Source organism: Gossypium hirsutum, chromosome A07 (assembly GCF_007990345.1).
Source record: "Gossypium hirsutum isolate 1008001.06 chromosome A07, Gossypium_hirsutum_v2.1, whole genome shotgun sequence".
In the NCBI taxonomy this organism is placed as follows: Eukaryota; Viridiplantae; Streptophyta; class Magnoliopsida; order Malvales; family Malvaceae; genus Gossypium; species Gossypium hirsutum.
This window is the reverse complement of record NC_053430.1, coordinates 11,198,485-11,270,573: the sequence shown is the minus strand read 5'-3', so window position 1 is coordinate 11,270,573 and position 72,089 is coordinate 11,198,485. Positions and strand designations below refer to the sequence as shown.

General features: G+C 32.6%; 3 protein-coding genes and 1 long non-coding RNA gene across 4 annotated transcripts; 2 read left to right on the top strand and 2 right to left on the bottom strand.

Annotated features, from left to right (window-relative positions):
• The first annotated feature begins 9 nt into the window (after nucleotides 1-9).
• LOC107936633 (U-box domain-containing protein 4) lies at nucleotides 10-2,441 on the top strand. The gene is made up of 2 exons (XM_016869390.2): nucleotides 10-474; nucleotides 1,382-2,441. The coding sequence occupies exons 1-2, from the start codon at nucleotides 182-184 to the stop codon at nucleotides 2,196-2,198; spliced, it is 1,110 nt and encodes a 369-aa protein (XP_016724879.1). The 5' UTR covers nucleotides 10-181; the 3' UTR covers nucleotides 2,199-2,441.
• Nucleotides 2,442-32,976: 30,535 nt separating this feature from the next.
• Nucleotides 32,977-34,122, top strand: LOC121232112 (uncharacterized). Its single transcript, XR_005930335.1, has 2 exons — nucleotides 32,977-33,120; nucleotides 33,469-34,122. It is a non-coding gene; the product is annotated as an uncharacterized lncRNA (long non-coding RNA).
• Nucleotides 34,123-35,462: 1,340 nt separating this feature from the next.
• Nucleotides 35,463-38,957, bottom strand: LOC107936612 (uncharacterized protein At1g66480). Its single transcript, XM_016869371.2, has 2 exons — nucleotides 38,213-38,957; nucleotides 35,463-35,860 (listed from the first exon to the last, which is right to left on the bottom strand). Exons 1-2 carry the CDS (start codon nucleotides 38,855-38,857, stop codon nucleotides 35,801-35,803), a joined length of 705 nt encoding a protein of 234 aa, XP_016724860.2. The 5' UTR covers nucleotides 38,858-38,957; the 3' UTR covers nucleotides 35,463-35,800.
• A 6,293-nt stretch (nucleotides 38,958-45,250) lies between these two features.
• LOC107936614 (probable L-type lectin-domain containing receptor kinase S.5) lies at nucleotides 45,251-48,431 on the bottom strand. The gene is made up of 2 exons (XM_016869372.2): nucleotides 47,134-48,431; nucleotides 45,251-46,278 (listed from the first exon to the last, which is right to left on the bottom strand). Exons 1-2 carry the CDS (start codon nucleotides 48,347-48,349, stop codon nucleotides 45,446-45,448), a joined length of 2,049 nt encoding a protein of 682 aa, XP_016724861.2. The 5' UTR covers nucleotides 48,350-48,431; the 3' UTR covers nucleotides 45,251-45,445.
• Between the last annotated feature and the right edge of the window lie 23,658 nt (nucleotides 48,432-72,089).

Genomic DNA, 72,089 nt, shown 5'->3' with positions numbered 1-72,089 from the left:
TATACAAGTGGTAATTTAAATATACTTTTTTTTTGCTTATTTATTTATATACATTTCATTCTTATTATATCTTTTTTTAAACAGTTGCTTGACGCCACCTCTTTCGATTTTTTTTTTCTCTCTCCTTAATTTCACTCAGATTTTTTTCCAGCACCACCCACCGACGATTTTCCTTCATCCAATGGAAGCCGCCGCCGACAATCAGAGCCCTTCTTCATCGGACGTTGATGTCACGCCACGTGGGGCAAGCTCAGCCGTGCTTCGAGCTCTTCAATTAATCCAATACGACGACTCCGATTCCAAGCTACAAGCCGCTAAGGAAATCCGTCGGCTCACCAAAACTTCCCAAAGGTGTCGCCGGTTACTTGCTGAAGCTGTTATTCCTCTCGTTTCTATGCTCCGAGTCGACTCACCTCAGTCCCACCATGAGTCTGCTCTTCTCGCCCTCCTTAATCTCGCCGTTAAAGACGAAAGGTAAGATATGTTTGAAGTTTAAAATTACTTCTTTTTTAGTGATTCGTGCTTTTGGGAATTAGGGTAATTTTTTTGGGTAGTTGGGTTCGTAAAGGATTGATTTTTCAGTTTAATTGTTTCTTTCTTCTTCTTCTTCTTCTTCTTCTTTTGAAGGATTCTAATTTTTTTAATTAAATTTGCCTGTTCATTTAATATACTTTTTTTATTATCTTTGATTGGTTATTCAGAAAATCAACAGAGCTTGAATAAAATAAAAAAATCAACAGAGCAGACCATCAAAATAATAATTTCTAGTCACCAAAAAAAATATAATTTCTAAAATTTATTTAATAAAGTAATAATCTTTTATAAATTAATTATTAACCCCCCCAAAAAAAAAAAAGAAAAAAAAGGATAAGGTTTAAACTTTAAAGTAAAGATGGATTGAATTTTGGGATTATTCTTGTTTAGCCTTTAGATAGAATTGGATTCTTCTTTTCCTTTTTTTTTAATTGAAGGTGTATATTTTTTTGTTATTAATTTGATTACAAAGTGTAATTTGTTTCTTTATTTTTACCCCTTTTTTTTATAAGATCATCTTCTCTTTGAAGTTATCATAATTTGTCTGTTGATGAAGAAATATATTCACTTTCTTTCCATAAAAAAAAAGAGGAATATTATAAATTCATCTGTTTGTTGACCTTTAGGAAGCTTTTTTTTACTTTTTAATCTAACAAGTAATATTTTTGTTTCCTTGCAAATGAAGCAACCTTATGGGATTAATTACAAAACATAAATTATCTGTTGTGTATTTGATTGATTATTAAATTCATGATCTTGTAGTTGTTGCAATTTGGTGTTTTGATGAAGAGAAAATGTGATTAAAAACTTTCTTTTTTTTCTTTTTTTTTTGCATCATAATTTGCAGGAATAAGATGAGTATTGTGGAAGCAGGTGCTTTAGATCATGTTATTAGATTCCTTCGAAGTGAGAATATAAACCTCCAAGAATCCGCAACCGCAGCATTACTAACTCTATCTGCTTCGATCAGCAATAAACCGATTATTGGCGCTTCCGGTGCGATTCCTCTGCTTGTAAATATCCTTAAACATGGAACCACACAAGCAAAAGTTGATGCTGTGATGGCTTTATCCAATCTCTCAACTTACACCGATAATCTCACTGTCATTATCGAAACCGATCCCGTCCCTTCCGTGGTCACTTTACTGAAATCGTCAAAGAGATCATCGAAAACGGCTGAAAAATGTTGTTCGGTGATAGAATCCATGGTGGGGTTCGATGAAGGAAGAACAGCTTTAGCAGCTGAAGATGGTGGGATACTAGCAGTTGTCGAAGTGCTTGAAAACGGCACTCGTCAAGCTAGGGAACATGCTGTTGGGGCTTTATTGACGATATGCGAGGGTGACCGATGTAAATATAGGGAACTGATTCTTAAAGAAGGTGTAATCCCTGGATTACTTGAACTTACAGTACAAGGAACACCAAAATCTCAGACGAAAGCTCAAACACTTTTGAGGTTATTAAGGGAGACACCGTATCCTAGGTCTGAGTTCCAACCTGATACATTAGAGAATATTGTTTGTAACATAATATCGCAGATCGATGGCGATGAACAATCGAGTAAAGCAAAGAAGATGTTGGCTGAGATGGTTCAAGTCAGTATGGAACAGAGCTTGAGACATTTACAAAAGAGAGCTCTGGTTTGTACCCCAACTGATTTATGATTTTGCTTCTTGTCCTCTTTTTCTTTTCTTTTTTTTATGTTCTTGGTGGTGTTTGATAGTTAAAGAAACTGTGAAAATGCCGGTCCAGGCCGTTTATGGTGGTATCGGGTGACTGGTAAATGAAAAAAATTGTCAATAAATTGGAAATTATATGATGTTGAATGCATAGTTTCTAGTTTGCCTGTAAAGATTTAACTTTTGTTATATGTAATACATTATACCGTCAATGAAAGTTCTTGTTTATCTTTTCTTCTCATGGTTTATGTATGATTTTGATTTTATTTCACAATGTGCCGACCTCACGAGCTAAAAACCTGTGACCACCAAATCCTGCCGATCAAGATCTTGGGAACCCTTTACCTTGCGGCAGGGCGAGCACATACTGTGCTATCCATACTCTGTATTTACTCGTTGTCTTGGCATGATAATCTATACTTAGGAGAAAAGGGCATAAGTAGGTCAGTTGAGGTTTTAAGGGATGTGAAACTAATAAGGAAATGGCATGCGGTGTTCCGGAAATGACTGACAATGCTCTTTGTAAGATCTGTTAAAGTCTAGGAATAAGGGTCTCTTTGACATATCTTACAGCTATTTGCCCATTTAGTGAGGGAACTGTCATTAGCTACCATAATCTTAACTTGGTATCAACAAATCTAAATTTGAATTAATTTAATTTGATTTGTTCATTAAAAACCAACAGCTTAAATTTGAAAATAAAATGATATGATTCAACTCCTAAACTATATAATTGAAATTCAAAATTGATGGAATCATAAAAAAAGTTAAAAACTTTTTAATTTAAATTGAGTTTTTCAAAACTACCATGCCCTGACAAGACTAAATAATAACACAAGATTTCAGCATGGCATGGTTAGAAGTAGTCTGTAAATTTTATCTATAAACATTCAATTTTGCATTTGGCATAGGTCAAATCAAATAGCAAAGGCTGACCATGGAACTGAAATTAATCAACCTTTCCCTGCTGGCTCTGATTTCTTATTGGCAGCTTAGAAATGAATAATGATGACATCCGGATCAGCCATAAATGTTACCAATAAAGTAAACACGGATTACATTTTATCTTTTTTATTAAGTAAATTAAATTTTATATATTAAATTTAAAATAAATTAATATTTTAATTAAAATTTTTATATATTTTTACTATTAAAATTTAATCTTTATATATTATGGGTAATTATTTAGTTATTTCGTCATCCAAGACAATTTTAATGGTAGAAATAAATAAAATTTTTAATAAAAATGAACAATTTACTCTTTGATTTAACGTATAGAAATTAATTTATCTATTTTTTAAATAAAAGAAACAAAATACAATTCAACTCTTAATACAAAAATCTATTTACCAATTCAACAACTAAAACTCAAACTCAAACTAATCCCAACCCTATCCGATATTTAATGTTAAATTGATATAGTTGCTTGCATTTTGAGCGTGGATCTTCAAGGGCAATTCAAGTTAAACAGTGGGAAATTTCTCAATCAATCCCAAGTGGAAGCATTTTCCTGTTTTCTGGAAATTTTCTTTTAGGGTCCCTCCAATTTTCTCAAGCAATTATGGCATCTAATAACTGATATTTTTGGGATCTCAGTATTAATTTTCTTTTCACACTTAGATTGTTTCTGTATAAAATAACAAATCATTATTACTTCGATCCAATTAAATCATAAAGCACCACGTATAATAAAATCCAATTAGGAAACTTCACCGAAAGTGGAGAGGTCAATTCTCTCTCTCTCTCTTGTATGATTTGCAGGATATCATATTAGTATTTTTGGTACGGAAGCTCATGTTAAAAGGACTTATTTACTTCTTTGTGTTTTGGTGTTTAACTAAAATTTTAAAGATTTTTTTTTTAATTTTAAGGGAGATTAATAAAAAAAAATTAAAATCATGGGAGACCCAGTTGCATTTTTCAAAGGATTTTTACAGGTTTGAAGTAATTAAATTGTTTTAAAAAATTACAAAGTGTAATGAAAATTTTGAGCGTCAAGGTTCATTACTATTTGGAGTTTAACTAGACGTAAACTAATTGAAGTGGAAGATCGAATTTGGACCGTTGAAAGCTTTGCAAGAAACGATGAACTACCTGAGCTTCGAAACCTTCTCTAATGAACACAGCTTAAAATCATTGAATCTTACTTGGAAATAAAACAGCGTGGTGATGTTTGAAATTGGAAAGGAGGGCCCTTCAACACCAATACAAAACATAGGCTGTCGGCTTACTTTATGTCCCAAGTCTAATACAACTATAGAAGGTAGCTAGTTTTAGTTTTGGTCCAGCACCTTCATTGCCCTTGTATTTTTACTCATCTACATTTATTCATAAATCGATGTCTAAATCTAAATCATAATTTTACTTTTATTAAATATAGTAATTTGATCAACTAAGCTAATTTAAATTGCAAATATAGTTTATTTACTTTGCTAATCATTTATTCAAGACTTATCAGAGTAAGTAGTGAAGTTTTTGGCCACTTATTTAATACAAATTATTAATATGTTGGGTAAATTATAATCACCTAATTATTAATAAATATCTTTTTTGGTCATTTAACTATTTAATTTTATTTTCTTTTGTCACTAGTTGATTAACGGTGGCAGCTTTTAAAATTGACATAATATCAACTTTAACATTTAAAAATTATGTCAATTTACTTTTGATCCTAAAAGAATTAACCGCCAACATTTACACATTATATAATTTGGTCTTTTTTGTAGTTTTGCTTTTCTTAGTGACATTGCTGGTTAATTTTAAAAGAATGAGAAAGTATTAAAAAATTTATCTTAGATTTTTTGGTGTTTCTATTTTTTGCATATTTTCAATCAAATTTAACTAGTTAATTTATTTTTTTACTTTTTGGGTGAAAGGATCACATAAAAAAAAGGTAAAACTGCAAAAAAAACCCAAATTAAATGGTGTAAATGTTGAAGGTTAATTTTTTTAGAATCAAGACTAAATTGACACAGTGTATAATATTAAGGGTTAAAGTTGCTATTATACCGATTTTAAAAATTACCATTTTTAGCCTATTAATAATAAAAATAACAAAATTGAATAATTTGATGACTTTTTTGTAACTTTATATAATTGAATGACAAAAAAAATACTAATAATTAAACCACTACTAATATAATTTACCTAACATATTAAATGATGAATGAAGGTGTACCACCATTGTTCACTTAAGCCAACCCATTAATCATAATTATTAGGGTTTGCCTACTTGGGCAGCTTGAAGTAAAGAAGGAAGGTATCTAAGGGTGGACCTTTCCTTGAAACTTCGAATGGGCCACACTAAAACCACTTCTTTTCTATCCCATTGTAGAACAAGAATAAAGAAGAATGATTAAATAAAAGGTAAACAAATTAATTTGTTGCAATTTGTGATTTCATATGGTTTGCTGGATAATCACTTTAATCTTGTTACGAGTAATAAGAATTTGTTGTAACAAGCAATCAATTGATTTCGATAATATTTTATATTTAATAAATATAAAATAATTTATAATGCTATTAAATCCATACAAGAATATTTCTGATGTTTTTATTGAAATTGAAAGATTTAGCTAAGTAGTTAGTGGCGAAGACAGAAAGATTTGGGAGTAGGGTCAAAATTTAAATTTAAATTTTGAAAAGTGTTAAGATGCAATTTTACTGTTGTACTAGTTTATAATCTTTGAACTTTTAGAAGGATTATATAAAAAAAAGTCCATTTTTGGGTGAGCCCTTAGTGTCGCCTCTACAACTAATGACTGGTGAAGTGAGAATTGATTTGCATTGCTTCAACCCTTGATGGCATTATAACTTTAAATCCGAACTTTTTTCCAAGCATCTTGATAAAATGGGAAAAAAAAATATAGTTTTTTTTTTGGTAAAAGTTGAGATCCTAAATCTTAAAATTTTGGGTTTGAATCTCACAATTTGTACTTATAATTTGTGAGTTTTGGCTAATTCTTTTTAAATTAGTTTAGCTTTTATCCGATTATTTGTATTCGTAAATATGAACATCACATATATAATAAGAGTATTTACATGTTATTATTTACTATTATAAAAGGTTAGTCTAAATTAAAAGTGATTTAATTTGATTAAGGTTTATTGGACTTTAGTTATTAAATAAAGGGGATAAATCCTAAAATTATACATGAACTATGATTCAATGTGCAATTTATAACATAAGCTTTAATTTGGTGCAATTATACAAATGAAACTTTAATTTTGATTCAATCATTTATATTTAAATAAACACATTAATTTATTTTTATATTGAATAAATATAATTATATGTGTATGCAATATATAAACATAAAATTATGCTATATCAATAATTGTGTTAATAATTTATGAGAATTGGATCAAATCAAAATTTTATATATAAAATTGCATGTAGCGACGTAAAAATTTAGCTTGGTCGCTAATTGTGGCGATTCAGTGAAAACTTAAAAACTAAAGTTTGATTTTGAAATAAAAGGGAGTCGCCACCGGTCCTTTTTATAGGTGTGATCGGACACCTAATGAATTTATTTTTAAAACAAAAAGAAGGCTGAATTTAGGTCTACGTGAAAATCCAGAGAAAAAAGTAGGGTTCGGGAGTCGGTTACGCGCGAGGAAGGTATTAGCACCCTCGCGACGCCCAAAATTGGTATATAGTAAAACACGTGTTGTCTTGATTTTCAAAAATACGAGTTCAATGTAAGATTTAACCATGATCTGATTGAAACACAAGAATTTTCAATTTTTTGGGTTTTGAGAAGGACATACCGTTTTAACATGAGTCGATTGATGTTCACCCAACATAGCGATGAAATCTATGACTTAATATTAAACCGGTACGTTGCCTTGATTATTGAAATTAATTAAGAAAACATGGATAAGATTTTCAAAATAATACAAAGCAAATTGATGTGAAATAAAAATGAACAAAAGAGCCAGAAATATATGGAAGCAAATAACGAATATGACAATAAAAAAAACAATAACAATGCATGCGAGATTAAATGTAATAATAGTATCAAATACGAGAAACCAATGAATATATAATAATAATAATAATGTTATTAATAATATGCACGCCAAAATATATATATATGTGTGAATAGTAGTAGTGTCAGAAATATACTATACATAATATTTGAAATATATACATGAAATAGTCAAAATATATATATATACTACTTATATTGTCAATATATACATGATGTATAAAAAAATTAAATCTTGAAAGATGTATGTACATAGTAACACTAAAATACACGCATAATGCATACCTAAATAATATATAATGAATATGTACAAAGTACATTATAAATACTAATAACATAAAGAAATTTATATACATTGATAATACTATATAAATACACGTATATATATTTTAAAATGAATACATAATAACATTAGAATAAAATAATAAGTATAGTAATAACTATAAGGATATATGAAAATAATACTATATATAAAAAATGTATACAAAAACGATAGAATATATGTACTAATATTAATAATAAATATAGTAGGAATAAAATAAATGTAATAATAATATACACACAATATGGTAATAAAAATATGCATATACATATAATAGTATCTAGGAATATATATATATAAGGTGATATGGAAATATGTACATAGAATAGTATATATATAAAAAACTAATAATATTGAAAAAATATATATATATACATAATATATAAAAAATACATATATAATATAACATCAAAATATTTACATAATATATACATATTGAAAAACAAAAAAAACCTATTACAATACTACATGGATATATAATTATATATATATACTAGAGATATATACGTACATATATAAAACATATACTAAGATTAACAACAATAGTAATAAAGATAAAAATATATACATAAAATAGTAATAATATTTATATAACTAATAAAAATAAAATAATGAAACATGTATGATATGTATATAAACCTATATGATATATATATTTATATTAGAAATGATAATAAAAAACACTATTCGTACGCTATATAGATACGTACATATATATATAATAATGATGTTATAATATATGATGGTATTAGAAATGTACATAAAATAGTATGAAAGATAGATAGCTAATAATATTAAAACATATACGTAATAATATAATATTAAAAACATATATATATATTAATATGAAAAATGCATGTGTATATATGATATAGTATTAGAACACTTACATAATATACAAATATAAATACTATTAATGTTAAAAAAACTTAGTAATTATATTACATAGATACATTATAAAAATATATACGTAATACATATATAGTGGTAACTATAATAATAATATATTAGTAATAAATATAAGAGGAATAAAAATAACAGTAATAATATATAAAAAAAGAAAACAAAGAAAGTACGAATATAAACTTAAATCTGAAGAAAGGACTAAATTTAAAACAAAAACAAAGTTTTGGGGCAATTTTAAAAATAAAAACAAAGAGAAGGACTTATTAGAACACGGGCAACACTAAGGGGGATCAAAAGCGCAATATTCCCAGTTATTAAAACGCTGCGCATTGAAAGGGACCAATTTATAAAATCGATTAAATTTCAGGGCTGATCTGTAATCCAAAGATAACTCGATTGCGAAAAATAAAATTGCGGAAGGACCAATTGCATAAATATACCATTGAGTTAAAAAAACGCGGATCCTGAAGTAGGTTCGGGTTGAACGGGTCGGGCAAGGTGAAACGACGTCGTTTTGGGGCTTAAGTACAGCCCCAAAACGACGTCGTTTCGGAGGGCAATAAATAGGCCCAATTTCAGAAAAAAATTCATTTGTGAAGAGGGGAAAGAAAAAAAAGAAAAGAAGGAAGAGGAAGAAAGAGAAGGGAGGAGGGAGAAGGGAGGGAAATCTGGCCAGGGGGCCGGTCACCGGCCGATCAACGGCCGCCGTCCGTCGCTGGCACTGGCCACCGTACACGGTGGCTGAAAAAGGTAAAAAGCTCCTTTTTTTTAATGTTTTAAAAATGTTATTTTTATTTCTTTTTATGTATTTAGATAGGAAAGAAAAAAAGATTCGAAAATGAACAAAAATAGAAAAAAAAATAGTAGATTCACCTTATGTTGATTTGATTCGAAGATATTGCACTGTTTTGGTATTTGGGAATTGTTTTTGTATTTGATCTACTAGTATTGATGCAAAAAATAAAAATCCTCTTTGTATTGATAGCCAAAAAAATCCCTCCCATTAGTTTTACATTCGGCTTTTATAGCCTATTTTTTACAAGCTTCTTTCTTTCTCTGCTATTTCTGTCTCTTCTCTTTACTGTCTTGCAGGTGTAGAGGGTGGTGGATGTGATGGGGCGGTGCTGTAGTGGGTAGGTGGCTGCAGTGGGCAGGTGGCTGGTGGCCAGTGGAGTGGTTGGGTAGGGAGGCTAATTCGGCGCTAAACAGGTTAGGGTTTCAGAAACTGAAACCCTAAGTCAGAATCTGGGTCAGGGATTTGGGCCTCTTATGTTTGGGCTAGGATCAGTTGGGTAGGTTTAATTGGGCTGAGGGTGTAAAATGGGTCTGTTGGTAAGTTGTAAATGGGTTTAATGATTTGGGTAATGTATTGAGTTGTGGGTTGATGGGTTAAGGGATAATTGGGTTTTGTAATGGGTTAACCGGGTATTGGGGTTTAATGGGTTAGTTGGTATTTAGGTGGGTTATTTTGTATTTGGGCTTTGTGTGATGTGAACTGGCCCAAAATTGGCCTATAACAGCTGCCCCTCTTTGCTCATTGTCGTGTAACGGAAATAGAGCAAAGACAGAAAAACGGGCCAATTTTGCTTGATCTTGCCGAGTCTTGTCTTCTTTAGTGCTCTTCTTGTTTAGGCAGTCTCTTTCCAGTCTACTGTGTCTTGTAGCTTTGGTTCAATCCACTGCATATTCTGATATACGCCTTGTAGCTTCAATCTACTGCATCTTCTGATATACGCCTTGTAACTTCAATCTACTGCATTTTCTGATATACGCCTTGTAACTTCAATCTACTGTCTCTACGCCTTGTAACTTCAATCTACTGTATCTTCTGATATACGCCTTGTAACTTCAATCTACTGCATCTTCTGATATACGCCTTGTAACTTCAATCTACTGCATCTTCTGATATACGCCTTGTAGCTTCAATCTTCTCTAATGTAACTTCAAGGATATGAGATTTGTGGCTTTGATCTTAGAACAGCAAGATCTGATATCCTCGATCAGCTTCACTGCAACTTCAGGGAGTAGAGACTTGTAGCTTTGACTTGCTCCACTGCAACTTCAATGAGTCAAATCTGGTGTCTTCAATCAACTTCAATCTTTATTCTTTACTCGGCATGTGATCTTGAGCTCAACTCATTTATCGCAATATGAATAGACTCTTTAAATAACATAAACTAAAAAAATAGAAATTGAAAATAGCTCAGCGCGTGAGCCAAGGCTCAACTCACCTCTCGCTATATGAGTTGATTTTTTTGAAACTTAATTTGAAAAGTAAGTTTTGAAAATACCTCGTTATGTGACCCGAGGCTCAACTCACTTCTCGCAATATGAGTTGATTTTTTGAAAAGTATAAATTGAAAAGTAGATTTTGAAAAATAGACATTAAAAGGCTCAACTCACCTCTCGCAATATGAGTTGATTTTTGAAAAACCGAAATTAAAAGGCTCAACTCACTTCTCGTAATATGAGTTGATTTTTGAAAACATGAATTAAAACAGAAATTGGAAATACCTCAGCATAAACCAAGGCTCAACTCACCTCTCGCAATATGAGTTGATTTTTTTGAAAAGCAGAAATTGAAAAACAGAAATTGAAATTACCTCAGCATGCCCTGAGGCTCAACTCACCTTTCGCAATATGAGTTGATTTTTGAAAAATCAAAATACCAAAACCTGTTATCTGGTGGAGCTCAGGTGTCTTTTCCTTTGATCCAGTACAGCTATCATCACATCTTGTTGCTATATTGGAGTACCTGTATATGTCATGCATGATGTCATCATGATATGCACATGTTTGTCTTAAATGCCTTTATGCCTACATGATTATGCTATGCGCCCTAGGCATGTTTGTCGTATGTCTTTTCGTAACGATTTTTGATGATCTGCGTTCATTGCTTTGACTCTTGATTTTCTCTTCATGCTTTGTACCCGTCTACAAGTTTCACGAGTAATCTGTGTTTCTCAGATATCGCTCTTTTGCCCCTGGTTGAACTTTGTCTTTGCTTTGAGGCTCTTGTACTTATCGAATTTTTATCCAGGTAATGCTTAACATTTCTTTTGTTTGGAGTATGTCATTTCACTATTTATCAAGTAAATAAACCTCATAATGAGATGCATGAAAATTGGGCCTAGAAGAGTTGGGCTTTGAGTCTGGGATTCGGATAGAAGAAAACCTGAATATTGAGAAGTTTTGAATATTACTAGTGTTTAAAAATATATATATAAATTGATAAAATATTTATGTTATTACTAATATTTTAATTTTTATGAAAATTATTATCATTATAATTATTAGATACAAATATATTTATAAAATTATTGTTGTTAATTTAGTGTTTAAATTAACATATTATTAGAAAATTTTACTGTATCTATTTTTATTGATTTATGGAAATTATAATTATTATTATTAGGAAAAATATATATATATTATCGTATTTGAAATTTTCATTATTATGGTCATTATTATTATTTTAGTTTTTAAATAAATTTAGAAGTATTTAAAGTGTGGGAAAAATTCGGTCCAAGACTCTAGCAAAATATTATTATTTTTGCTCCTTTAGGGGATCTGAGCATTAAGTCTTATTAATAAGTTGGGCTAAAATTGGACACAAGGAGGAGTCTGGCCTAGTGGTTAGGCGTGTTAAGCACTAGGAAGGGAGCAGGGGTTCGATTCCCTACGTGCGCAAATGTGGGTTTTTATTTTAGAAAAACCAAGGGCTGTCGCAGGTAGGCCTTATTAATTGTTCAGGCTAATTCATGTCAGAAGCAAGCATCTGGCCTAGTGGCTAAGTGTGCTAGGAGGGCAGAGGAGGTGCCTGGGTTCAAGTCGCGATGTGCACGAGACATTTGGTTTGTAAACGGGTTGCGATAAAATAAGGTCTAAGATAAGTCGTAAGCAGAGCCTAACGAGCGCCTTGGGCGCAGTGGCAGCAGCGCGTTGAAGGGACTGAGAGGGCACGAGTTTGAATCCAGGTGCTACCGTTATTTTGGTTTGTCGACGCAGTGGCCAACAGCATGCCTATGCGTGTGGAAGGCCCAGGTTCGAGCTGTTGAGCGCGCGGATGCCCCTTTTTGCTGCATGCGTGTGGGAGAGTAGTAGAGTTGGACCAAAACTCTTCCCAGGCAGCAGGCTGAAGCGGTCAAACGGTGGATAAGGCTGTTAGGTGGTTGGATGAATTTCAAATGCTTAATTCATGAAGCAAAGCAAGGGAATATGAAATTAGAAAGAATTTTTAATAAGCATTAAGTACCATATTTGTTCTTTTAATTTTGGCTTTTATGAATTATTCCCTTTTTGTTCATCTTTCCTTCATCGATAATAACCGAACCTATCTTCTTCTACTCTTCTTTTCTTTCTTTTCTTTTGTCTCATCTCTTCCTTCTTTAACTTCCTTCAAAGCCGAATCTGTATTGTCATCTCCTCTTTTCTATTTTTCTATTTTCTCTTTTTCATTATACTAAAATTCGAAGCATCCATACTTTAGTGATTCGGGAATTAATTTTTAGATCTATTTCCTACTTGCGATTAAGATAGATTCACAGTGGATCTAAGATTTGAAAAGTGTTGGAAACGCTTCTGACAAGAACGTCTTTGGTGGTAAGCATTCAGATCTTATTTTTTCTTTATTTAGTAATTCGAGGATAAGCTGAAAACCCCTAAATACTTTAGGGAGACTATCGATTTTTGCCAAGATTAAAATTAAGTATTTTTCATTCGGTTTTTTTATATGAGCGCATCGAAGGCTAGCGATCAAGATCTATTTGGAGGCTAGTAAGATCAACAGGTTTAAAGCGGTCGAGATCTAGATCTAGTAGTTAAAGATCAACAAGGTTAATCGTGGGGGGAGATCTCATTAGCGTTTCGTCAAAAAATAGGTGTGTAATTGACACCCTTTCATAGTTTAGATCGGCAAAAGCTGAAAAGCCGAAATGCCGAAAACCTGTATTTTGTAGATTTGCGAGTGTGCGAATGCTCGTGAGGTAAATCGATTAATGTTTTCGGTAAGTTGCTATGTTTAGACTGCAAAGTGCATGATTTCGTGCACTTCGGTATATTTGGGCTTAATGGGCCAAAAACGGGTTAGTGGGCCAACAGGCCCAATTCGATAAAAACGCTCGGTAAGTGTTTCTGTTAATGTGTTAATGGTTAGAATATGTATGTATACTCTAGAATAGTAAATTTTATTAAACTACACCTAAGTATGAAAATTACCGTTTTACCCCTAGGAGCAAAATGACCGTTATAGCCCTAGGGTTAAGTTTGACTGAAATGCATGATATTCTGATTATGTTTGTTGTATGTCATGACATGTATATCTGTTGCATGGGGTTGGGTTTTTTTATGGAGGAAGAACCCGTTCTGGTGGCTGTGCCACGTATTCTGATATAAGCAGCTTTGTTGCGGATTATAGTTAGTGCAGCAACCAGTGCTAACACTGTAAGTGTAGGGATGGCGTGGGTGATTTATTCCCCACAGGAAGTGTAGGGATGGACAGAGGGAAGTGCAGGGTTGGATGGGGTTATCATGCATTAATCATATGAGACTGTATTGAAATGGGCCCAACTGTGTTAATATGGGCAAGGCCCAATATATCTCGACTTGTATAGGGCTACGGCCCAGATTGATACTGATATGGGCTAGGCCCAGTATACTCTGTTACTGTAAGGGGCTATGGCCCAGATTAATATTGATATGGGCTAAGGCCCAGTTAACACGGATTTCTGAATGGGGCTTAGGCCCAATAAAGCTTGAACTGATTTGGGCTCTGGTTGGGATACTTTACACACTGAGTTTTCCAAACTCACCCCCTTTCTCTTCCATCATTGCAGGTGAGCCCTAGTTGGTGGACTTGGAGCTGGGCGGGATTCAGAGTGGCCACGAAGATTAAGTTTCTGTTTTTTTTAAAATAAGTTTCGCATTTATTATTTTGATTATTTTTATTCTGGTTTAAGTTGTAATAAGGCCGCTCTTTTTATTATTTTTAATATTTTGGGTTATTAATTTGGTTAGCTCTAGGGCGTGTTTTATAAAAGTTACTTATTTTCAAAATATCACGATTACCGAGCAAAGCTTCCGCAACGTAAATGTTTTCAAAGGAAATAAATATTTTAAATAGACTTAAACTTAATTTGTTGTTCGTGGACAAGCAATGTGCTTTAAGTGTGGCAATGGATGTGTGTATGTCTAGGATTGGATCCATGAAGAGCTTGGTACTTAAGCAGTCCAATAGACTCACCACCTCTTTTCTGGCTTCCTATCTGGTGCACAGCTTCCATTCACTTTAAGCCATAACAAAGAAGGTTTGATTTCTCGATACTTAATTGTTTTTAAAATAACATGTTTCTGCCACTATAAAGGTTTATAAGTTTTCAAAGTTTCCCATAAGATTTTACAAGGTTGTTAGCAATGTTTTGATTGTTACAATGAATCACGTTTTGGAAAAAAATAAGACTAAGGTTTTATACAAGTTTAAACGGTAAAAGTTTCTAAACATCAAGAAGGGTTTTCAATGAAAATATGGTTTTCGAAAAACACTTCAATGTGACACGCCGGATTTGGCCGTAACGTCTGGGCCGGGTTTGGGTTGTTACATTTAGTGGTATCAGAGCCTAGGTTGCAATAACTCGGCTGTGGATCGGGTCCAAACATTTTTTCATAAAATTTTGAAATCTAGTTCCATGGAAAAACACTGAAATCGATTTTGTGAAAATTTTAGAAAATTCTTTTAAATTTTATTTTCAAAGTGCACAAAGAATAAATTTGAATTTCTGATTTCTGAAGAAGTAGCACACTGAATCCCCGGTACCAAGTCTGTAAGTACTTCTTTTTCCTATACTGTAATGTACTGAAATAATACTATAGTTAGAATCGAGCCTTTTGATATGAAACTGTAGATAGGGTAGAACTAAAAACCCTAAAAGATTGAAACCGTGACTAGGATACGATTTTATAAAAACAAAAACTTTAAAATACTCTCTCTGCATAAGACATATGAATAAATAGTAAAAATTTTTGAGATCTTTATAGTTATTTGATATGTGTACTGGTAATGTAGAGCATTGATTTAGATTCTGAGGGTAAGAAAAGTCTGCCAACTTCGGTTAGCGGTAACTCAGAGCTTGGTACTGAGGCACTGGCTGAGTTAGTAAGGAAAGTGGTAGAGGAAGTATTGGATACTAAAATTAAGGAAATTAGGGAAACGCTTCAAGTAGGGTGCTTGGAGTGTAAAAAGAGGAAGGATCTTAGTTCTCAGAGAACAGAGCCTCGTTCTGTGAAACATGTTAAGGCACGACCAAACTTTCCAACCTGCAAAGACTGCAACGGGCGTCATCTGGGTGAATGCCATAGGAAGACAGGAGCATGTCTTAGATGTGGGTCCAAGGAGCTTCAAGCTCGGGATTGCCAAGTTTATTCTATTTGAATATGTGTTACGAGTTATATGCGTGCTTGATAAACGTTTCTTTATTTCGGTAATTAGATGTTCTGGGTCGTATTAAAATTATTTAGATCAGAGTGCGCAGCGGTAGCATAGTAGCATAGTGATTTGACTTGAGTAATACAGTTAGTTGATAGTTGGAAATTTCGAGGACGAATTTTTTTTAGGGGGATAGAGTTGTAACACCCCAAAAATTGGGCCTAGAAGAGTTGGGCTTTGAGTCTAGGATTCGGATAGAAGAAAACCTGAATATTGAAAAGTTTTGAATATTACTAGTGTTTAAAATATATATATTGATAAAATATTTATGTTATTACTAATATTTTAATTTTTATGAAAATTATTATCATTATAATTATTAGATACAAATATATTTATAAAATTATTGTTGTTAATTTAGTGTTTAAAAAGTAACATATTATTAGAAAATTTTACTGTATCTATTTTTATTGATTTATGGAAATTATAATTATTATTATTAGGAAAAATATATATATTATCGTATTTGAAATTTTCATTATTATGGTCATTATTATTATTATTTTAGTTTTTAAATAAATTTAGAAGTATTTAAAGTGTGGGAAAAATTCGGTCCAAGATTCTAGCCAAAAATTATTATTTTTGGTCCTTTAGGGGATCTGGGCATTAAGGTTTATTAATAAGTTAGGCTAAAATTGGACATAAGGAGGAGTCTGGCCTAGTGGTTAGGCGTGTTAAGCAGTAGGAATGGAGTAGGGGTTCGATTCCCTGCGTGCACAAATGTCGGTTTTATTTTAGAAAAACCAAGGGCTGTCGCAGGTAAGCCTTATTAAATGTTCAGGCTAATTCATCTCAGAAGCAAGCATCTGGCCTAGTGGCTAAGTGTGCTAGGAAGGCGGAGGAGGTGTCTGGGTTCAAGTCGCGATGCGCGTGAGAGATTTGGTTTGTAAACGGGTTGCGATAAAATAAGGTTTAAGAGAAGTTGCAAGCAGAGCCTAAAACAACGAGCGCCTTGGGCGCAGTGGCAGCAGCGCGTTAAAGGGACTGAGAGGGCACGAGTTCAAATCCAAGTGCTAGCGTTATTTTGTTTTGTTTTTAGGCGGACCAAGACTTCAGCAGATAAGGTTTGAAGGTAATTGCGACTGTCATATATCCAAGAGCAAGCTACGACGCAATGGCCAGCAGCATGCCTATGCGTGTGGAAGGCCCAGGTTCGAGCTGTTGAGCTCGCGGATGCCCCTTTTTCCTGCATGCATGTGGCAGAGTAGTAGAGTTGGACCAAAACTCTTCCCAGGCAGCAGGCTGAAGCGGTCAAACGGTGGATAAGGCTGCTAGGTGGTTGGATGAATTTCAAATGCTTAATTCATGGAGCAAAGCAAGGGAATATGAAATTAGAAAGAATTTTTAATAAGCATTAGTACCGTATTTGTTCTTTTAATTTTGGCTTTTATGAATTATTCCCTTTTTGTTCATCTTTCCTTCATCGATAATAACCGAACCTATCTTCTTCTACTCTTCTTTTCTTTCTTTTCTTTTATCTCATCTCTTCCTTCTTTAATTTCCTTCAAAGCCGAATTTGTATTGTCATCTCCTCTTTTCTATTTTTCTATTTTCTCTTTTTCATTATACTAAAATCCGAAGCATCCATACTTTAGTGATTCGGGAATTAATTTTTAGATCTATTTCCTACTTGCGATTAAGATAGATTCACAGTGGATCTAAGATTTGAAAAGTGTTGGAAACGCTTCTGACAAGAACGTCTTTGGTGGTAAGCATTTAGATCTTATTTTTTCTTTATTTAGTAATTCGAGGATAAGCTGAAAACCCCTAAATACTTTAGGGAGACTATCGATTTTTGCCAAGATTAAAATTAAGTATTTTTCATTCGGTTTTTTTATATGAGCGCATCGAAGGCTAGCGATCAAGATCTATTTGGAGGCTAGTAAGATCAACAGGTTCAAAGCGGTCGAGATCTAGATCTAGTAGTTAAAGATCAACAAGGTTAATTGTGGGGGGAGATCTCGTTAGCATTTCGTCGAAAAATAGGTGTGTAACTGACACCCTTTCATAGTCTAGATCGGCAAAAGCCGAAAAGTCGATATGTCGAAAATCGGTATTTTGTAGATTTGCGAGTGTGCGAATGCTCGTGAGGTAAATCGATTAATGTTTTTGGTAAGCTGCTATGTTTAGACTGCAAAGTGCATGATTTCGTGCACTTCGGTATATTTGGGCTTAATGGGCCAAAAACAGGTTAGTGGGCCAACGGGCCCAATTCGATAAAAACACTCGGTAAGTGTTTCTGTTAATGTGTTAATGGTTAGAATATGTATGTAAACTCTAGAATAGTAAATTTTATTAAACTACACCTAAGTATAAAAATTACCGTTTTACCCCTAGGTGCAAAATGATTGTTATACCCCTAGGGTTAAGTTTGACTGAAATACATGATATGCTGATTATGTTTGTTGTATGCCATGACATGTATATCTGTTGCATGGGATTGGGTTTTGTTATGGAGGAAGAACCTGTTCTGGTGGCTGTGCCACGTATTCTGATATAAGCAGCTTTGCTGCGGATTATAGTTAGTGTCGCAACCGGTGCTAACAATGTAAGTGTAGGGATGGCGTGGGTGATTTATTTCCCACAGGAAGTGTAGGGATGGACGGAGGGAAGTGCAGGGTTGGATGGGGTTTTCATGCATTAATCATATGAGATTGTATTGAAATGGGCCCAACTGTGTTAATATGGGCAAGGCCCAATATATCTCGACTTGTATAGAGCTATGGCCCAGATTGATACTGATATGGGCTAGGCCCAGTATACTCTATTACTGTAAGGGGCTATGGCCTAGATTAATACTGATATGGGCTAAGGCCTAGTTAACACTGATTTCTGAATGGGGCTTAGGCCTAGTAAAGCTTAAACTGATTTGGGCTCTAGTTGGGATACTTTACACACTGAGTTTTCCAAACTCACCCCCTTTCTCTTCCATCATTGCAGGTGAGCCCTAGTTGGTGGACTTAGAGCTGGGCGGGATTCAGAGTGGCCACGAAGATTAAGTTTCTGTTTTCTTTAAAATAAGTTTCGCATTTATTATTTTGATTATTTTTATTCTGGTTTAAGTTGTAATAGGGCCGCTCTTTTTATTATTTTTAATATTTTGGGTTATTAAATTGGTTAGCTCTAGGGCGTGTTTTATAAAAGTTACTTATTTTCAAAATATCACGATTATCGAGTAAAGCTTCCGCAACGTAAATGTTTTCAAAGGAAATAAATATTTTAAATAGACTTAAACTTAATTTGTTGTTCGTGGACAAGCAATATGCTTTAAGTGTGGCAATGGATGTGTGCATGTCTAAGATTGGATCCATGAAGAGCTTGGTACTTAAGCAGTCCAATAGACTCACCACCTCTTTTCTGGCTTCCTACCTGGTGCACAGCTTCCATTCACTTTAAGCCATAACAGAGAAGGTTTGATTTCTCGATACTTAATTGTTTTTAAAATAACATGTTTCTGCCACTACAAAGGTTTATAAGTTTTCAAAGTTTCCCATAAGATTTTACAAGGTTGTTAACAATGTTTTGATTGTTACAATGAATCACGTTTTGGAAAAAAATAAGGCTAAGGTTTTATACAAGTTTAAACGGTAAAAGTTTCTAAACATCAAGAAAGGTTTTCAATGAAAACATGGTTTTCGAAAAACACTTCAATGTGACACGCCGGATTCGGCCGTAACGTCTGGGCCGTGTTTGGGGTGTTACAATCTTTGCTTTGAGGCTCTTGTACTTATCGAATTTTTATCCAGGTAATGCTTAACATTTCTTTTGTTTGGAGTATGTCATTTCACTATTTATCAAGTAAATAAACCTTATAATGAGATGCATGAAAATGGTCAGGTAGGGACAAAAAGGGTACTTCACATTTATTTATTTCCAATGTAGCAGACAAAGAAGGTTAATCAATGATAGTAAAAAAAATGTCATAAAGATAAAAGGGATCGCATTCAACAAATACAAATGCTCTAGATATTCAACGCATGAACTCTCCACGTTCCTTATCAAGAATCTTTTCGAGTATGGCCTTTTGTGTAGCAGATTTTGAGCTTTCAGAAATGCTTCAAATACTGTAGTCTCGCTGTTTGACCCACCGTTCTAAACGCATTTTTTTAAAGCCCGGGTTTGCTTCATTAGAATGACCTTTTGGGTTTTCATCCTAATGTTTTGTGTTATTCAAGATACCCTTTTTGGGTTTTCACCTTGATCCCCTTTTTCTTTTAGATGCCCTTTTCGAGTTTTCATCTTGATTTTCCTTTTTTAAGTATAATATTTCTTCACAACATCTGAATTTATTGGATTCGGTAACTCCTTCCCATCCATCTCGATGAGAATCAAAGCTCCGCCTGAGAAAGCCTTCTTTACGACGTATGGTCTTTCCCAATTTGGTGCCCATTTTCCTCGCAGGTCTTTTTGTATTGGTAGGATCTTTCTCAGTAGAAGTTCACCTTCGTGGAATTCTCTTGGTCGTATTTTTTATCATGAGCCGCAATCATTCTCTTTTGATACATCTGCCCATGACAGATTGCCTTTATGCGTTTTTCTTCGATAAGATTTAACTTGTCATATCGAGCTCGAACCCATTCTGCTTCCTCTAGTTTCGACTCCATTAAAACTCGTAGAGAGGGGATCTCAACATCGATAGGTAGCACAACTTCCATTCCATAGATCAAAGAGAAAGGGGTTGCGTCCGTAGATGTTCGCACAGATGTGCGATATGCATACAAAGCAAATGGTAGCTTCTCGTGCCAGTCTTTATATGTCTCGGTCATTTTTCCAATAATCTTCTTAATATTCTTGTTGGCTGCTTCAACAGCTCCGTTCATTTTCGGGCGATAGGGTGATGAGTTATGATGCTTTATTTGAAATTGTTCACACACTTCTTTCATCGTCTTGTTATTCAGGTTCATGGCAGTATCTGAAATGATTCTTTCAGGTAAACCATATCGACAAATGATTTCCTTTTTCAAAAACTTACAAACTGCAGTCTTTGTCACTTTGGCAAACGAAGCGGCTTCTATCCATTTTGTGAAGTAATCAATGACCACAAAAATGAATCGGTGTCCATTAGAAGCTTTTGAGGAAATTGGCCCTATAATATCCATGCCTCACATAGAAAAAGGCCACGGAGAAGTCATGACATGAAAGGGCTAAGGGGCTACATGAATTTTATCGTCATAAATTTGACATTTGTGGCATTTCCGTGCAAAACTAATGCAGTCACTTTCCATCGTCAGCCAGTAATAGCCGAGTCTCATAATCTTCCTGGCCATAGTGAAACCATTGACATGTGTCCCACAAATTCCTTCATGGACATCTTCAAATATTTTTTCTGGCCTCAACAGCATCCACGCATCTCAAGAGCACTTGATCTTTTCCTCTTTTGTACAAGATGTCCCCATCAAGAACAAATCCCACTGACATTCTTCTGATTGTTTTTTTGTCATTCTCATTTGATTGTTCGGGATACTTTTGATTCTTGACATATTCTAAGATATCGTAGAACCATGGCCGTCCGTCTGGCTCTTTTTCAATGCTGAAACAATGTGCAGGGACTTCATATATGCTCATTTGAAGAGGCATTATTTCTGTTTCTTTGTTTGCTTTGAACATTGAAGCCAAAGTGGCCAGGGCATCAGCCAATTGGTTTTCTTCTCGTGGGAAGTAATTAAAAGTTATTTCTTTGAATTCTTTGATCAGTCCTGCCACTAGACTGCTGTATTTAACTAATTTCGAATCTCTCACTTCCCAATCTCCACGGATTTGGTAAATTACTAACGCTGAGTCTCCATATACATCTAAAGTTTTGATGTTTCGTTCAATTACTGCACGAAGTCCCATGATACAGGCCTCATATTCTGCTATGTTGTTGGTACAGAAGAAATTCAGCCTGGCAGTGAATGGATAATGGTTCCCTTCTAGTGATACCAAGACTGCTCCAATCCCATACCCTAAGGCATTCGATGCGCCATCAAAGCTCATTTTCCATGAATTTTCTTTTGGTGACTCGCACTCTTTTTCTGTAATGCACATCAAGTCTTCATCCGGAAAATCAAATCTCAGGCGTATTCATCCATTGTTCGAGTTGCTAAGAAGTCAGCTATTGTGCTTCCTTTTATCTACTTTTGGCTCACATAGACAATATTGTATTCTGATAGCAGGATCTGCCATCGTGCCATTCTTCTTGAGAGTGCAGGTGATTCCATCATGTACTTTATTGGATCCAGCTTTGAAATTAACCATGTCGTATGATACAACATATATTGCCTGAGTCTCCGAGCTACCCAAACCAGAACGCAACAGTATTTCTCAATGGATGAATACCTTGCCTCATATTCAGTAAACTTTTTGCTGAGGTAGTAGATTGCCTTTTCTTTTTTCCCTAACTCACCATGTTGCCCCAGTACGCAACCCATTGAATTTTCGAACACAGTCAGATACAATATTAATGGCCTTCCTGGAGTTGGCGGTACTAGCACTAGAGGACTGGACAAATATTATTTTATCTTATCAAAGGCCACTTGGCATTCCTCATTCCATTCTCTCGGGTTGTGTTTTCGAAGAAACCGAAAGATTGGGTCGTATTAGTTGGTAAGTTGAGCGATAAATCGAGCGATGTAGTTTAACCTCCCTAAAAATCCTTTGACTTCTTTTTGCGTGCACGGAGGTGGTAACTCTTGAATGGCTTTTACTTTATCTGGATCAACTTCGATACATCTTTCACTGACAATGAAGCCTAGCAACTTTCCTGAGGTAACCCCAAACGTACATTTGGCTAGATTAAGCTTTAGACGAAACTTACTCAGCCTTCTGAACAACTTCTTGAGGTTCACTACATACTCTTCTTCCCCTCGGGATTTAGTAGTCATATCGTCAACGTAGACCTCTATTTCTTTATGCATCATGTCATGAAATAACGTCACCATAGCCCTCTGATATGTTGCCCCAGCATTCTTTAACCCAAATGGCATCACCTTGTAGCAGAAAGTTCCCCACATTGTTACGAATGTAGTTTTCTCCATATCCTCAAGGGCCATCTTGATCTGATTATACCCCGAGAATCCATCCATGAAGAAAAATAATGAATGCTTTGCTTGTTATCCACCAACGTATCAATGTGTGGCAAGGAAAAATTATCTTTAGGACTTGCTCGATTCAGGTCACGATAATCCATGCACATTCGTACTTTACCGTCTTTCTTTGGTACCGGGACTATGTTAGCTACCCACTCTGGATATTTGGAGGCTTGTAGGAAGCTAGCATCAAATTACTTCTTGACTTCTTCTTTTATTTTTAACAGCATTTCAGGTCTCATTCGTCTTAGCTTTTGTTGAATGGGTTTGCATTCTGGCTTTAATGGGAGCTTATGGACCACTACATCTTCAACCAATCCTGGCATGTCCTGATATGACCATGCAAATATATCTTTGTACTCGCGGAGCAAAGCAATCAAATTATGCCTGGTATCCCCTGAAATAGAGGTCCCAATCTTCACTTCTTGCTTCCTTTCTTCAGTTCCCAAATTTATCGTTTCAACAGATTCTTGATGAGGCAAAATCTGTTTATCCTCTTGTTCCACCATTCTTAGCAAGTCATGAGATGAGACATAGTCTTCAGTATTTTCTTCGGCTTCAAATTCTCCTAAACAAATATCCTTCTCAAAATCGATTTCAAGACTCGTAACGGGTTTGTTCATGTGGTTGATATCTGAGCACCTGCAAGTTGAATGGAAAAGGAAACTATAGAGGAGTATCAAAGTATTGAAACCAACAAGCGGAATGTTATGACATGGCATTAGGCAAATGTAAGGAAATGAAATGAGGAAATGATTACGAAATTAGTGATAATGCAAAAGATCGTGACAAAATGCATCTTCATTGATGTTCATTTAAATGATAAAGAACGAATCATAAGCTCTTACAAAAGAATCCATCTATTTACTTAGGGACACACAAAAAGAATAGTGTTAAATATTGAGCATTACTTTGGAAAAGATTTAGAAACTACAAGGAGCTCTACAACAGTCCAATTGTTCAGAACAAATCCAGGAGGACAAGGGCGTATCGTTGAAACATCCTTAATTGCATCACTTCCTTTGTCAATGACATTTATATTGACATTCTGAAGACCCCTTTCAATAATTAACAGTGTGCTTCGTGAATTGTCTTACTTGGGGTATCTCATTCCTGCAGATGTAAATGTTTTTGACAAAGAAGGGTACGTTATGGGCTCATATTCTGTTTCTTGGCCTAGGGTTCTTGCGATCCTTCTTTCCTGATCTTTCTTCCACTGTTTTCTTCTTTGACGCACATCTGGTTGGAACCCTAAACCGTATCGAGCTTTGTGATGTACCAACTTTAGGGCCCTAACTATTCCTTGTAGGTACCTTCCCAAACCTTTTCTTGCTCGGGCTCCTCTTCCTACAGTTAATTTGCTACCTATTATGGTATTTCTTGACAGTTTTGGTACGGGAATTCTGTTTCCCTCAGCGACGAATATGGCATTGACAAATTCAACGGATCGGAAGGAACATTCTATAGCATCTTTACTTACTTCAATGTATGGTGCGTCGGTAGAAATAGATGCTACAATATCTTGTTCTCCCTCGACAGTGACCAAATAGCCATCCATGATAAATTTCACCTTTTGATGGAGGGATGATGGGACTGCTCCAGCGGAATGGATCCAAGGTCTTCTCAAAAGGCAATTGTATGATGGTGTAATGTCCATGACCTGGAACTCGACATCATATATGTAGGGACCCACTTCTAAGGGGATCTCGATTTTTTCCATGACTTCATGTCTTGTCCCATCGAATGCCCTTACTGTGGAATGGCAAGGTCTTAGATAGGACAAATCCATCGGAATCCTGGAAAATGTGGCCAAAGGCATGACATTGAGTACCGATCCATTGTCGATGAGTACGTTCGGTATTATATAACCCTTGCAGCGGGTTGTGATATGCAATGCTTTCACGGAGCCTCTACCATTGGGTTGTATTTCATCATCAGTAAAAGAAATGAAATTATCCGCGTTTAGGTTCTTCACCCATCTGTTAAGCTTCTCAACGGATATATTATTTGCCACGTAAGCTTGATTCAACACCTTTAACAAGGCGTTCTGGTGTGGCTCTGAATTTAACAGGAGAGATAATACCGAGATTCATGCTGGCTGCTTACTCAATTATTCCACCACGTTGTACTCACTGTGCTTGATAAATTTTAAGAATTCTTGTGCTTCCTCCTTGTCCACAGGCTTTTTAGCTTATTGCTCAGATACAGTTTCATGCTCATCTTTGGTCACATGCATTGGTGCTTTTCCTTTCTATTTCAAGTCATTATTCTCCTTTGTCGGCTCTATCTCTTTGGAATATCATCTTCCACTACGAGTGAAATGACCTACTTCCCCAACACTTCCAGTTATGGCTTTGGGTTTTTTATCTTCAGGTGTGACGATATTGACGTTGTATTTCTATGGTACTGCTTTATTGTCCTTGTAGGGGAAAAGAGATGGCACATCGATTATCAATTTTAGCTTCATTGACTCCTTCTTCGTGTCGTAATAGATTATTAACAGTAGGTCGGTGCTATACGGGAAACCTGACGATTGATGGTTAGAGGTGCATATTTCTCCTCTATCAGCCTCTTCGCCTTTATAAAAGATCTCAATCTCCTTATTATCAATCATGTTTTGAAGTAACCTTTTAAATTCCTCACATGACTGAATGTCGTGCCCTATAATTCCATGGAAATCGCAAAAATCTTGACTTCCTTCTCTGAAATTTCTGTCGGGGTGACAGAGTAATCCCTTCTTAACCAGTACCTTCCAAATTTTCTGTAGAGACGTTCTTATTTCAGAAACCCTTCTTCTACTTTACCGTTTGTCCTCTTCTCCCACTGTGCTCACATTCCTTTAGGTGTAATTTGGGAATGGGTTCCTGGTCGTGCCGCCAATACCATCAAATCGTAGAATGCCTGCATCGATGAGTTCTTGAACTCTCCTTTTGAAGGCAAGGCAATTCTCCGTAGAATGCCTCTGGTTCCCGGCATGGTATGCACAACTAGCATTTGGATCGTATCGTTTCGGGTATAGAGGTTTAAGGGGTGCCATGTAATGGGGAGATGTTAGTTGTTTCTCCAAAATTTTTAGGTATAATTCCCTATACGACACATGGATAGGAGTAAATTACGGTCTCTCGGGATTGGACCTTGCGGGTCTTGGTTCATTTTTAGGTAGGCTTTGAGCAGGTACAGTGTTTTGTGGGAATGTGGTGACAAGTCTTTGATTGTTCGTGGCGTATACGGGGTAGGAAGGAGGTGGTGCTTGGTAATAAAGGGTTTGAGGGAGATAATAGAAATTCGGGGGTGGATAATTTCGAGGTCATGGTGGGTTTGGATATGGATTAGGGGTATAACGACTTCCTATTCCTACCATATGGGTTCCTGGCTCTCTTTTCTTTACGGGTGCTGTCCTTCTTGAACTGTCAGAACCTTCCATCATTCCACTCTTTATGGCATTTTCAATAAGTTCCCCGAATATCACAATATCCGCAAAGTCTTTTGTGGCACTTCCTACTAACTTGTCATAGAATGGAGCTTTCAACGTGTTGATAAAAAGGACCATTATCTCAGTCTTAGTCAGTGGAGGCTCCACTTGGGCCGAGACATCTCTCCACCTTTGCGCATACTGTCTAAGGGTTTCTATTGGTTTCTTCTCCATCATTTGTAGAGTCATTCGATCAGGCACCATATCCGATACATGTTTGTACTGCTCACAGAATGCTGATGCCAAGTCCTTCCAAGATCGGATCTTTTCCCTACTAAGCTGGTTATACCACCGAAGAGCCGACCCTACTAGACTATCTTGAAAGTAATGTATGATTAGCTTATCTTCGTTCACATAGCCGGTCATCTTTCGGTAGAACATGACGAGATGCGCTTTTGGGCATCTTGTCCCATCGTACTTTTCAAAATCAGGCACCTTGAACTTTGGAGGCAAAACTAGGTCGGGTACCAAACTGAGTTCTTTTGCACCTAGTGCGGAGAAGACTTCAGTGCCTTCTATTGCTTTGAGTCTTTCCTCTAGGCTCCTATATTTCTCATTTACATCGTGATTATTCAATTTCAACCTGGCTATCATTGCTGGATCGTCCAAATCTGGAACGAGTGGATCAGCAAGACTAGCCCCCAGGTTTGATACGAATATTCCTTGCCCTAGATTAGCAGGTGGGGCAGGTCGTTGCTCCAGGCCTGTAGGTTCCCATTGAGTGTACCCTCTTTGTGTTGCGTGGGCGTGCAGTGGAGTAAATCCTGGCGGATAGGACGGATCCTGATCGTGATTAGCCCTTGACTGTGGTTCCACAACATCAGGGTTAAGGTCCCTTTCCTTTTACTAGAGCTGACATCATTTCCATCATCTTGGCCATTTGGTTCCTTTGTTCGAGTGATTCTTCTCGAGATCTCACCATTAAGTCTCTTGTCTCTTACTGTGACTTGGCCAACTACTCTTGTAATACCCTCTGAACTCTTTCCATCCTTTCAATTCTTTCATTGAATTTAGCCTCCATTGCCCTAGCTTGTCGACGCGTTCTATACGAATGATATGGTTCCAGTCTAATGGTATTACAACTGCGAATTTATGTTTTAACCTCAGCGAACAATTATGAGATATGCAATGAATGAATGAATGGATGAATGAATGCATAAATGTCAAATGAATGTTAGTCATGAAAGAAATACAAGAAGTTGGTGTTGATTTCAAGATAGCCTCTATTTAGGCATTTTATTCATCAAAAGAGTTCATTACAAAGCATTTTTCCATTTTCGATTCAGCTATTACACAAACTTCCTAGCTATATCGCCATATTTCTTTACTCGTGCTAAGAATTCTGATATGTTCGATCTTCGACTTGGTGGGAATTGGCAAATGAGAATTTCAGCTTCTTCCGATAATTGTACCACGTTCATGGCTACCCCACGAATTTTATTTATCAAAAAGCTAAGTTGCATTTCTTTTTCTTGGAGGCCCTCTTCGTAAGCACGAATGTCTCTATCATATTGACTATTCTTTTCTTCCAAAGCCTTCAAGAGAGTATCTAGCTGTTGTTGACGATCTTGCAGCATGCCTTTTAACTCTCGTTTCCTCTCTTTTAGTTCTTGACGTTTAGATCGACTAGTCATTACCTCGGCAGACACAGCTTCATAGTCAGCGTTCTTCTTCCTTAGCTCCATCATAGCCTGTGCAACCTTTTCTTCTTCTTTATTCGCTTTTCCTTTCCAGAATTCCATCCCACCTTTGATGTTGCTTATTTTTTCTTTCCATTCTGCCGACGACTTGCCCAGCTCACTATTCTTTATTATGCCTCTTAACTTCTTATTTTCCAGATGGAGATCTCTTAAGTCATTTCTTACGACTTCAGCTTCTTTTTGTACTTTTCCGATTCTGGATTTTTCAATCTGAACATCGATCTTCAGTTGGTAGTTTTCCTCTTGAAGAGCACTAAGGTCCCAAAACATCTTGGCCTTTTCTCGTTCAAATTCTTGTCTTGCCATTTCTAGCTCATACGGCATTTCCTCCGAGAAAAGATTCTGGACGGTGTAGTTCGTTGACGAGATTTGCTGACTATTCACCCGTTGCTTCCTCTAGATGTCGTAATCTTGGGTGAGGGTATCAGCATATAGAGCCAATTCCATCAGATGAATTTTCTTTCAAGACTTTGCAGTGTCTCGGACCCTCTTCATATAGCTTTCACTCGCAAAAGCGAACTCGGACTGTGCTAATCCTCCAGTGACGGGTATGAATTGTCGCGAAGAAAATTACCTTTGCACTAATAGCGGGGCATATCCAACTCCTCCCCATAGCCCGAGTAGTGGTATCCAATCTTGATTTCCAACCTTGTATAACAGAACCGAAGGGCGGATCTACGGTGCTCTCCAAGTTACATCTTCAGCTCGAAGGTTCTAAAAAACTGAAACCCAATGTTTTTCAGTGACATCCTTTGGCCATTCTCTCTCAATATAGGCTTTCAACGGGGCGAAAATTTTTGAAAACATGTGGTACGGTGTGCGCTCTACTTTCCAGAAATGGCTCAAAATCCAGACATTTAGTAACTGCGCGCATCCGATAGAGCGTCCTTTCCCCATTTTCCTACAACTGTTTAAGGATCTGAAGGTTTCGGCCAAGATAGTCGGGACAAGGTTGATTTCTTGTTTTAATCTTTCGAAGAAATCCACCACCGCAACTTCTATGTGTCCAAGGACTTTCAGGAAGATGATCAAACCGTAAATGGCCAAAGCAAATAGATTCACTTTTTTCAACATGTCGGGATGGTTCAAAACCAAATCTCGTAGGGAAGACAATGGGACGTAAATGGTTTCATTCTTCTTCTTTATCTGTTTTTTGGCCCATGCATCAGTCATGTCTGTCAATCTTACTAACTTTTTCTTGAAGGTCATCGGTTTAGGCTCCTTCACATATACTTTATAGAATTACGCATTTTCAATGTGAAGCAAAGCAATGTACTCCTCTATAGTTGGAGTCATATCTTCTTGATTGAAGGTAAAACATTGGTAAGCCGAATCCCAAAATCTGACCATGGCTTGGATCAATCGTTCGTCTACGTTGACAGCAATCAAGTTGGCTATGTCCCCATATCTTTCAGTGAAGATACCCCTAGTGTCCGAGTCCCACTGATTCCAAACCCGTACCAAATCTTCAAGGCTATTCTGGCGAACATTCACAGTTACGTGCTCGGGCAGATTGGCAATACATCCTTTCACTAGACTATCCCCTTTTTCTTTTTGAGTTTTTAGAGACCAGTCCCAAACCACATCATTCTTCTCGGTTGTTTGTATAATTGACTCTTACATTAGAAACCCGTTTGTGGCAACCAATCTCTAGTCAACACCTTCCTAGTATAATGCCTATAATGCATGATGTAAAATAAGAACACAGACAAATATCTTGGTTAGTACAACAAATATGAATCACGGAAAATCAAAATAGAAAGTGTAAATGTCAAAGAAATAAAAGGTAAGAGGCGTTTCTCCCATGTATTTATTTTGGTGACTATTAACGGACGGAGGTTCGGTATGGACCTAATTCGGTGGCTCCTATGGTTCACAATATGCAATTTCGGTTCTAGAGGGTACTCGAATTGTCCGTACTGTCATCTACTAAGATTAGTAGCCCATCACAGGCTCACGAGTTCAATTCGAGGGATTACATTTACTTATGCCTATGCGGAGGGACAAGTTAACTTACGAAAGCATAAGTCATATGTAACCCGAAAGTATTCACTAGCTTGTGCGGAGGGACGAGTTAACTCACGAAGGCATAGCGTTTACTTTCACTTAAACGGACGGAGCCCAGGTATAAAGCTCGTGTTATGCAAAGATGCACGTGCACGGTGTGTGGGGAGAAACTCACAAACCCTTTCGCTTTATTTAAAACTAAAAATTAGAATCGTAAAAATGTAGAGCTGAAAAACGGAAGATAAACAAGTTAGGAAAATATTTACAACAAGATACAAATGATTTTTCGAAATTTAAAATTTTAAGGATCACGACTAAATATGTTTTTGAGCAAGGAATTTTTGCAAATTTTGACAACACATGCTTAACTCGATTCGACTATCAAAAAGTCTCCCCAGTGGAGTCGCTAGCTGTAGCGACGTAAAAATTTAGCTTGGTCACTAATTGTGGCGATTCAGTGAAAACTTAAAAACTAAAGTTTGATTTTGAAATAAAAGGGAGTCGCCACCGATCCTTTTTATAGGTGTGATCGGACACCTAATGAATTTATTTTTAAAACAAAAAGAAGGCTGAATTTAGGTCTACGTGAAAATCCAGAGAAAAAAGTAGGGTTCGAGAGTCGGTTATGCGCGAGGAAGGTATTAGCACCCTCGCGACTCCCAAAATTGGTATCTAGTAAAACACATGTTGTCTTGATTTTCAAAAATACGAGTTCAATGTAAGATTTAACCGTGATCTGATTGAAACACAAGAATTTTCAATTTTTTTGGGTTTTGAGAAGGACATACCGTTTTAACATGAGTCGATTGATGTTCACCCAACATAGCGATGAAATCTATGACTTAATATTAAACCGGTACGTTGCCTTGATTATTGAAATTAATTAAGAAAACATGGATAAGATTTTCGAAATAATACAAAGCAAATTGATGTGAAATAAAAATGAACAAAAGAGCCAGAAATATATGGAAGCAAATAACGAATATGACAATAATAAAAAAAACAACAACAATGCATGGAGATTAAATGTAATAATAGTATCAAATACGAGAAAATAATGAATATATATAATAATAATGGTATTAAGAATATGCACGCCAAAATATATATACATGTGAATAGTAGTAGTGTCAGAAATATACTATACATAATATTTGAAATATATACATGAAATAGTCAAAATATATATATACTACTTATATTGTCAATATATACATGATGTATAAAAAAATTAAATCTTGAAAGATGTATGTACATAGTAACACTAAAATACACGCATAATGCATACCTAAATAATATATAATGAATATGTACAAAGTACATTATAAATACTAATAACATAAAGAAATTTATATACATTGATAATACTATATAAATACACGTATATATATGAATACATAATAACATTAGAATAAAATAATAAGTATAGTAATAACTATAAGGATATATGAAAATAATACTATACATAAAAAATGTATACAAAAACGATAGAATATATGTACTAATATTAATAATAAATATAGTAGGAATAAAATAAATGTAATAATAATATACACACAATATGGTAATAAAAATATGCATATACATATAATAGTATCTAGGAATATATATAAGGTGATATGGAAATATGTACATAGAATAGTATATATAAAAAAAACTAATAATATTAAAAATATATGTATACATAATATATAAAAAATACATATATAATATAACATCAAAATATTTACATAATATATACATATTGAAAAACAAAAAAAAACCTATTACAATACTACATGGATATATAATTATATATATATACTAGAGATATATACGTACATATATAAAACATATACTAAGATTAACAACAATAGTAATAAAGATAAAAATATATACATAAAATAGTAATAATATTTATATAACTAATAAAAATAAAAATAATGAAACATGTATGATATGTATATAAACCTATATGATATATATATTTATATTAGAAATGATAATAAAAAACACTATTCGTACGCTATATAGATACGTACATATATATATAATAATGATGTTATAATATATGATGGTATTAGAAATGTACATAAAATAGTATGAAAGATAGATAGCTAATAATATTAAAACATATACGTAATAATATAATATTAAAAACATATATATATTAATATGAAAAATGCATGTGTATATATGATATAGTATTAGAACACTTACATAATATACAAATATAAATACTATTAATGTTAAAAAAACTTAGTAATTATATTACATAGATACATTATAAAAATATATACGTAATACATATATAGTGGTAACTATAATAATATATTAGTAATAAATATAAGAGGAATAAAAATAACAGTAATAATATATAAAAAAAGAAAACAAAGACAGTACGAATATAAACTTAAATCTGAAGAAAGGACTAAATTTAAAACAAAAACAAAGTTTTGGGGCAATTTTAAAAATAAAAACAAAGAGAAGGACTTATTAGAACACGGGCAACACTAAGGGGGATCAAAAGCACAATATTCCCAGTTATTAAAACGCTGCGCATTGAAAGGGACCAATTTATAAAATCGATTAAATTTCAGGGCTGATCTGTAATCCAAAGATAACTCGATTGCGAAAAATAAAATTGCGGAAGGACCAATTGCATAAATATACCATTGAGTTAAAAAAACGCGGATCCTGAAGTGGGTTCGGGTTGAACGGGTCGGGCAAGGTGAAACGACGTCGTTTTGGGGCTTAAGTACAGCCCCAAAACGACGTCGTTTCGGAGGGCAATAAATAGGCCCAATTTCAGAAAAAAATTCATTTGTGAAGAGTGGAAAGAAAAAAAAGAAAAGAAGGAAGAGGAAGAAAGAGAAGGGAGGAGGGAGAAGGGAGGGAAATCTGGCCAGGGGGCCGGTCACCGGCCGATCAACGGCCGCCGTCCGTCGCTGGCGCCGGCCACCGTACACGGTGGCCGAAAAAGGTAAAAAGCTCCTTTTTTTTAATGTTTTAAAAATGTTATTTTTATTTCTTTTTATGTATTTAGATAGGAAAGAAAAAAAAGATTCGAAAATGAACAAAAATAGAAAAAAAAAATAGTAGATTCACCTTATGGTTTGATTTGATTCGAAGATATTGCACTGTTTTGGTATTTGGGAATTGTTTTTGTATTTGATCTACTAGTATTGATGCAAAAAATAAAAATCCTCTTTGTATTGATAGCCAAAAAAATCCCTCCCATTAGTTTTTACATTCGGCTTTTATAGCCTATTTTTTTACAAGCTTCTTTCTTTCTCTGCTATTTCTGTCTCTTCTCTTTACTGTCTTGCAGGTGTAGAGGGTGGTGGATGTGATGGGGCGGTGCTGCAGTGGGCAGGTGGCTGGTGGCCAGAGGAGTGGTTGGGTGGGGAGGCTAATTCGGTGCTAAATAGGTTAGGGTTTCAAAAACTGAAACCCTAAGTCAAAATCTGGGTCAGGGATTTGGGCCTTTTATGTTTGGGCTTGGGTAGGTTTAATTGGGCTGTGGGTATAAAATGGGTCTGTTGGGTAAGTTGTAAATGGGTTTAATGATTTGGGTAATGAATTGGGTTGTGGGTTGATGGGTTAAGGGATAATTGGGTTTTGTAATGGGTCAACCGGGTATTGGGGTTTAATGGGTTAGTTGGTATTTAGGTGGGTTATTTTGTATTTGGGCTTTGTGTGATGTGAACTGGCCCAAAATTGGCCTATAACATTGCATAAAATCAAAGTACATGTGCAAAATTGCACATTAGACTAAAGTTCATGTATAGTTTTAAAATTTATCCCTAAATAAAGTATAAGCCAAAGATGTGTAGATACTCTGTTACTAATTTCTAATTAATGATGGGCTGATTAGAAATTAGGTTAATGTGCAAATGTTATATATTAGGATTATGGTCCCCAAATTACACATATGTAGCTTTTCTAATATCACATCTTTAGAAAATAGAGTCCATTTCTCTGAATTACTTGTGTGCTAATTTGGAAAATCGAAACCAGAATATTAAAGATTCAAAAAAATGAATGGATTCAGATACGCTTTCGCATGTAATTTTATTCTTGATGATAGATTCTGGTTAATAAAGTTTTATTTTAAAATTTGTTTCTAAGTTATAACATTTCATCCATTATGCATTGTATTAGTTAGAATTGTAGTTGGTCTATAAATATACTTGTACAATAAATATATATATTTGTAATTGTATTTTCTTTGTATTATTAAAATTTAAAAAAAGAAAAAAAGCTAATAACAAATATAAAAAACAAATCTCATTTTGATTTAAGCCTCATTATGTGCAAATTCTTTTGGATTAGGTATTACCGTGTGTATGTCTATTCATATTTATTTTTGGTATAAGTTTAGCTATATTTTAATTGATCTCGTGTTTTTTAAGAATAAACTTATGTTTGTAATGATTAATTCTGGTGATAGTTATTTAAATTTGTATTACTTATAATTACATTTGTGGATTTATTTTGTAATTAAAAAGGTTCAAATTATGCTATTAGTGTTTGTACTGCACAATTTATGAATTTAGTTCTTGTACTTTAATTTAGTCATTTTAGTACTTATATTTTTTAAATTGATTAATTTTAGTCCTTGTACTTTTTGAATTGTGAAATTTCAGTCCTGGCCCAAACGATAATATTTAAATCTATTTGGTTAAATGCTGTTGTTAGTCTTGTACTATTAGTAAAGTTGTAGGTTTAGTCAATGTTGTCTAACTGGATCATTCTTAGTCCATATATTTTTCTAATTTTGAAAATTCAATCTTGACGCAAATAACAATCTTTAAATTTATTAACTAACTTTTTTTTAAAGTAATATAAAAAAAATAACAAGTGGTTATGGCATTATACATGTGCAGAGACGACACTAGGGGGTTGGCACGGACCCCTAACCCTTAAAATGACAAATTTCATTTTTAGTCCTTTAAGGTTTCTAAAATTTTTAATTGGTACATGGTAAAATTACACTTTGGTCCTCCAAAAAAAAATAAAAATTTGATTGTCCTTTAAAAAATTAGAAAGATATAAGCTTTAAAAATAGTAAAATTGTATTTTAGCTCTCATAAAAATATACAACTTAATTCTAGTCCCTCCATAAAAATTTGTTTAGCTTCACCCTTGTACATATAATAATATGTTTGTCACATAGCTTATCTTAACTTAATGAATTATAATCTATGATTTAATCATAAACGAAATTATAAAATTTGAAAAAGTAAAGGATCTAAAAATAACCAAACACAACTTACGCATAATATAAAGATTACTAGCAAAATTTAACCCAAAACAAAATCATACAGCCACCTTTAAGATATGATATTCAATAAATCTAACTTGAAATTTCAGTATTTACAATCCATATTTAACTATCTATCTTACCAACCACTTGGAAGAAAAATTAAATTTTTTCTCTACGTATATAGATCAAGTGCGAACACTATAATTGATATTGTTGGGAGGGCTTTACCTGAATGCCACCTCACCGAATAGAATTGGACTTAAACCGTAAAACATATGAAATATATGTGATTATATAAAAAAGAAAAAGAAATCATAAATAATAAATTATTTAGAAAGAAAACTTGTATTGGGGCTGAATTGCTGGATTTTGATGCGGACTCCAAATTCGGCTGCTACAATTGATTTGCTAAATGGATTTCACCTTCTTCTTGTGGAATAAAACTCACTCTCTTCTGTTAAATCAAAAAATCATTAAAAAAATTAAAAAAATTAATTTTAGCTTTTCATTTTTTAAAACATTCATCACATTTCATTTTCTTTTAAAAATTTAGCTACTTTAATTAAGGGTGAAATTAAAAAACTCAATTAGTAGCTATGTAACAAAAAAAATTGAAGTTTTAATGAACTTGAATTTAACAAAAACAGGAGAGTTTTGATAATATTAACAATTAGACTTATATTTTTAAATCTTAACAATAGAGAAACTATATTCCTTGAAATAAAATTAGAGGGACTAAATTTTAAATATGCGAAGAGCATGAGGACTTGGAACGTATTTTAACCAAAGAAAAATGGTTGAAAAAGTATTGCATGATTAAAACAATGATATATATCTCATAAAATTTGACCAAATAAAAGGGTTGAAAACATGAATGGATAGATATGGAATATTTTAAAAGTCAAAATTGGGTTATTTGCAATATGCAAGGTTTGGACAGGTTTACTAGACATATCACAATTAAATTGACTTAGCAAAAATAAAGAAAATAATTTAAATCTAAATGAATTGTTCTTAACATGTCTAGAATTCATGACCTTTAATTATCTAATCAAAATATGCAAACACCATTTCTTACAATCAACTTTGCAAAAATGAGAAGGAAATTAGTTACTCTTTTTTGTTTAACATTTTATTTTACCAAATTAAATTAACTTCACCCTATCTAATATGAAATTAAAAATTCTACCATCTTAAACCTACAATTATCAATATTTATACTCCTCTTTATTCTTAATTTTTTTTTAAAATTTTACAACATAACTTAATTTTATAATATTTTATTACTATATTTTATTTTAATTTAAAAAATTATGTATATTTTTTTATTAAAAATTATTCCATCTTACTCTATTATCATCCTTACGAAAACTACAACTAAATCATGATAAATTGAAAAAAAATTATCACCCACCTAATCGGTCGGTTTAACTTGTTCGGGCCGAGCTTGGACAAAGGAATTTTAATTTGGGTTATTCAATCTAAATTTAAAATTTAACAACAAAAATATTTTTTAGGTATAGTTATAAAAACAGTTTAAAATACTTACTATTTTTAAAAATGATAAAATAAATTATCCAAGCCAATCCACAATACTAAAAGAGAAAATATTTTGGCATACTGTTAATGGAGTTTTTAAGCTTCACGAGTAGGGTAACATTAACTATAATAAATTATTAATATATATATGTAAATTATAGAATTTAAAAGAAAAAAACATGAGGAAGAGCTAGAGTTAACATTTATGCATCAAAACAAAAAGAAAAATACAAAAAAGGATTAGTTTGATTAAATCTTTAAATTGTTCCATAATATTGTAGATTTTGGTAAAGTGAGACAATCTAATTTGATGATTAAATAAATAATAATGTACATATTTATATTGAAACAATGCATATCTCTCAAGTTGACCAATCTTCTTTTGGCTAGCTACCAAAACAACAAACTTGATTCATCCAAAACATTGCATCAATGACCAAACCGTTTATAAATTATTTTAACAACCCCTTCTTTTTTTTTTCTTTTAACTTCTTTTTTGCAATTAAGTACTAGCAAACATGTAGGCCCAAAAACCATTGAAAATTCAGTTGTTAGCTTATACTTTGCATGTGACTTTTCTTATATTTTCAAATAAGTTCACCTAATTTTCCAGGATTTTTGAAATTGATTGAAGTAATTTAGGGAACATAAAAGTTTGATGGTTAAATTATGTTGTTAGTCCCTATATTTTTACAATCATTAGTATTTTCTTTTAAATTTTATAGATATGAGGGTAAAAGTATTATGGAGGTTCTTGTACTAGTTGGATTGCATTTTGCCCCCTCTACTAAAAAAATGGGCAAATTAGTCCCTATACGTTAGATTAAAGAGTAAATTGATACTTCTGTTAAGAATTATTTCCATTTCTACTATTAAAAACTGATCTCTGTATGTCAACATGATGTACACGTGGTACACTATATGTCTTATTTGGTTATGCTGTCAACATGCTAGTTTTTTAACCATAGAAATGAATGAATTTTTTAACAAAAAGGACTAATTACTCTTTGATCTAATGTGTAGGGACTAAGTTACCCATTGTTTTTAGTAGAGAAGACAAAATGCAAGCTAACATTTAATATTTTGACTTCAATATGACATGCTGATTAAGTTGCCTTTTATATGACATGATATATGATTGATGAGAAATAAATAAGTTAGGTTGAAAAATTGATGGAAAATACAAACAATGTGAAAGTCGAGGGACTAGTAGTGTATTTTAACCAAAATTGGTAATTCTTAAAAAAAAATTATAAAATTTGCATACCTCACGTTTGGGCTTAAAGTTTTCTCCAGCGGTACCAAGGCCAGGCTTCCACGGTGCTTCACGGTGGATTCGGTTACCGGCATCATAACCGCCACTACCACCATTTCCGATATAATGATCAAGGATCTTCTCAGCCACCTCAACACCATCTTTGCTCTCTTCCACCAACTTAGCCATTTGAGACTTAGGCAACCTCATTTTCACAGTCATCATCCCCCCACCGGAAGTACCACCACCACCACCACCTAGTCGAACCCCATCGGACACCATGCTCGTCGACGACGGTCGAACCATAGAAAGGTCCGACACCGTCCTTCTCGACAACATCAAACACTCTAACCTATCTTTAGCACTCATATGAATCCCCCCTGACCGCACCCTCCTCGGCGCCTTATGAACTTCATCATCGGCAAGCTTCGGCAGCTCCACCAAGAAGTATATTTTCTTGGGTTTCAAGCTCTCTTGTGGCTCTAATGGCTTAGCACGGATCCCATAATGCTTCACAGTTTGTGAATCTAATAAAACATGACCTGTTGGATAATCTTTTAGAACATCCCAAACCCGAATTGGTGTCTTTAATTTGATGGTTTCACCATCGATTTTCATTACCTTTGCCTTGTTTCTTCCTCCTATGCTGTTCCCCATTTCCTTGTTTAGTATAGAAAAAATTTAATGTTTTTTTGGCTTTGTTGTTGGGATTTATAATTATATATATATATGATATGATGGTAATTGGAATGGTGTGAATTTGGTGAAATTTTGTACAAGATTCCAAATTTATATGTATGATTTTATGATGGACTTTTTTGGAAAATTAAAGTGGGAAAACACAATTTTTTAAAAGCTAGTTTTTCTTCCTTTTTCTCCCTTTTGGCTCTTTTTTTTTATTTCCGAGACTTTAAAATTTCGTTAAATTATCTTGTTTTAATCAATGTTTTAAAAAATAAATTTATATTTAAAGATCATCGATTCTGATCTAATCGATTTAATTGTTAATAAAATAATAATTAAATAAAATAATAAAAATTAAGAAATATATAAAATTAATTCACTGTCAGTTTTTGTCTATATTTTTAATTTTTTTATCAGTTCAAAGACAATTCAATTTATTTATTCGAAATGATACATCAATCAATTTTTAATCTAATCGGTCTAATTCCAATAACATAAATTTTAATTGAATTGATGTAAAAACTCATGTGATAATTTATGTGAATTTTTTCATTTAAAAAAAATAATTTAATTGAATTTTTTATATAAAACAATCTCAAAACTCACACCCTAAATTATTACACAAGCAAAACCCATAAATTAATCCCAGGATAGGGTGATATATTTTACCAATGAGCCAAAGACTGTGTTGATTCAATTAAAGAGTAATCGAAAAAAGAGTAACAAAATGATTAAAAAAAAAAGTAAATGATTTGGGCAAACCAACGTTGAAATCACAAACAACTTTTCTGGTATCTTTAATTTGATTTGGGGGAAATAAGGTGAAATAGTGGGTGTGGGGTTTTCATATTAATTAGATGTCACAATCATTACCATCAAAATGCAAAGAGATTGTGGGTCTTAATAAGAATTAGGGGACTTGGCATTGGTGGGCTTTCATGAAAGGATAACCTTTGAATTAAAGATAAGGATGAATCAAAAAAGGGCTAAAAAGTGTTTTTTTAGTCATAATTACAATATTTAATTATTTTTTAAGTATTTTTTTGAAAAAGTAAATAATTGAAGACAATTATTATACCACACTACACCACATCGTCAAAAAAAAAAAGTTAATTTGGTGACTAAGCGAATTCAGGTTATTTGCTTTTCTGCCTCTAGATGGCTTGACCTATTAGGGTCAATATTTTCATACAATTCTAGTTATATATATTTTAATTAGTCCGCTATTTAATAATATATTGTTCCATCATTATCACTTTATAATGCCCAATTTTGATTTTTATGGAAAAAAAATGATTTTTCTAATTCTTGATGAATCTAAAATTGAGATAAAATTATACAGTTTTAAAATTAGATTAAATTTTTAATTAAAATTTTCAGTGAGTATTTCACTGGATTTATTAATTAAAATATATTGGAAATTTTCAAAAGTAGTTTTTATTATTAAAGAATAACCAGATAAAAAATGGTATAATGTATGAAACATAATAAAAAAAAGGGGGATAAAAAGTTTAGTTTACATTCATAAAATGAGAAGCATTGAAGTGTATAGGTTAAATTTGTATTTATTTATGTTGTTTAAATGGGAAGCAATATATGTTCATGTGATGGAAAATCTTTACAAATTTGAGAATTTTATTTAATTATACATTAAAAAAAGGTTTTAATTTAAATCCATTGTTTGAAGTATCATTATCTGATCGGATTCCATCCATGAGTGTGCAGGTCTCAACTTTCAATAATTTAACTATAAAATAAAATCATCCTAAATATTTACACCTTAAATGGTTCACATGCATGGACCAACCATCTTATTTATGGATTTCATGGATACCTAACAATTTTTTTTAAATAAATAAAATATGATATGAAATAAAATTTTTTTATTGAAAATGTAACGTGTCAAAAATTATGTAAGTTTTAAATGCCAACACCCTCGATTAATTTAATGGTTAAAATTTGTTGATTCATAAAATCCATTTAAGTTTGAATATTTGAGAAAACAGTTATATACCTGTTTTAGATATAAAGATTAATTTGTTATTTTTTAGTAAATAAACTCAATTAGACTTGTAATTGTAACTCATATAATGCTGCCAGCTGATTTTTTTTTTCATCAAGCAATCTGCCGGCTTGATTGCTTGAAAAATAAAACAACCTTTTATATATTAAAGAAAAAAAAACCTTTTCTGAGTTTCAGTTTCAGCTTTGCTGAAAAGTAATTTGCTTTCACATTTTATTAACTGCTAGTTCCAAGATAAAGAAAAATATCTAATTCTACAAATTTTGGAATTAGAATAAATTTTTATTTTATTTTCACATGAAATGCTATTTATTTAAAAAAAATGTAGATAGTAAGATGACCGCCATCAAAATTCATTATAATTTTGATATTTATCTAAATAAATTTTTTGAAGTTTAATCTCAATTATTGTATATATTTTAATTAATAAAATTGATTAATTAAAAAATTTAAAGTATATGAAAATTTTATGATACAACTATCAAAAATAAAAAATGTAAACAGGAAATTCAGCATAACAGCACTAAGCCTTGTGCTTTTGCAAAGCCCACACGAGGCCTAAAACAGAACTAAAAAATAGGCCAATGCAAGGAGGTCCAAAAAGCCAATTGGACCACCATTCAAAAGGAGAGAAAGCTATTATACAACTTTCTTATGGTGCATTCGTATTTATATTCTCTTATAATAGTAAAGAATTCTAAGTTGGTGTTTAACTACGATAAAATGAATATATATAAATATATATATTTTCTGTAATTCTCCCTCTTTTTTAAGAATAGAAAAAGTGTAACTTAATTTAGTGAAACCATTAATTACAAATGTTACTTAAAAATAGTATTTCTCCTTTCAAAGAAAATTTCAAATATAATTATAATTTTTTTAATTACAATTATACAAACCTCAGAAAGCATTATCTATCTTGACTTAATCTCATTGATGGAGATCAATGTTGGAGTATCCTAACAATTGGAGGATTAAAGTATAATGAAATTATATTTTACTCCTATTAATTTATTCGAAGTTTGTTATATAATAATTACAACCTAATTTAAAATCTGACTCCCAATTCAACTTGATTACTCAATTTATATAATAAAATTTTAAATCACGGGATTGGAGGGTTTCTTCTTCCTCTGTTTCTGATTCTTTACTCCTAAAGAATAAAATCACTCAACCCCCTCTTTTTTCACAATCGTTGATTCAGCGCATCAATAAAGTGATTTATTGTTTTCTCTTTTAACTTGTTCCCTATTTTGCTATTTTCTTCAAATTGAATCACTCTTTCTGGGTTGTGGTCCTTGCAAAAGTTGCGGTGGGTCACACAGTAATTAGTATCGGTTGGATTCAAATTTCAATGTCTCTGTAGCCACACCAAAATCTTCACATGTAAGAACATCCCAACTTGGCTTTCCCTTTGACCAATGTACAACAAAATTGGATTTTGATACTTCATAAATCACCCTGATGTGAAGAAACCTAATACGGAAATTCAACCTTTTTTTTCCTTCTTAAAACCAGATGGATAAATCCGTATTTTATTCTAAATTTTATCATTGTTTAGTTATTTAAATACTTCGTTCAAATAAAAAAAATCTATTTATTTTTTTTTTGCTAAAAATTCTATTAATTTTACTTGAATTAGTCTCTTTACGTCTACATAAGACACACGTGTTATGTCATTTGTAGCTGTCTAGTTGTTTTGTCAATCATACTAACACTTTATAGTAAAAATAGAAGAAATTTTTAATAAAATAACCAGTTTGTTCTTTGATCTAACATACATGAACTAATTTATCTATTTTTTTTACCATTTCTTGAAGAAATGGTCTCGAAGAAATGGTCATTTTGTTAATAAAATTCATCAAGTTTTACTGTTAAGTGATGACATGTCACTGTTTGGTTACTTGAATTAGTCCCTCCATGTAAAAAATTCCATCAATTTCATTGCACGTTCAAAATATCATCTATTTATTCTGCTAAAAAAACTTCATATATTTTATTTGAATTAGTCCTTCCACGTTAGCATAAGATACACACATCACGCCACGTGTAATTATCTAGTTGTTCCATTAACCACACCCATGCTTTTCAATAAAAATGAATAAAAATTTTAATAGAAAGACTAGTTTACTCTTTAATCTAATATACAAAAACTAATTAATTTATTTATTTTTAGTAGAATAAACAAAATATAATTCGACTTCTAATAAAAAAACCTCTATAATACTTTTACCAAAATTTTTAAGCTTTTTTGAACTTGTCATTCCGGTGACGAATTCCATGTTGACTATAAATTTCCAGACAAGATAAAATTTTTTCCGTTTCTCGAAGAAAATAATATTGGAAAAAGAAATAGTGGGTGCTTGGTCAAACTAAGAGGAGATCAAGGCTGCCCCGTTTTTGACTTCGCCCCTATTTTGGAAACTGCATGAACTATAATACAAGCAAAAATGGACATGACATGGGTGAGGGATGATCAGAATTTTGATAGGAAAACAAGTTTGCACATCATGCACATGGGGACATAAGGATAAAGATATATTCGCCAACAAAGAAGATAGATCCTGCTGGTTTTTGTTGGCTTATGAGCACAATGATTTGGTATGTTTGATGAGATTCCATATACAAGTTGCAATTTATCAACATAATCATATATATATAGTTAGCATACATGACCAAATCCAGCTTACTATCCATATCCATCTCTAATTTAATCGAATGTTGCTTAGATTTCCAGTTTCATGTTCATGCTACAAATTTATATATATATACATATTTCTTCGGCATATATTTAGATATGGGTACAAATATAATATTAAGTACATGAAATTTTTTAAAAAAACGAAATTTTTTTAAAAAGTAAGTATGCTCATGCTAGATACAATATTTTTAACCGATATTCGAATTCAAATATTAATAATAACTTTGATTAAATATTGTGAAAAACATTAGACTTGACGGTTTCCAGTCCAACTTAATTTGATAGGATTGAATTTTTGTTAGAAATTAAGTTTTGAAGTTGGTCGGAGTAAGTTTAAATTTTCAATTATTTGGGTCAGAGTCAGGTTTAGGAAAAACCTATCTCACCTCGCCACACCTAAGATAATAACCAAAATATTTTTTTAAAAAGCGAGTATGCCCATGTTGGATACATATTTTTAACCACGATTCAGATTCAAATATTATTGATAACAACTTTGATTAAAGATGGCAAAAGAAGAAAAAAAGACTTGATGGCTTCCAACTAGACCTGTTCAAGGGTCGGGTCACCCAACCCGGCCCGAAAGCCTATTCGAAATGTGAGAGGGTTTGGCCCAAAATATAGGCCCAAAATATAGACAGGTTTAAAAAATGGGCTTGGACAAAAAAATAAGGCCGGTTTAAAAAATGGGTCAGGCCTCGAGGAAGGCATTTTTGGCCTGAGCCCAGCCCGAATTCACTAAAGGACAAAAAAATCTATTTTTTAATATTATTTTCTTATTGTTTTCTCCCTATTTTGCTACTATTTTACTATTATGTTGCTACTATTTTGTTGTTATTATTTAGATATTGTATAAAACTTATTTTATTGTAAATTTTGTTATTATTTTAGAGGCATTTGCTTATCAGGTTGCATCTATCTTAGTGTTATTTAAGTAAACATATTTTTTTAAAATTTATTTTCAATTTGTTGGGAAATATTTATTTTGATATTTTTAGTATTTTTGATGTATTATATATATTAAAATTATATAGAAAGTAATATAAAAATTAATATGTAAGGGCCGGGTCGGGCCCGGGTTTTAACATTTTTATCTGGGTCTGGCTTGGGCAAAATTTTAGGCCCATTTTTTGGGCCTGGCCTAGCAAACGAGCTTAATTTTTTAGTTGAGCCCGGCCCGGCCCATGCACACCTCTAATTCCAACCCAACCAATTTTGATAGGGTTGAATTTTTGTTAGAAATTGAGTTTCGAAATGGTAAGTTTAATTTTCAATTATTTGGGTTAGGACCGAGTTTAGGAAAAACCTATCTCACCTCGCCACACCTAGAATAATAACCAAAATATTTTTTTATAATATTAGTTTAAAATATATGATAAAAATTATATTAATATTTTCTTTAGTGTAATTATACCTAAAAATAATTAATAGTATTATTAAAAAAAATATTTTTACTCTATTTTGATTAAAAATATAAAAGATAAAAATTGTGACATAACAGATCGGAATCGAGTATAATTTTAATTTTTTGAGTTAAATTTAAAATAAATTAATTTTTAATTTCAAATTAGATTGAGATCATATTATATTAAGAAAATATCGAATCCGCATTGGAAGTGGAATTTTTTTTTTAAATCGAATCAGAATCAAAATATTAGAAAATTTTTATATTGTAATCCAAAATGTACATTTGCAATCTCTCTCCAAAAGATAAATAAAAAAACATAAAAAGGAAAAAAGAGAGTTTAAAACAGTAAAAGGAAATGGATTTTTCCCATTTTCCTAATACAAAGAAAAGCTAAAGCATAAATGTTGAATGAAATTCATAATTAGTTTGTCACATAAGAGAGCTAGCATCACTGAATTCACCACCATGGACATCTCTATTAATATAATGTGGAGTCCATCCCGACGAGACCGGAGTGATATCGGCCGTGTTCGTCAAGCTGCTTGAGATGCTGAAACTATCCGGTCCCGGCATCGAAGCCAAAATAAATGCCGGCTTGAACGGGGGAACGTGGGGTACGGCCATAGACCCCGATAGTATTTGAAGAATGACTTGAGTTTTAGGCCTTTCACTTGCATTAGGATGCGAACATGCGAGACCGAGTAATAACAATCTCTCGGCTTCTTCAACTATGTAGTCGTTGCCTAGCCTTTCATCGACTGCCTCAAGTATCCTCCTTTCTCTATGTAGCCACCAAACCCAATCCACCAATAGTTGGAACTCGCCTATTTTGGTCCACGGACGTTGGCCGCACACTACTTCTAGTAACACCGCACCGAATCCGTACACATCAGACTCCCTAGTGGCCTTTGCTGTGTGGAAACACTCGGGGGCAATGTACCCCATGGTGCCAGGCACTCCTTCAAGCTCGGCATATGACGTTTTCTCGTTTTCTATGGCTCGTGCCAACCCAAAATCGCCTAACCGAGCGTTGAAATTGGAATCCAACATGATGTTGCTGGCTTTGAGGTCACGGTGTACGACTTTTTGGTCATATTCATTGTGAAGGTAGTGTAGAGCTGAGGCTACCCCTGATATAATTTTGTACCTTAAATTCCAATTGAGAGTAGTCTTCTCCGGTCCACAAAAGATATGAGCATCTAAGCTACCATTTGGCATATAATCATAGACTAATAGCAGCATACCATTTTTATGACACCATCCTGCAAATTCATTTAAAATTGTAGTAAAATAAACTATTCTGTTCTTAGAAGAGCATCTACCTAACACTTGCATGTTATACCATGTGATGTTTCATTGGACAAAACGAAAAAAAAAAAAAGGTTTCTTGTTTCAATGTTATGGTTAGAGTTAGGTTGCATTTTTTATCTTTATTAAAAAAATAGGAAAATTAGTTTTTATACGTTAAATTAAAGAACAAATTAGTCATTTTTATTAAAAAATTCATCAATTTTTCTTGTTAAAAATTAATCACTGTACATCAAAACGCATAGTATTCCATACCTAATTATTTGGTTTCTAATGAATAGGAACTAATTTTTAACAATAGAAATTGATTAAATTTTAACAGAAAGAACTAACTTACTCTTTGATCTAATATACACAGACTAATTTACCTATCTTTTAAGTAGAGAGGACAAAATGTAATCCGACTGCTAGTACAAGGGCCTCAAATTGGATTGCATTTTGTTCCATCTACTTAAAAAAATAGCAAAGTAGTTCATGTACATTAGATTAAAGAGTGGACTAATCATTTTGTTAAAAATTTCATCAATTTTTACTATTTAAAACTAGTCCCTATACGATCCCGTGAGGTGCCATGTGTAACTGTTTGTTTATTTTGTTAACCACACTTATTCTTAACAGTATAAATAGATGAAATTTTTAATTAAAATAACTAATTTACTTTTTATCCAACATATAAAACTAATTTAACATTTTTTAGTATAAGGTATTTTACTCTACCTACTTTTAGCCAATGTTCAGAATAAGAGTCGGTAGTCAATGGCACTGTCTAATAATGGAGACAAAGGGTTTGTAAATGTAAAAAAAGTTACCTAATAATGGGACAAGATGCTTGTGGCGTAACCGGTTGATGATGGTAAGTTCAGCCAAGAAATCATCTTTTCCTTTAATGTCTCTGGAAAATTTCTTCACTGCAATTTCAAGATTCTCCTTCTGTAACAACCCTTTAAAGACGACACCAAATCCACCTTGGCCGAGCTTGTGTTTATCGTCGAAATTGTTGGTTGCTCTTTTAAGATCTCTGAACTTGAACTCTCTTGGTGTCCCCGGAAGACTCTTGAGTGCTCCTAATATATTAGGATCAGATCTAGCCTTCCATTTCTTGTAAGAATAATAACTTAATCCAGCAATTCCAAGTAAGAAAATAAGTAACAATGGGACACCAATTGCTAACCCGATCTTGAACCAATTTCTTTTGTTTTGTCCGGGAAGGATTTCGACTGTCAAGTTCCATTTGAGCACACAGTTGAGCTGAACATGGTCTCCTGTCGATCCTGAAAAACCAAAATACGAGTATTGTTTGACGAAGGTACTGAGATCGATATCAGTGTTCAAAACTGGCACGACTGGCTTGGATGGTGTTGGTGAAGAAGGTTGTGCTTGTTCCGCCATGTAAACTTGTAACGACTTGTTGTAATATTCGATCCAAACAACGTAAAATTTGGTTCCATTTGGAGCAATTTGGATGTTGAATTTAGACAAAGAGACCGTCTTGTTAGAACGGATACTATTGATGTTAAGACCAATATGATTATCATCTGGATCGAAATCTTGTTTCAATGTATCCAATTCGATGGCTACGAGGTGGTTGGACGGTAATCCATCACTGGATGAGTTTGTTAATCCTAAATACTCGCCGGAACTGTTAGGTGGAATGGCGGTATCGGGGGCAATTAAAAAAGCAACACCTTCACCGGGAACTGAGTTATTAACTCGGAAAACATTGATAAGAAAAGAGGTATTAAATGAAGCTACCTTTATATCTCCATCCCAAAGTTTGAATGTTCGGTTGAAGAAGATTCGACCAGACCTGTGATTGAGACTATAGTTACCAATGGAATCAGGTGTGACTTGAAGAGCATCGTTGCTGATTGTAGCTGGTTTCATTACAGCAAAAGTGTTGTAATAAGAGCTGTCGAATGGACCAAACTGGTAGCTTATTGTTCTTAGGGTCTGCGTTTTTGCTGTTATAGTCGCCATTGAATGTAAAATCAAGAACCCAATAAGCCATAACACTTGAATCTTCATTATTGGAAAACCACAGCTGCGGAAACTGAAGGTACAGAGGAAATAAAAAATGAAGAAGAAGATGAAGAAGATGATATAAATATTCAGCATAGATCTTTGGAATGTTATTTATTAAATGGGTAAACTATATAATAGTCATTGAATTATTTAAAAAAATTTATTTAAGTATTAAGTTGTTAATTTTTTTTTAAAATTTCAACTAGCGAGCTCTAACCGATAATTTGACAATTAATATAGTTGATTAGTACCCATTAATGAGTAAATAAATAAATCTTATATTCAAGTCGATTTGACAGTTAATATCGGAGATCGAAGAAGAAAATTGTTTAGATTTTAATTTATAGGTTTGTAACATTTAAAGTTATTTCATAAAAGAACTGAACTATAAAAGAAAAAAGGGAAAGTAGAGCTTTTAATTAGTGTAGGTTGTGAGAATAGCGAAATCAACAATAATGATTTTAGCAATTCAATGATTTGAATAAAAATTTTAAATAATTCAATGACTATTTTATAATTTTTTAAAATTAAAATTTTAAAATATAAATTTATTCATAATTGAGTGATTAAAAATGAAATTATTTATTATATTTATATTATAAATTGTTCCATCAAGAAAGACCGCTGTTTTGAATAGTGTTTTGGTCTTTTTACAAATTTACATTAAAAAATTTGACAAAAAAAAAAGAGTTTCTATTAAAAAAATGACATTGGAATTGATTTAATAAGAACCTACGTTGCTCCATAATTTGTCACTTTATGCTTTCATAATTTCAATGCTTTGCTTTATTAGATAATCGCTACTTTATTCATGTTACTTTAAATTCCTTTTCACATTTCAAAGCTTCAATCAATAAAATTTCTAAATTAATGGAAAAAAATGGTGACAATGGATTCCACCAATGAATAAAAAGAAAATATCAGATTAAGATTTGTTTTAGTAACAAATATTTATTAAGGTATGATGCTTTAAGACAATTGTAGTAATTTTGGTGAGAAGACTGACTTTTATCAAAAATTACTTTTAAAGAATTATTCATTGGGAGTCAATCGAACCCCTAATGGATGGTATTGAAAGAGTCAATCTCTTTCTGTTGGATAACTAATAAAAAGTGCTTCATTCCCATAAACAGGGATCGAACCCCCGATTATACGATGAAGATCACCATATCACAATTTATGGTTAATTCTAAAATATTTAATAATTTGATTTAATTTCTTTTATCATATCTTGCTGAGAAATCAATTTTCATTCAGAACTTACAAAACTTTTCATATTCTCGTCATTGCAATAACAAAAATATCAATCAAACTAATATTTAATAGACTTTTTTCTTCTTCTTAAATTTGTGATATTTGTATTTGTTTCCATGTAATTCAATATCATGAGTTTATAATATTTACCCTACTTATAATAACTCTTCTTTATTTTATTTTTATTTGCATAATTTAGTTATTTTTGTTCTAGTTCCCTACATCTTTGCATAATTTAATATATTTTCTACCACATTAGCATTTTTTTTTATTCACTTTTCAATCCATGATTTCTTTTAATTTTTTTTTAAAAATTTAGATATAGTCATTTTATATAAATAAGGTTTTAAATAAAGTATATATGTGATTTATAGATTTGCATTTTGTTTTTTATATTTAAAAATGCATATTTTGATACTCAAATATTAAATTTATTCATTATTTAAAATCTAATTGTCATGAGTTTTAAAACCAATTAATATTTATATATATTTGTTCCGACACTACCTAAAATATGACTTCTGAAGTCTACTGAGCACATCTATTTTTTACAAATGGATAACACATGCCTCTTCACTCATAATCTTTTAAAACAATTATTTTGTAAAATTTTATTAAATTACTGACTATAGAAAAACTTTACATATATATATATATTTTTCATTTCTTACACTATAATATCATAAATGTTTAATGTTATAGGACATCCCTAGACCCAATGTAAAATTTGTATGCTTTTGCCGGTACTTGGTACCAAAATATTTTTATATAATATATGTTCAAATGTCATCATATGAAAATTTTTAAATTTTAAGTTGTGGTCTATTAGTCGGGTGTTCACTTTCTTTAAAAATAACCTGAATTTAAATCATGTTTACTAAAATATAAAAATACAATATATGTACAAAATAAAATAGCAAATAATGCAAATAAAAAATAAGTTGGACTAAACTGGAGACCGAAAGTTGGAGTTAAGATTTGATCTCATCTTTCTCCAAACTTATATTTTATGCCTTAACCACTCATTTATTATTCAGACCTTCGAGTTAGAATATCCTACCTTTGAATTGATCACTTATATGCAGAATAATTATTCCATACATTTTTAAAAGAATAAAAAAGTTCACAAATAGAATATTAACATATATCCTTATAAAAATAAATAATAATAAAAACATGACACCATTTTAAATATATTTGTGAATTTTTTATTCAACTATACTATATCTTACTTTCAATTTGTCCTAATAAAATTAGGAAAAGCAACTAAGCATACATCTTATTTGTACTTATTCATGAACCGAGAATTCACTCATCTAAATGACTTGCTTAGTCAAGTTGTTTCAATATTTTATAAAAATTAAACTTAAAATAAAAACTACTTATAAAAGCATATAATATATAGTTTTAGGTAGGGGAAATTAACAAAAGAAAAAACAGTAGGGCAAATTAAAAAAAAAAGAATGCTTGTAAAATAATTAACACAAACACATCAATTCATTATTGTAAGGAATTGTTGCTAATCATGTTTTATTCGCACAGCCATGCTGTTCTGTAATCCACACCGCCCATGCACTTTTATGATTTTGATTTTTGATTATCTTTACATATTTAAGACTTGCTCTTTAGACCTTCACAACTTTTTCTTTTAAACAATTTATTTTACAAATAAAGTTAAAACTTTTTTGTACGTATTATTTTGTTTAATATAATATAAAAATATTTGGTACATTATCGTTGGAGTTTTTAAATTTTATAAGTAGAGTTAAATGGTTGACAAGTGTTCTATAGAGATATAATAAAATATTTAAAAAATAGACATAAGTCAATTTTTTAAAACTACTTGTTGAATTCGTGTTTATTAATTTCATTTGGAAGATTGAAAAACTCTATCAACTATTCATAACATAATTTCTGTCATTTTTTTAAAATAAAAATTATAACTTATAAAATATGTATAAATATTAGTATGAAAATAATTTTTCATATGTCTTAAGTTTTGAATAAGGAAAATCATGAGAAGTATACATGAAAAAGAAGAAGCTATGAGTGGTGTATTTTTTTTTTTTAAATTTAAAAGGTAAAAGCATAAACATCTTTATAAATATAATTCAATGATTGAGACTAACCTGTGTTATTAGTATTAGATTATATCATACCATAAAAGGCATTGTTATATAATTTAACTAAGTAAGAAAAGGAGTGGTAGTTTCTTAAAAGTGTTTTTGGCAAATGAGTAGTTAAGTTGATATACAAATATATTATACCAATTTTTACTCTACACAAGATGATATTTATTTGAGAGATTACTAAAAAGAAAAAATAAAGAATACTATAGTCATCGTATGAAAAGAATATATAAAATCATAGTATCACGTGCACCCCACTTTCTATATATTATATTGCCTCATCTATCCATCTCCTACGTTCCAAAAAGAAAATCAATTAATATCGTGAAGTGATAATTTTCTTCAAATTAATTATATTTTATTCGATTTTATTATTTTTAGAGTTAATTTGAATTTCCTTTTTATATTGTAAGTTTTGAATGAAGAATGAAATGTTTAGAGTATATAGTAAAAGGTAGTGAAGTGAAGTCTTTCATTCTGTAACGTCCTAAAATTCGGCTTAGAAGTTTAGATCGAATTTTGGAGGTTATATTTATAACCGAAGTGATCGTAGGAAAATTTTGGTTCAACAAGTAAGAAAACAAACAATATTTAGGTTATGTAAAAATTTTTCAAAATACAGTTGTTTAATCCAAATAACGTCTACTTGCATTTAACACAAAATTTCATACCAAAAAATTTAAGACAGAACTTACAGTCCAAAACCGTTTACACAAAACTCAAATTTACAGAAAACATTTTATTAACCAGTTTTAAAAACGTGATGCTTCCGAGACCTCCAGCGAATCGAGTCTCGTTACAGAAGACGGAAGTGTACCTGAAAGGGGAAACACTAAGGGGGTGAGCTACCGGAGCTCAGTGTGAGTTCGAAAACGATAGATAAATGAACACTAAAATGTCACATTAAGAAAATAACCTAAGCTCAATGACAATCCGATATACGAAAAGTCTTCACAAACAAATCAAACGTGTCAATACTAAAGCACCTCGATCTATAAACAGTTAATCTCGCAATCAACAAACAGACAGAATGCAGAATGCAGAATGAATGCAACAAGTAATAAAAACCCGCCCAACTAACCAAACACCTCTCTGTCCCTCAATCACACCCCAAAAAGAGCTAATTAAGCTCAGCCAACCATGCACACCACATAGGCTGTGATAGCCTTATTTTGACCCTAGTCGGGAAGTGGTTTCGGGACAGCTAAACCGAGTTGCAGAAATAATTGAATATAATATTTTATGTCTAAAATATGTGATCATGCATGTGTGAAATTTGAATGCTTTGATTTTTGTCAATTTGAATGTGTTTCTAAATAAAAAGGACTTATGTGAGAAGCTTTGAATATATGTGTGACTTATTTTAAGTGATTAATTATTGAATGATGCAAATAAGTGGGTTTGCATGTCAATTTGCCACTTTTAATGTTAGTGGCCGGCCATGATGGTTTTGGTGAGCAAAATAAGCATATTTTATATGTATAATAATGAATTGATATTTTTTTAAGTAGTTATTGATATATTCATTATTATATAGTTTATTGATAAAAATAAAATAAGAATTTGGTGAAGAAAACAAGAACTCATCTTTGTTTCTTCACCTAGCTGAAATTCATAAAAAGAAGAAGAGTGAAGGATGGTTTTGGGACCGTTCGGTCAATTGGAGGCAAATTTTAAGGTAATTTGATGTGGTTTTGTAAATTGTTGATGAATTTGTGTTTCTCTTCTTTTTCTAGCCGAAACCCACTTGATAAATTTAGTTTATGAGGCATTTTAGATTCGGCCTTAGTGAAAATGAGTGAGGAAATTTGAGTTAAGGATAGAAGATAGTAAATGAATGTTCAATGGACAATTTGATACCAAAATTCATATGTTTATGAGCTTGTTTTTGAAAAGTATGTTACATGTGAGTGATTAGTTCATGAAGGGATTTTCGGTTATGTTTGTTTTGTATGAGTAATGGATTGTTGAGTTCATGCTATTATGAATAAAATTGATTAAGAGAGGCTTGAGATAATTAAATATGCATGTTGGTGGTAATATGAGCATTCGGTTTTTATCATGGAAGCATAGGGAGCTTTTTAAAAGTTGAATTTTATAAAAGTTAAATGTGTATGTGCTTGTGCTAGTGCCGAATGTGCCTCGGGTGATTTAGCATTGAGTTTGGTGTTATATGAATTGAGTTTTATGGTTTTGGATTTTTTTTAAAATATATATATGTATAATAATAAAGTTTTAGTAATTATACATGTGTTTGCCGAATCTAGAACTAAGGAAATGCATAATGAACATTCAGTTTTGGACTTTTAAGTGTTGTTAAATACTTTGAATAATATATATAAGTGGCTTTGATATGTGGAATTCGACCAAGTGGTTATAAGCATGATTTTAGAAATTCAATGATATTCGGCCAATTTGAATAATTCATGGCACCTCAAGCAAATTAGTTTTAGATGTTATTAAATATTGAAGATTATATAAGCATATTACCAAATGTGATTTTAGTTAATGATTCGGTTATGAGTGCTGATTTTGTTTTATAATTAGCCGAATGTGTATATTTATGCTATGAGGTGGTTTAGCTTAAAGAAAATTAAGGTGCTCGGAAGGTGATTGTCGTGGATAGTTTAAGTAATGAAATATAATTTCTGTTATGTAAAGTGATAACATTTTTGTTTGTAAATTGAGTAGTTAAAATTGTTGATTGAGCATCAAGAGCTTAAGGGGACAAACTCGGATCGAGGAAAAAACGAAGGTAGTCGTGTAGTCGATATAGCTGTACGATAACTTTTGAGGTAAGCTCTTAAACGATTAAGTTGAATTTATGTGTTTAAAGATTAAATGAATATAGAATAAAGTTTTAGTATATGTGATATATAAATATATATATTTTCGAATGATTAATAATGTTCATAATATGAGCCAAAAATGGCTAACTTACTCGATTGAATTGTGCATGGAAATGAGGTATATGCTAAAAGAGTTTTAGAGAATATTATATGATCTTTGTGTTTCGGTTAAGTAATGGTAAATAGAATGAGTATGAATTTAGTGAGGACTATGTGTGATAGCCAAATGTCTTATGAACTAATATGTGTGAATGGCATTTTGAATACATGAGATAAGATGGAATAACCGAAAGCATCATGAGTTAAGACGTGAATAAAATACTATGAATTTCTTGTAAATGACGAATAGTGATTACATTTGGCTATGAAATTATGCTTTAAATTCTTGAATGTATTTGAAATCAATATAAGGAAATGGTATTTTAATAAATTATGTGATGAAATTACCGAATGAATTATGAGATGAATTGTGGATTAATGTTACAAAGTAAGTGAAACTACTAATGTGATTAGGAAGTTGAAGAAGGGGAATTGAGATCTTAGTAAGTTCTTAAGTGTTTGAACTTTTGGAAATTTAAGAGTAAATTGTAATAGATCTGCTTGGACAGCAACAATAACGTGATTTTAGAAAATCACCATAAATTGTTGGAGTTGAGTTAGAGGCTGAATAAATTATGTAATTAAAGCTTGATGAGTCTATTTCTAGGGAAAATTAACGGCACTTGATTTGGAGTTTCGTAGCTCCAATTACAAATAATTTAATGACTATTGCTCAGGAAGACAGCTTGTAGTGAATTTGTGATTATGTTGTAAACATTGATAAAACTGTTTGAGTTGCTTATAAGATATTGATTAAAACCATATGTGAATTTTGAATTGTGACGTTAGGAAATGATATATGAGTTTTAGATGGATCTTTGATGTTAAAATTTGTGAAATTATAAGTTTATAAGTATTGAATTATTGGAGATGAACATGTCATTGCCGAATGTAAATTAAAATGTTAAATAATTGTAATTAAGAAAATGTTTGATTAAATATTGGTAATCAAAGTACCGAATCCATATTAAAATGAGGCTATAAGCAATGAATGACTAGTATACCTAGTCGATTTTGATATGATGAAATTGATGTACAAGATATGTATATGTGGTGAGGCCGAAATGGCTAATATTAAATATGTGCAAGTTATTTGAATGGCCTTTATGAAAATGTGTGCTATCTTATTTGTATAGTAAGGCCGAATGGTTACTTAGAAATGTAATATGGCTGAGTGGTTATTTAAATGAAAGCAAAGTATATGATGTATTAGCAAGTAATGATAAAAGCATTATCTTATATATGTGCTTGTGTATGTGGTGTGACCGAATGGGCAAGTGTGAAATGTACATATGTTTATGTGTATATAAAGTGGCCGAATGACCAATTGTGAAAAGTGTGTATTATTAGATATTTGATGAGGCCAAAGTTAGTAAAAAGTATATAAAATAATTTGTGCTGAGATTGTATCCGGGTTTAAAGTCCCGTAGGCTTTGTGCTGGTGTTATGTTCGGGTTTTATACCTCGCAGGCCAAGTGCTAGTGAATTTGATAAAGTATATGACTACGAGATCCTATGCTAAGATGATAAATTGAACTCGTATTACACATTAAGTGATTCAGGTATGTGATATATATATTATATATGTGAGATTGATCTGACGGGAATTAAGAATGTGTAATGAGAAGCATATGAAAAGATGTTGTAAATTCATATGTATATTTGTGTATGTGTGCATTCAATTATTATGCAAAGTTACAAGATAGTTTTCGATATGAAATTTAACTATGAATGTTGAAAGTAAGTGTGGGTAAGAAATGATACACTAGTGAAATTTGAAAGAATTAAAGTTAATCCGGAAGCTTGTAAATACTATGTTTATATGAGTTTGAGTATAAACGGAGTAAAATGATATGTGTTTATGCATAATCGGCCAAATAGTATTGTACTCAGAAAGTGTTATGTGATTTCGAACATTTGGTTTGTTTTTAAGTTCAACTGTTTAAATTGCTTAAGACTTACTAAGCATATGAAAGCTTACTTTGAATGTTATGTTTCTCTATTTATTTTTGTAGATCGTTGACTCTTACTATTAGCTCGGGGATCGTCAACACTTCGTCACACTATCTACTATTGTGGTAATCATGTGATTTGGACTTAGCTTATGGCATGTATAGGATAGACTATAAGTAGAATGATATTTTGATTATTGTATATAAGCCATGCGAATATGCCATCTTATGAAAGTTTACTTTTATAAGTTTTAAATTCGATCTTTGTTTGTGTCTATTAATTATATAAATAAATGATCTTTTATTTAAGAAAAGGTTCAAAATTTTACTGTTCTGATCCGATTCCTAATTTCTGGTAACGTCTCGTCCTATTCCGGCGACGGTTATAGGATAGGGGTGTTACATAAGACTTCGAAAGGCCCATCCAACCCTACACACCAAGTATGTGGTCTAAGCCACTCAAATGTTAATATGCAGCAGAGCTAACATATATGGTCATACTGTGCGGTAAACCGCTATACAGACAAATTGCAGTTGAAATTGCCAAAATAGATCAGTCTCCTTTCTCTTTACAATCAAACTCAAAAAGATTAATGCAAATGCAAAATGCACACCATTTGAAGACAGACTTACAACAACAGAGTATGGAATCAGAAATGCACACATTCGAATGCCTATAATCAGAATTAGATATAACATAACATCAATTAACACTCAACTGAATTGTTTAATTAGACCTATGATTGCAAATAACACACAAGTCCTGGCCAAAAAAAAGTCCCGACCACCCTTACAAAGACCTAGCCAACGGTCGGAACACACAGAATCATAACCAGATAAAAAACAAACATATTACAAAATTTGGCGACATTAGGTAGATGGAAGACGAAAGGGAAAAGTCGAAGGGAAGACGAAAGTGCAGAGGGAAGGGGAGCATAACAGATGTTAGTTTTTTTTGAAAGAGAGAGAAACCAATTTTGATAATAAAATAAAATAAAAACAATTAATATCCCCCCAAATAAAGGCATGATTTCCTACTAACCTGATCTCAACTACCTGCTCTCTCATCCACTTACACAGACTTCCAAACCTATTCGAACTCTCTTTCAGACAGCCGCGACAAAAAAAAAACATCCACGCCCGCATGAGGTTTCAAAACACAAGACCCCAAGCTAAACTAATACACAACCAACCATCAGACCAGCAAGCTTATTCTTACACTAGAACGTGAAACTAGATACAATTGTTCATTTTAATCATTGACCCTACCTACAAATCACAGAACTTTTAACCCCAAAATCTGGGGTGTTACAACTCACCCCTCCTACAAGAAATTTCGTCCCCGAAATTTCCAACTAACAAATAACCGTCTAAACACAAAACTCACCACTACGTTTCTGCTGTGCACTCTAATCCCAAACACTACTATACTATACTTCTACACCTCACACACCTAACTCGAACATCTATCCCATACACTAAATCGACATACTTATCTACACGGACACTCGAACCCAAACCTCAAACACAAATCCAGAACACTTAGCCACTGAAGTAGATACATATTTATCCTATCACACACACAAACGTTATCCAACGTATAACCATCAATGTCATTTAAATAAATAACACAAAAAATCATAACAACCTACAGCCATACTTATAACACCCTTAACTCGTATTCGTCATCAGAATAGGGTTAAGAGGTATTACCGGATAAATCAAAACATTCACATATACTTAAGCATAACATAATCAAACATACAATAATCATTGACAATTGTCCCTTATATAGGTCTACGAGAACATAAACATGCTTTAGAAAGGGGTCGGGACTAAACCGAGCTCATATAAAATTTTTCTGAAATTTTAAATTTTTTCTAAATTACAAAGGTCACACGCCCGTGTGAGCAGACCGTGTGCCTCACACGGCATTAGACACGCCTGTGTGTCTAGGTCGTGGCGAAACAGGGCATACATGCTGACTTATCCACACGGCCAAAAGACACGCCCTTGTGTCTAGCCCTTGGTCGAAACTGACTTGGCCACACATCCTGACACACGCTTGTGTTTACGCGATCGTGCGGTCTGCCCAGGCTCATTTTGAAATGGCCATCGAGCAACACGGCAGAGACACACGCCCGTGTGGGCAAAAATAGGCTATTTATAAGGCCAATATGCCACCTATTTTGAGTCCTCCGTACAAGCATCATTCAAGCATCAACATACCACATTTTCACCCAATTTCAATATCAAAACATACACCATTCAAGTCATGTAATCATCGATCTATTTCATGCTCAATGTCTATACCAGAACATACCAAAATCATAAGCCAAATTTATTCAATCATACATTACCAGCATCTCAACTTCTTATCCATCTTCATGCCAAACTTATACCAAATTTAATAATTAAGCACATACCAAATTGACTATTTCATTTAGTCATTCATATGCATCAAATCATATCATTACCAAACCATATTCACATTCATTATCAAGCCATATCACTTGGCAAAACATATATTTACATCTCCAAACATATTCACATACTTCTAGCCTATACATGCCACATAACCAAATCTCAAAACATTAATTATCGAAATGATAATCGGATAGTGTGATGACGTCTCCATCGATTTCCAACCCGAGCAGATCTCCGAAAATCTATAAACATAGGAAAAACATACAGAAAATGCTTCGAGAGCTTAGTAAGCCATAAGCAAATAAAAGTTCACAAGATCATGTATATAATTCAACTTGAATAAGCCAAATTTAGTTAACTTCATACACATATTCAATCACTTATCTTATATAATCAATCACCACATTAAGTAACTTCATTAGGCTTATTTATCGGTGAACATATAAACCATGATTTCAATTTCAAATAACGATCATTAGATCATTTATATAAATTAAGCTTGCACAATTTCATTACATAACCAACTAAAACATGGTCATTTATTACATTTCATGCATAAAATATATCAATTTCTTTTTATGCATTTCAAAACCCGAATAACCATAACAAATCACACATCTATAACGAGTATATATAAGACATCGTTCATTGTCATATATTTCACATATCATTATTTGAATCATACTCACATTTCATATAAAAATTTCAAAAACAAATCACATGTACCTGAATTATATATGGCAAAACAAAATTATAATTCCACATTTCTTATATAATTCATTTGATCATAGTTCACTTGCTAGTATCCATATCTCATTTTCACATAGATCATATATCAACTGATCATAATCATGCTCACTTTCATTGTTTAGTTTCATATACATCGTAACATACCTGATTCAGATGCACATTTATATACTCATTTATTTCTCGGAATGCCCATTGAACAGTTCGGAATCAATAAGGATACTCGGATAACTCAGAAGCTCGTACAATGCCAACGTCCCAGACGTCGTCTTACATGTAATCAAATATCGATGCTACTATCCCAGACAGGGTCTTACATGAAATCATATACGATGCCAATGTCTCAGACATGGTCTAACATGTAAATCACAAATCGATGCCAACGTCCCAGACGTGGTTTTACATGATAACACATATCGGAATCCTATGTCATGACATATGTATCCCAACTATTCCTATGGTTCGTACGGGTCTTTTCAGACGTTACCATATTATCGAAACTTTCTCAATTTCACCTATTAGAACAATCCATGATCGAAATAGATTCTCCAAAGCTCGATTCAATTCGGCATCACATATATATTTCTTTACAACTCAATTCAGCACATATAATGCACATATATTTCAATTTAACAATATTTATTTACTTATGAACTTACCTCGTACGGACACGAATGGACCGGAATGACTATTCGACAATTTTCGACTTTCTCCGATCCAAATCCGATTTCCTCATTTCTTGATCTAATTCAATACAAATTCGAATTATTTAATCATATATTCAATCAAATTCACCCAAAAACACATAAAAGGGAAATTTTCACTTTAGCCCCTAAAATTTTACATTTTTCCCAATTTAGTCCCTATTTCACAAAACACAAAATATTCAAAATTTGACCACACCCATGTTCGGCCAAATTTTTATGGAGTTCATACAAGTCCGTATATTTCATTTATTTTACATTTTAGTCCCTCAAAATCTCATTTTTATAATTTAGCCCAAATTACTAAAATTCATCAAAAATTCAAAGACAAAATATACTAACTCTACACATATCTTTAATTTACTAACATCAAACTTCATAAAATTCATGGTTCCATTAATGGAATAACTCAAAATCATCAAAAAAATCAGAAATTAAGACATGGGTTTAGTAAAACACAAAGCAACGATCACAAAAACATAAAAATTATCGAAAACGGATCAAAAACAAACCTTTAATCAAACTTTAGCATGACCAAACCCTAGCTCAAGTTTTCTTTCTTTTTCTTTGATGAATTCGGCTAGGATGAATGAAAATAACATAATTTCATGCTTTTGTTTAATTTAATTAACATAATAAGCTATTTACTAAATTAGCCTTATTATTTTCATTATAATTCCACTAACTAATGTCCATCCATGTCATTTCATGAATTCAATGGTCCATTTACAACATAAGGACCTCAAATTTAGGAAGACATATCAAATAGGCACTTTAACAAACAATAATCAACTTTTACATTTTACGCGATGAGGTCCTTTTATCAAATTAAGCACACAAATGATAAAATTTTCATACGAAACTTTCACACATGCTAATTCACATATAATAAACACGAAAAATAATATTGCAATATTTTTCTGACTCAGAATTATGGTCTCGAAACTACTATTTCGATTAGGGTCTAAACCAGGCTGTTACAATACCTGTCTCAATGTCGTCGTAGACACTTCCTAATTCGATGCTCCGTGGACCTGCATCTAAGACGCGTTCCAAACTTCTTCCAACATTCGCCCGAATGGCGCTTCTTACAGTGCCCACAAACTGATAGACTCGCCCCATTACCAGAACCATCCGCATAACCTTTACTAACACTCAATTGTATTCTTATACGCTTTGCAGACCAAGGCTCCAACCTCAAAAGACTATGATCCATTTTCTTCCCACAATCCACACACCTACCTTGAACTAACTCTCTATTCCTCTCTAAACTAGCCTCAAAGAATTTTTCTAACACCTCTTTCACCACCCGAGTCAACGTCTCAATACCAACCTCCGGGTTACCGCTACTCGAAGTTGATGGAACCGCATTGATTTCTTACTCCTGAACAAACTTACGTCCCGGATAAGCCAACAACTCTTCGAGAGTCCTACCAGATTGACCCTCACGATCATGCTTACCATCAGAATCCATATCGGTCTTTTGATTAACTTAGAATATCTACATTTTCAAAAAACGAATACAAAATAAATACGAAAATCTACATTTATGATATTACAATTTTAAGTTTCTACCGCAGACTAGCATCGGAATCTCATACATTTTATCTCCTCAAAATTAGTGAAACATACATAATTTCAAAATACTGTGGTATAGTTTATCAAATTTTTAAAAAAATGAACACACGCACACACGGATACGTAAAAATACAGGCCGAGTTTTTGCAAACCTGACTTTGATACTGCTAAATGTAATGCCCCAAAACTTGGCTTAGAAGTTTAGACTGAACCGCAGAGATTACATTGATCACCAAAGTGATCGTACGAAAATTTTGGTTCAACAAGTGAGAAAACAAATAGTATTTAGGTTAGTAAAAATTTTCAGTTATCAAATCTCGATATTTCAAAATACAGTTGTTCAATCCAAATAACGTCTACTTGCATTTAACACAAAATTTCATACCATAAAATTTAAGAAAGAGCTTACAGTCAAAAACTGTTTACACAAAACTCAAAGTTTCAAAAAATGTTTTATTAACCAATTTTAAAAACGTGACGCTTCCGAGACCTCCAGCGAGCTGAGTCTCGTTACAAAAGACGGAAGTGTACCTGAAAGGGAAACACTAAGGGGGTGAGGTACACGAGCTCAGTATGAGTTCGAAAATGATAGATAAATGAACAACAAATTGTCACATAAAAAAAAACTAATGCTCAATGATAATCCGATATATGAAAAGTCTTCACAAACAAATCAAACGTGTCAGTACTGAAGCACCTTGATCTATAAACAGTTAGTCTCACAATCATATAGACAGGCAGAATGCAGAATGAATGCAACAAGTAATAAAAACCCACCCAACTGGCCAAACACCTCTCTGCCCCCTAATCACACCCCAAAAAGAGCTAATTAAGCTCATCCAACCATGCACATCATATAGGACCTCGAAAGGCCCATCCAACCCTACACACCAAGTATGTGGTCTAAGCCATTCAAAAGTTAATATGCAGCAGAGATGATATATATATTGTTCTGTGCGGTAAACCGCTATACAGACGAATTGCAGTCGAAACTACCAACATAAATCAGTCTCCCTTCTCTTCACAACCAAACCCAAAAAAAATTAATGCAAATGCAAAATGCACACCATTTTAAGATAAACTTACAGAAACATAGTACGGAATTAGAAATGCACACATACAAATGCCCAAAATCAGAATCAGATATAACATAACATCAATTAACACTCAACCGAATAACTTAATTAGAGCTATGATTGCAAATAACGTACAAATCCTAGCTGAAATAAAGTCTCGACCACCCTTACAAAGACCTAGCCAAGGGTCAGAATACACAGAATCATAACCAGATAAAAAAATAGACATAGGACAAAATTTGGAAACATAAGGCCACACGGCCATGTGGGGGTCTGCACGCTCATGTGAAGGCCACACACGCTAGTGTATTGGTCACACACACCCATGTGAGGGGACACATATAACGACCTGAATTTTACGGTTATCAGAAAAGTGTATTTTCAGGTCTCCATCTTTGGAAAACGAATTCGTAAATATTTATTAAAAATATTTACAAAGTTAATTGAGTGGTTAATTAGAGTTTAATTAGGTGAACTTAGCTTAAGTTAAGGGTAATTAAAAAAAAGACTAAATTGAATAAGGGGTAAAAGTTGAATTATAGATTAAAAGAAAATAAAAGGGACTTAGTAGGCAATTAAGCCTAATTCAATGAAAAAGACGGCAATGTGCATAAAAATATTAGATTTTTATGTTGGTTAAATATTAAATTATAATATTTTTGTATTATTAACAAATTAAATGGTGACAATTGTAACCTAAATATTTTTATTTAAATAGATATTTATTATAATTATAATTATAATTATAATTATTATTATTATTATTATTATTAAAATATAAAGAAAAGAAAAAAAACAAAAGGAAAGAAAGAACAGAGACTTTCGAAAATAATGAGAAAGAAAGAAAAAAGAGAAAGAAAAAGGGGAAATAGGGTTTTTAAAGCTTGGAGTTTAATTTGGTAAGTCAATGAAGCCCTTTTTACTTAATTTTGATGTTTTAGAAGCTTTAGAACAAAGTTTTATTGAAATTAAATTGAGGTTTTGAAAGTTCTTAGGTTTTTGAACATAGTTCATGTTGAACAAAACTGATGAATTAGGGGTTTAATTGAATGAATTTCAAGTTGAAATTGAAAAAGGGATTAAATTGTAAAAGTAGCCATAAGTTTTACATAGTAGGGACTAAATTGAAAGAATTTTGAAATTATGGTTTTATGGTGAAATTAGAGAGTTGAAATTAGTCTAAAGTGGAAATTGAATGAAAATATTGAGTTAAATGTGAAGAATAAAAGTTAGTCTCGGTTTAGTGACTAAATTAGAATTTAGACAAAAGTTGAATAAAAATTGAAATATTCAATGTGAAATTGAATGGTAGTGTATTGATAATTTTTAATTGTTTTAATTTCCGTAGCTAACATTATTCTTGAAAACCTTGGCTAAGAAAGGAAAAGGCAAAGTCAACGAGGGTTAGCTTGGAAATTACGATTTGTATTTCTATAATCCGAATTTAATTATTAATTGTTATATTTTAGTTTATATGTTATTATAAGTAATTAAGGTAAGTATTAGTAATTGCTATTGAATTGAATTTATATGTATATATGTGATTGATGTGAAAATTGAATATTGGATGCATGTTATATTTGGAAAATATATTGATTAGGAATGTGACGAAATTAATACGAATATGTGTTTTTTGTGAAATTTGAATATTTGTTATTGAATTGTATTGAGTTGAAAATATATGTGATTAATTGAAATGTGTATTGGTTGAAAAATTGAAAGTGAATTGAAAACCCTATTAACAGTATTCGGGCTAAGTTGGATATAGTTAGCATGCCATAGGATTGGAAGTGTTTAGGGATACTTCGACCTTGAGTCGATGAGGCACTATAAGTGTCGTATTATTACTTCGTCTTCTAGTCGATGAGGCATAATGTGTGCCGTACTGTTTCTGTTACTTCGATTTAATCCGATAAGGTACTGAGTACTGTACTATTACTATTTACTTCGGCAAAGCCAATGAGGCACTGAGTGCTGTACTGGTGTGTTGGTTGGATCCACGTATCCGTCAATGTCCGAGTCATGTTAAAAGGGGTGAATAAATGTACTGAATGACTGACTATTACTGAATAATTTTTTTGTTACTGAATAACTGATTGCTACTGAATAATTAATTGTTGCTAAATGATATTGATAAATTGATTGATATTGAAAAATATTGACTGATATTGAGCTTGGAATAAAACGGATTATTGATTGAAATGTGAATTGTTGAATATTATTTATTGATATTAAACAGTAAACTGAAACATGATTGAAATACATGAATTATGTAACTCTAAGTGGGATATAAGTAAATAATATTATTGCTCCAGTGAATTGTGAACATAATGTGGAAAATTATACTGGTTAGTAGATGAAAGAATTGATTAAGTTATAAAGGATATATCTTTGAATTGAACAATTACATAATTGAGATTGTTATATGATTTTTAAGTGAATGTTATATTTTCATATTATTAAGTGTTCAGATTATAGAAATACCACTGAGTTCATACTCAGTGTACGGTTTGTTTCCTTGCGTAGGATAGGTTAAAGTCAGACCGTTGAATCAGCATCCCAGGCTGATCCCGAACTCAACATGATGAAGTATATTAATTATTGGTAATGGCATGTACCTAAAATGTTTATGTGTGCCATTTTGGATTACCAATGTAAGGATGAAATAAGTAAACTTAGATTTGGTAATAGTATATGGTAGGAATTGACTTATTTGGTAAGAATTTGAACTATTTGATAATGTATGTGAAATACTTAAAAAGATTCATCATATAGGCACATAAAATATCTAATTTAACATGTTTTGAGTAGGTTTGAATGTGATTTAAAGTAATTAAATGAATGTTTGTTGGAATGTTTGGTAACTTAAATTGCAGGATTGGTAAATTTGTTGTTTAAGGCTCAGTTTGAGTCTGCACGGCCTGGCACACAGGCATGTGGCTAGACCGTGTAAGACACACGACTTATACATGGGCATATGGTTAGGTCATGTGTCCCATGCAGCTTGAATTTTAGCTTCGATTTGAGCACACGGGTAGAGACATAGCCGTGTGTCTTAGTCATGTAGAGGACATGGCCTAGCACACGGGCGTGTGGACTGGCTGTGTGAAAACTCCACCTTAATACTTTCAAGTTAGAGAGTTACACGAGCTCTCAACACGGCCGTGTAACCTAGTGACATGGCCGTTGATCTAGTAACACAACTGTGTGAGTCACACGGGCAATACACACGGGTGTGTGTGTATTGTTTATAAGGAAAATTTTTAAATTTTGAGAAAAATTCGTAGTGATTTTAAATTAGGCCCGAATTGATTTTACTATTCATATTGGGCTTCGAGGGCTAGGGACAATATGTTAAATTTATGATAAGTGTAAACAATTATTTTAATTAATGATCGTAATTAAACTGTATTGATTGGTAATGCCCCGTAATTGTGTTCTGGGAAAGGACAAGGGTTAGAGGGTGTTACAACACACTCCTATGTGAGCAGCCCGTGTAACTCACTATCCAAAAGTCCTAAAAATAAAGAGGAGATGAGACATGACCGTGTAGAGATCTCACACGCCCGTGTGGGGACACATGCCCATATAGCCAGGCTGTGTGGCACCAAAATTGGCCCTAAAGCCCTAATTCTCAATTCTACATGGCCGTATGAACCACCCATGTTGGGGCGCACGCCCGCGTGGCACACGAAAACTATACCAGAACTAACTACAGAACGTGCCTTTGCTTTCGAAACGCTACCCAACCACTGTTAATCCAATAACATACCAAAAACCCACTCTATTTTAACCAAAACCATAATAATTAACACTTCGAATGATAATTTTTCAGAGATACATCAAATATGTCAAATTTTACTAAACTAAATCAAAATTTTGACAATGAAAAGAAAGAGTTACCTAACCCACACCTGAATTCATGATTCCAAACACCAACGAAGATCGAAATGCCTCCCCAACACAATTTTCCCTCGTTCGAATCCTTGAATCACCTGAACACAAAAAAAAATGGAAAGGAAAAAGTCAAAGGGAAGACGAAAGTGCAGAGGGAAGGGGAGCACAACAGACGTTAGTTTTTTTTAAAGAGAGAGAAACCAATTTTGATAAAAAATAAAAACAATTAATATCTCCCCAATTAAGGTATGATTTCCTACTAACCCGATCTCAACTACCCACTTTCTCATCCATTTACACAAACTTCCAAACCCATTCGAACTCTCTTTCAGACAGCCGCGACAAAAATAAACATCCACACCCATATGAGGCTTCGAGCATAAGACCCCAAGCTAAACTAACACACAACCAATCACTAGACCAGCAGACCCATTCTGACATTAAAACGCGGAACCAAATACAATTGTTCATTCTAGCCATTGACCTTACCTACAAATCATAAAATTTTTAACCCCAAAATTTAGGGTTTCACACGTTCCACCAGATTCTAATGCGGTGGAGCACTGTCAAAACCTTGTTTATTTAAAATTGACTTTTTATTTTAAAACAAATAAAAATGGAATCGCCACCAATTATTTTTATGAGACATGATCGGATCACCTCGTAATTTGATCATTTTAATAAAATGTTTCATTTATCAAAACAATGTTTTTCGGTCTACAAAATCCAGAAAATGGGTTTGGGAGTCGATTACGCACGAGGAAGGATTAACACCCTTGAGATGCCCAAAATTGGTACCTAATTGATTACTCGATGTCTTGGTGTTGAGAATAAAAAATTTGAAGAGAAATTAAATTATGATCCCTCTTTGCATGATGTTCTTTAAAACCATTTAGCTAAATTAAATTTTACGAACAGGCCTTATTACGAGTTAGTCAAGAAGAAAAGATCATGCCACGTTAGTTAGGACACAATAATTTTGTTGGAACATTTTCAAATATTTATAGTGTTCTAATAATTATAAATGAATTGGTGTAATTAATCAAAAGATTATATTGTTTGATTTTTTGAAAAAGAATTATAACTATTTAAATAATTTTATTTGAATAGTTATAATTAAATGAATAATTATGTGTTTATTTTAAAGACATTATTATTCAGAAAGACACCTATTGGTGAAAGATGTCTCTATGAAGAGAAATGAAAATTCCTATAAATAAGAATGTGATTTCATTTGAAAATCATACTAACAAATTCTAATATTTTTTCTTTCCTTCCTTCATTTTCTAATATTATTAGATTATTCTATAAAGTATTACTGCAGAAATCCTTTATAAAAATTGAGTTCCTTGTCATACATTGCTCAGTGTGTAGTGGGCTATTCTTGTCAGTGCAAAATGCAAATAGCCATTGGCTTCATTGTATCATCGAGGTTAATTTGCTTGAAACTTGTTTGCACACCGAAGATAGGTGGGGGTGAATATAACCTTAAAGATAGTGGCTTGATACACGCCTTGGAGCCTTGTCCTATTTCTTCTTCTATTCGAGTTTCGTTTGTGTGTTCAAGATTTTCCTCACCGGAGATTTGTACTAACAATTTTAAGGTTATACTTCATGATGACTACCACAATACATGAAAGTGGAACACTAAGGGAGTTGGCTTCCAATTTTGTCAAACTTGATCGATTTGATGGTGGCAATTTTCGACGACGGCAGAAAAAAATGCACTTCTCATTATCAACTTTGAAGATTGCTTATGTTTTAGATACTCTAAGACCTGAAGAGACTGAAAATGAATCTGTTGCTTCAACCCGAGAAAGTTGTTCTAACAGCTTGTCATATATTGAATAGAGTTCCTAGTAAGGAAACTAAAATAACCCCTTATGAACAATGGATGAAAATGAAACCAATCCTTAATTATTTAAAAGTTTGAGGTTGTAGAGCTATTGTCAAAGTTCTAACACCTAAACATAAAAAGTTAGGTGAAAGAGGAATTGAATGCATATTTATAGGATATGCACATAATAGCAAGGCATATAGGTTCATGGTAATTGAACCAAATGATTCAATTTCAATTAATACTGTTATTGAATCAAGAGATGTTATTTTTTATGAAAACAGATTTAATTCTATATTAAGACAATTACAACCATAATAATTGATTCATTCTTCAAATGAGAATGAGATTCCATTGAAACAAATTGATAATGATGATGAATCTTGTCAAGAATTAAGAAGAAGTAAAAAGGATTAAAAAGGTCAAAGATTTTGGACCATATTTCATTATGTTTTTTGTAGAAGGAAAAGATGAAAGTATATGCAATAAGATACTTTATTGTTATAATATGGAGTCTGATCCTATTACATTTGAAGAGGCAATGAAATTTCAAGACTCTGTTTTTTGGAAAGAAGCAATAAATGATCTCTTTTTTTTGGAAAGAAGCAATAAATGATGAGATGGATTCAATAATAGGAAATCAAACTTAGATCTTAGTTGATCTTCCACCGGGTTCCAACCAATAGGTTGTAAATGGATCTTCAAGAAGAAAATGAAGGTCGATGAAACCAGTGATAAGTTTAAAGTAAGGTTGGTAGCCAAAGGTTTTACACAAGAACAAGGTATTGATTACTTTGATACCTATGCTCCAGTAGCAAGAATTGCTACAATTAGACTCTTAATATCACTTACCTCTATATAAAATTTGGTTGTTCACCAAATGGATGTTAAAATTGCATTTTTAAATGGTGAATTAGAAGAGAAAGTGTACATGGAACAACCGGAAGGGTTGTTGTTCCAGGACAAGAGCATAAGGTTTGTAAGCTTGTTAAATCTTTATATGGACTTAAAGAAGCACCAAAACAATAACACTAAAATTTTGACAATGTTGTTTTAGCTAATGGCTATAAAATAAATTAATTCGATAAGTGTAAATATAGCAAATTTGAAAATGGAAAAGGTGTCATAATTTGCTTATATGTGGATGACATGCTCATTTTTGGCACAGATTTGGAACAAATAGAGAACATAAAGAAATTCTTGTCAAACAACTTTGCTATGAAGGATATGGGTGTAGCAGATGTTATTCTTAGGATTAAAATAACCCGAGATGAAAACACTATAGCTCTATCACAATCACATTACATATAAAAGGTGCCTAAAAAGTTTGATCTTTTCAACTGTATACCAGCATCTACACCTATGGATCCTCAAATAAAATTAGGATCTAATGCTGGTAGGAAAATTAATCAATTGAAATATGCAAGTCTAATTGGTTGTCTTTGTAGCGACCTAAAAATTCGGCACAGGCGCTAGTTGAAATGATTATTGAAAAATTAAAGTTTCAAATTTTATTTACAAAAGAGGAGTCGCCACCGATCTTTTTTAGGTGTGATCGGACACCAAATAAAATCCTTTTTTAAAAGAATTTTTTTTAAACTTTTCTAAAAAAAGAGACAATTTTAGGTCCACGTCAAAATCCAGAGAAAATTAGGGTCCGGGAGTCGGTTACGCGCGAGGAAGGTATTAGCACCCTCGCGACGTCCAAAATTGGTATCTCGTTAAACGCATGTTGTCTTAATTTTCAAAAATACGAGTTCCATTTAATATTAATCGTGATTCGATTGAAACACGAGAATTTTAAAACACAACAACTTTTTCTTTTTGAAAACACGATTTTTTTTAAAAATACAAGAATTTCAGAAACCCGATTTTTTAAAAAAACACGAAAATTTTGAAACACGAGATTTTTTTGAAACACGAATTTTCTTTTTTAAACACGAAGATTTTTAAAACACAAAATTTGTTTTGAAAACATAAAAATTTTGATAAAAAATGAAACACGAGGATTTTTTTTAAAACACGAAAATTTATGAACACGGTCAATTTTTTGAAAACATGAAAATTTTTGAAAGACGAGAATTTTTTGTAAAACACAGAAATTTTTTTTTGAAAACAAGAAAATTTTCAAAATACGGGAATTTTTGAAAACACTTTTTTTAAAACATGAAAATTTTTGAAACACTGGAATTTTGAAAACACGAAGATTTTTGAAACGTGAGAATTTTTGAAAACACGAAATTTTTTAAAAAAAAACACGGAAATTTTTGAAACACGAGAAATTTTTTTAAAAAACCCGAAAATTTTTGAAACACGATTTTTTTAAGAAGTATCGTATTTAACACGAATCAATGATATTCATCCCTACATGGCGATGAAATAATCGAATTAGTGCCAAATCGATTCAACTTAATATTTAATCGTGATTCTACTTAAACACGAGAATTTAAAAAAAAACAAAAATTTTAGAGTATTCTCGATTTTTTTTAAAGGGCATATCGTATTTAACACAAACCGATGATATTCACCCAACATAGCGATGATATCAACGATTTAATATTAAATCGATTCGTTGCCTTATTTAATTTTTTTAGAAATAAAATAAAATTAACTTATAAAAAAATAAATACTAAAAATAAAATGCTTAAAAATATATCAACAATATTAAAAATATCATTCATATACGCGAATTAAATTAAAAATAGTTAAAGAGAAATTACCAAAAAGCTCAAAAATACGAGATTGACCGATCAAAATACGAGCTTGACCGAGAGGGTTACACGACTCGAGCCTTCCTTTTTTCTTTTTTCTTTTCCTTTTTCCCTTTTTTTTTCTCTTTTCTTTTTTCTTTTTCTGTTTTCTGTTTTCTTTTTTCCTTCTTTTTCCTTTGGCCTGCTTCTGATTGGGCCTGGGACTGCTGGGCCTCCTACTGCACTGGACTGCACTGCCGGACTGGGTCTGATAGCGGGCCTGCGCTATTGGGCCGCTACTGGTTTGGGCTCCTGCTTTGGGCTGGCCTGTTGTGGCCTTTTTTTTGCTTTGGGCCTGCTCTTTTTTATATTTGGGCTGTTTTGATTTTTTTGTATTGCTTTTTCTTTTTCTTTTTTTTTTGCCTAATTTCTTTTTTTTTTGGGTTTTTGGGTTTGGGTTGCGGGTCGGGTCACCGGATCGGGTCGTGTCGCCGGATCGGGTCG

What these genes read in the sequence shown, in the direction of transcription:
- LOC107936633 (XM_016869390.2), top strand. Translation starts at nt 182, where the DNA reads ATGGAAGCCGCCGCCGACAATCAGAGCCCTTCTTCATCGGACGTTGAT. An exon ending in CTCGCCGTTAAAGACGAAAG is followed by an intron (nt 475 to 1,381) that starts GTAAGATATGTT and finishes CATAATTTGCAG; the next exon opens with GAATAAGATGAGTATTGTGG.
- LOC107936612 (XM_016869371.2), bottom strand. Translation starts at nt 38,857, where the DNA reads ATGGGGAACAGCATAGGAGGAAGAAACAAGGCAAAGGTAATGAAAATC. An exon ending in ACTTTAAGCCCAAACGTGAG is followed by an intron (nt 35,861 to 38,212) that starts GTATGCAAATTT and finishes TTGATTTAACAG; the next exon opens with AAGAGAGTGAGTTTTATTCC.
- LOC107936614 (XM_016869372.2), bottom strand. Translation starts at nt 48,349, where the DNA reads ATGAAGATTCAAGTGTTATGGCTTATTGGGTTCTTGATTTTACATTCA. An exon ending in GCATCTTGTCCCATTATTAG is followed by an intron (nt 46,279 to 47,133) that starts GTAACTTTTTTT and finishes ATGAATTTGCAG; the next exon opens with GATGGTGTCATAAAAATGGT.